Raw genomic sequence first — 72,089 nt, 5'->3', positions numbered from 1 at the left:
AAGCTAAGCAATTGTGATAAATAATGTACTGAAATTTTTGAAAAGAGGGATTATGTACATCTTGGCATCAAAATTGATTTGGCACCATATTCATATTGCTGGCTGTTAATAGTGCCTGTTGATGACACTATTGTAATTTGACAGGCATTGTTCTGGAAAGTATCATCAATATTAAGAAAGAAAGAAGAGAGTAAACAGCCCCAAATCCCAAAGTCAGAAGTGTATATTGATAAGGTGGTAGAATTGAACAGGTTTACCCACATGGCTTGAGTTTACAGTCCACAGTGCTAACTAATCGCGCTGAATTATCCTTCATGTTTGGATGACCCTATGATTTTTTTAATGCAGTATTTCTTTAAGTGAATATTGCTGATGGTCACAGTGTTGCTTATATGATGTTGTGAGCATAAATGATACTCATCTTGTAGTCTCGTAACATAAACGTATCTATATACAAATTTTGACACAAAGCCTGTTCTGTCATATCTATAGTGAAAGACAAAGTGAAACCTGTTGCATGATTTTACATGGCTACCACTGGTTTAGATCCAAATCCCATTTAAATCATTCTACTTATGTGTTTTCTGTTGCAAAACATGAAAATGTCCAAATAGCTTGAGTGGTATTTAATTTCCTTTGTTAATTTCCCACCAGAGATAATAGGTCAGCTGATAAACTTCATCAGTAAATGCTTAAAACATTTACCTTTATCAGAAATGTAATACCTTTGACCCTATTATCATGTTAACTCTGAAAGAGAATGTGTGTTATTTATTTGCATGGGACATTTCCCCCTCCAAATAAATATTCACAATCTAAGGACTTTTTGAGTCCTAGGCTTGAGATGATGATTGCTGCTCCTCTTGCTTCTCCTCCTTATCATCATCGTCATCATCAAGTTTTTCTGTATGCTTACCTTATATCTAATGCACACTACTATGTAAAAAATTCAGTAACCAAGAATAATAAAAGTTTACTTTTTTACATGTATTCTTTGGAAGGTTAAAAGCTACTCCTGTTCTAATTGTGAGAATTCTCTAGGACCTCAGTGGGGTAGCCTTATAACATAGCTCTATGAATGGTATACTATGAAACAGACTGATTGTAAAAAAAAAAAGTGGCAGATCTCCAGATAAGAGACTCTGTTATAATCTGGAGTAATTGTTGGAACATGATGAAAGGATGGTATTTTGAAGATATCCTCTGTAGTATTTGTGATACTACATGGCTTATGAGGCAAGATTAGTGCCAGTGACTTTAAATCCTATCATCTGAGATGACTCTGAATAGAGGACTGCCACTCACCTCCATCCCCCGCAAAAGAAGATTATCAGAAGATATGATGTCAGAAGAAATATGAACATTTTAATTTTGAAGTTATTAAGTTTAAGACATCAACCATAGCCCTCAGTAGAAATTAACCCTGGGCACATGATAATATACTAATCTTTACTTTAATATACTAATTAAATATTTTTATGCCTCAAAAATATGTTATGTACTCATGACCCTCAGGTAGAGTTGTCTGCTCCAGAACTTTCCTAATATGGCTTTGATACTTTGCTGTTAACCCTCTTATCAACATTGTCTCATCACACCTGACACAATCTGCTTTAGTGGTCCAAAGTTTGCTCATGAGTGCTGTGTTCATGAAGGACTCCAAGGATGTTGTGTCTGATCTTCATTGTTATCAAAGTTGATTGAACTCAAACAGAATACACAACTGGAAGAGAGAGAAACCAAGTCTGATGATCATTTAGGGCCAAGAACCTCTAACCAAAATCACATGGATCTCATCACAGCCTATCAGAAGCCATCTAGGAGAGACAAAAAAGTCATTTTGCATGGCTATAATGTATATACTCAAATTTGCAAGGCCTTTAGACATTTCCTCTCAGAATTGATTAGTTATTGTTATGCCTTTCCAGTCATCATTAAAGTGATACCTGGGCCTTAACTCACCCTACTGAGCAGATTCTCTGCAGATCAACAAAGATGTACTCTCTTATATTAGTGCTATGTAAATAGATTAATGATTGTGTCATTGGCTAATTTCAATAGGATAGAATGTAGGCTTGGAACTGATTTGTGATCAGGGAAGGCATTTGTTCTGGGATGGCTGTGAAAACATTGCCTGATAACTAAGGGTTGTAAACTGGGAGTGAACAAAATATTGTGGGTGCAAGGACAGAAGATGAAATGATGACTGGATTAATCAACACAAAACTTCAATACTAGTGAGACACAAGACAAGGCAGAGGATTTGTCTCTTGACAAAACTGTAACTTAAAACATAAAAAATATTGTTTTAAACTCTTAATGAACCTATGGAGATAATGATAGACAATGAATATTTAATTACATAACTACACTTAATGGAAACTCTTGTAAACATTCTACTGAAATGTTTTATTCAGTTTATGATTTGAATTTATATTTTAAACTTGCTGTGAACTTTTGGGTAAAAAAAAAAAAAGATGGGTGGAATATTATGTTGTCTAAGATCCTTAGAAAGTATAAGTACTAAGAACAATACTAAGCAAGAGGCCCTTTCTCACTCACACGTTTTCTTTCATTGAGCAATAAAATGATAGAAGCTTTTTCTTTCTCTGAGCAATAAAGGTTGGAACTTCTTTTTAAACCAGTATGAGTGAGTTCTTTCTGTACTGGCACTTGATTTATGGAGCTTTCTAATGGGAGCTTTTGCTCCATCTACCAAATATGTATGAATTATATAAGTATAGGCGTGTATTTGGAAGCATGCATGAATACTTATGAAGTGGATAATACAGGTGGTCAGGCCCGATAAGAATATATGTGTGTATAAATATGTATGTTTGTGTGTATCTGTACATATTTTCTTATGTAAGAATTTTTTATTTCTGTGAGCTTGACTTTCTTTTCTTAACTTACTAAGAGTTTATGATAACTCTGAGCTTCTATGATAGGATCACTAAGAACCTTTTGCCTAGCCAGCAAGAGTTTTCTGCCTGACTCACCAAAGAAAGGAGCTCTAGCAATTAATCCTTCACTTAACCCCCCACTACTAAACAGCAAGTGTTAATTCAGCAGATTTTAGTGTGCTTATTTAAGCACAGAACAGTAAGTAAGAGTTAAGTTTTCCAGCACTTATTCAAGCAGAGCAAGCTATAAAATAAGGTAAGTTTTTTACAAGGTAGATGATCATCAGTCTTTTGGCCTTCATCCAATGCTGTGTCCCACTTCAACCCATTCTCTAAGACCAGGTAGGTCCTGGCAAAATCCCAACTCACATGAAAAAAGAAATAAAACAAACAAACAAACAAGCAAACAAACAAAAAATTTGTCAGCCTATTAAGAGAACACCATGGAAATAAGCATGGGAAGATCATCCATCAGTAGCTAAACCTGTACCTAGCAACATAACTCTGTTCCTGTATCTATAAGAGAATAGGAGAAATATGAGAGACTCCTCAATATCCCTTTAATCTCAAAAATTATTTGATCTATGTCATAAAAAAAAGTAAGAAAAGAAAGGGCACAGGCCTTGGTCAATGATTGTCCCCACTTCCATAGAAAATTCTTGAAATATCCAGTCAGAGCCTGTGTTCTCCCCTCTGAAGCTCTGCATGTCTTTGATGAAGCAATGTTATGACACAGACAAGCAAAGTGCATCTTTAACTGATTTCCTCTGTACAAAAATGTCACAAGTGACAAGACAGCTTACCACTGAATAAGGAAATGTATTTGTTTTGTAAGAATGAAAGTGGGAGATTAAATTTAAAGAACCACAAATGCCTTTCGAGGATGTTCAAAGACAGTTCTTCCCTAAGACAACTCTACTGAGTTTTCTTAGACTTCTTTATCTTATTTCTAGCCCATAATCTTCTATGACTCTATTTTACACAAACATAAAATAAGAAGATAGAGTTTAAAATTCTCTTATAGAATGATGAGATCTTACAAACAGTATTTCCCATCTCACATGGCTTGACTGGATTGATGTCCTGAATGACAGATCAAGGATAGCAATCATATTTCTTGTAATATTTTAAATATCCTATAATATGGAATGTCACTTATTGTAACAGTTTCTTTGAAAATTATCATTTTTAAATGCTACTGCCACTGATATCCCCCTTTGCCTCTGATCCCTGAATTTTGTCTCATGTCCTGTATTTCTTTTTTTTTAAATATTTTAATTAGGTATTTTCCTCATTTACATTTCCAATGCTATCCCAAAAATCCCCCATACCCTCCCCCCCACTCCCCTACCCACCCACTCCCAATTTTTGGCCCTGGCATTCCCCTGTACTGGGACATATAAAGTTTTCATGTCCTGTTTTTCTAATACATAGCATCCCTATCTTTGAGGAATTCCTCCTGTATTCACTCCCATCACCAACCTACTTTTCTGCTGTGTTTTTTTTTTTACAGCCAAATATTCACAATATTTGCCTAATCATGATAAAGTTTCAAAATATTCTTAGCTTTGATCTTGAACCATCTTCAAAATTGAATTTTTTGTAATTGTTCTCAAGAAAACACTTTACATCTAGTGTATTACCATTTCCAGATAACTGGATCCAGTACAGACTTTTCCCATTCCCCTTTCTCAGCTACATTCATCATGGTAGGCTCTTGCTATCTCTACTCTCTATAGAATCTTATGTATGCTTTGTTTCATAGTACTTACTGAGCATTCTACTTAGTTACATACCTTGCATTATCTTTCTCAGTTCTCTGAAAAGATACTAAATACTCTCTTGGATGAAGTTTAGCTTGACTCATGGTTTCAGAGATTATAGTCTATCATGATGGAGAAGTCATGACTTTGGAAACTTTGTCCTTGTCAGAGAAAGTGACATCTAGTGAGAATTCATGGGATGAAGACCAGATGCAGAACCCTTGGGCTGGAAACAAGGCTGAGCAATCCATCTACTTCTGTAAGATCATTTCTCTCTCCTAGAGCATGGAAAGCCTTCAATAGCAACATGAGCTGGAAACTGCAGAATTGGAACACAAGTTCCTAGGCAACATCTCAAATTCCAGCTGTAACAAATATGCGTGTACGCACCTGTATAGACAGATGCTCCACAAGGTCGTAAGTGCATTTTCAGAGCAATAAATGTTTGTATTTTCATACACCTACGTAACTGTCAACAAGATTAATATAGAGTATTTTCAGAAGATTCCAACTCAAAACATGACTGATCTAAGATATAGTATTTTGTTGAAAATTTTAATCAGATTGTTTTCATTTCAAATGCTATCCCCCTTTCTGGTCTCCCCTCCATGAACCCCTCACTTCATCCCCTTTCCCTTTGCCTTTAAAAGGGTACTCCTCTACCCACCAACTCACTCCCTGCCTCACCCTATTAGCATCCCCCTTTTCTGGGGAATCAAGCCTCTACAGTAACAAGCTCCTCCCCTCCCACTGATGCCAGATAAAGCAGTCTTCTGCTACATTTGTAGTGGGAGCCATGGTTGAAGGGTCCAGATATACTCTTTGGTTGGTGGTTTAGCTCTTGGAGTTCTGAGGGGTCCATTTATTTGATACTGTTGTTCTTCCTATGGGGTTGTAATCCCCTGAAGCGCCTTCAGATTTTTTTAAACTTTTATAAACAGATAGTATAGAGCTCCCAAGATTGAAAAAGTTAAGCAACAATGAGGTTCATTGTTCACACATGAAGCATGTTATTATCCAGTTGACCAAATAAGGCAGGTTTATATAAGAAGTGAGTCTAGAAGGCAACACTACTTCTGGATAAAGCAGCAGAAAAGTCATGTTACAGGGAACTATACCAAAGGGAATCTCACAGTAAGTTGAATGTTATTCTCTAATCTCTACAAATTCTGGACCAAGACATGATCAGCGTCCCTATACCCTCCTCAATCCTCTGCTAGTATTTTGTTCAACTTCCTTTTGTTTGCTGAGAATACTTTCACATCTTTTCCGTTTTTGATTGCATCCTGCAATTATGATAATAAAAAGCTCATACTTAACAAGTGATTGCCATATGTCAGGCACTATACTAAACAGCTTTATTGCATTGCATTTCTATATAATAATGCTGTTAGTATTCTCATTTCATATGCAGGAATCCAAGACTCAGAAAAAATTAATCAATCATATTCAAAATATGGAAGAAAACGTGTAGCAGAATTGAGACCTTAATGGAGATACTGAACTGGTGATCTTTAATTTTTTGCCATCCTGGCATTGGTGAGTATATACTTTTATTTTTTTCTTTCATGTTATACTTGTTTTACTTATATTTTTAAATGTGTGTGTTTGTTTGTTTTTGTTTGTTTATTTTGTTTTCCTCTCTTGATCCTGGTTATTATACCCAGGGCTTCAAACACACCAAGCAAAATGCTTAATAATAAGTTACATTCTCAGCTCCTTAAAAATGTTGTGGCATTCACTTACAAAATAATCCTTGGATGGTTGACAATTTTCAGTGCCATCTAGTTGAGCATTTAAAGTCTGGGACTTCTCTTCAATACAGTTGGCAAGCATTCACCTAGTCACAGCTTAATCCTTCCAGTAATGAGGAGATAACAGCCACAGGAGAAAGCCAAGATTTGCTGTTTTCTACATGGGAATGGGGGATCACAACTGCCAGATAGAGGAGAGAGAGAGAGAGAAAGAGAAAGAGAAAAGAAGAAAAAGAGAGAGAGAGAGAAAGAGAGAGAGAAACAGAGACAGAGACGGAGACAGAGACAGAGACAGAGCTAGAGAAACAGTTCTTGTACCCCAGCAGAGCACCTTACCTCTCCTGTTTGAGACAGCACAGTAGAGGTCAGATGTCTGTTAATATATTAGCAATTCTTTATGCAGAAAGTGATATGAATGCCAAAATTAACTGAAAGTAACCAGTACAAAGTACTAGGTGTCCCTGTGCACCTAACCATGCACATGTGGACAGGAGAACTGAAGGAAAACCCATGAGGAGCCAGGAAGCATGAGAGGCAGTGATCCTATTCCTGAGTCAGTGTCCATGCACATCATTAGAGCACAGATATGTGATTCCCTAGATAAGAAAGCTGAGGTAAAGGGTAGTTTTTAAAAATGAAAAATGACACATTTTACCTTTAGATGATAGAGATAAAGTATTGCCAGAACCTGCTTCATAGATCATTTCCTTACAATCGCCTACTAAAGATATCATTTTATATTTATCCCAAGGGGAGAGAAAACTAGGGAAGTACTGATAGAAAAATCTATAAAATCCATTAGCCTGTTAAAGGATATGGCATTACAGCAATAGAAATAAAGCAGGCATTAGTTAAACATAATTATCAATGATCTGCTTCCCTATGCAATACTCTGTTAATTAACAGTGGAACAAGTGGCTGAAAGATCGCAGGCCAATATTGACAATTGTTCAAGTTGTGTTCTGAATAAATCCACTGACTGCTGTTTTCTTACTGCCTTTTCCAGCAGGTGGCAATACAGTTTCTTAAGGAAGGGATGCCTTCACTCCAGAGTTCATCCTTTGAGGATGGTAGGAAAAACCATGTAACTCAGAAGCCATGCCCTTTCCTGCCACTTGGGGAAGTCCTGCAAACAAGAGGTAACTCTTCTGAAGTGATAAGCCCAGTTGCATTCTTGCAAAGTTCTTAAAACACAAAAAATTGGTATTCCAGGAAGCATTTAAGTCCAATTGCCCTTGAATAGCTCAATATCATCAACTGGAGACACAGTTCTCCTCCTCTTTGGAACACCATAAAACTAGTCAGAAAACAAATGGTTTGGTTGTTGTTGTTTTGTTGTTACTTTATTTTGATTTTTGTTCTGTGACCAGGGACAATGAATCAGGCCAAACACTGAGGCTCTCTCCACCAATACAGTTGAACTTGGGGACCTCATTCATTTTAGGAGTTATCCATGGGTTCATAGAAGTATCTGGATGCAATGGTTAGACAAGAAAACAATGCCTTGATTGTAATTCTGGCATTGAGACACTTCGGCCTTGGGCATATTAGTGACATTCTACCTACCAAGGTGGATAATGCAGGTGACTATATGTATCATTACTGCCATATATAATTAAGAAACTTAAATGCACTAAGTTGATCCACACTAATTGTGAAAGTATGTATAGACCATATATAGTATAGAAATATAAAAAGTTTTTTTTTCCCTACATTTTTCCATTTTGGTTTCATTGCTACGGCCAAAGTCAGACTCTCTAGTCTGTGAGTACTAGATTATATACTAGTTATTGGGCTATAAACACTCAGTGTCAACCTCCATTTTTAACGTGTTTTATGATGAGAAACCCATTTTGACTTAAGAAGCTACCATAGGATCTGCCCAGAGAGGGCACTAGAGAGAGACTTCAAGGTTGGAAAAGGAAGAATTTCCTTTTCCATTTGCTTCTGTTTCCTCTCTTGTTTGGGCCCCCGCTGTAGCCTCTAATCCACCAGTAATCATTATAAGACCCTCCTTCATTTTGGGAATCAACAAAACATCCTAAAATGGGCACTTAGTGTCTGCTCACTGAATAAACCTGATCACCCTACTTAAGGACACTCACACACAGACTGCATTCTCTTCTGTGACAGCCTGGGTCGAACCTTCTCTGGCACTTTCACAAATATTAATTTCAGCTTCAAGGAATTACTCCTCGTTTTCCATCAGCCCAGAATTGATAGGTACCCTTCTCTTGCTATTACCTTAATAGCTTAGTAATATTTTCCTACGCCCTTCTCTACCATGACACATTTACATTTTCTTCTTTTTTTCCTGCTTTCTTGCTTGCTTGTTTGTTTTTTGCTTGTTGTTTGGTTTTTGTGAATGACTGTCCAATTGTAGACTCCTACCTGATTCCTAATTCAGGAATATAAAAGCAGACTTACTTTTTTCCTCATATATTCTTTTTTACTTTTATATCTCTACATGGATCTCTTTGACTGAATAGCATAGTTTGTTTTGCTTACCCTAAATTTTCTTACACATCTGTATTTGACTTGCACAGTGAGCATGATGCATACCACTACCTCAGATTCTTACATCCCTTCCCTACTGCATGTTTTTAGTCTTTATTGAACTATTCTAATTTATTACAGGAGACTGATTTGCTTGCTTCTAATAAATACCTATATCCAAAGAATGTTTCACTTCTGCCTTATGATAAGAAAACAACTCAAACTGTAGCAGAAACAGAAGAAAGTTCAGCTTTCTGTATAGATGCGGATTAAGAAGAAATAGGGAGAAGTTGAACTCGTGCAAAACCTGACTTAGTCATGCTAATGGTTACAAGGAATTCTGTGGGCTGAGTGGTGGCAGATCCCCAAAATTTTTACAAGAAAACAGAAATCCAGATTCCTATGTAATGAATTTAAATGTTCATATCGAATTGGAAGAGAATATTAAATATTGAGCTGGCATCTTTTGTGCCAACCAAATATTATCCATCTGTGAGTCATATTTTACCAAGTGCCTGCCAAAGTGCTTTTCGTCATCCAACTCCTGATTTATCAGCCAAATCTTCATGTGTGATCTCGTTACAGCCTAGGGAGGGCAAATAATGTTACCATGAAGGAGAAAAAAAAACCCAGTTATAAACAGGAGTCATGAATCACATTTCAAATTTTGATATGAGAAAAAGCTTTAGGGAGGAATATTCTCTATTACTAAAACCATTTAAGAAAAGATGGCTGTTGATTGTTTTGGAGAAATGGAGCAGAATTGAAAGAAAATCCCCCAATTTATTATTTCAAAGTCATTTGAAAATAAAGATAGCAGCCTTGTTTATAATAGCCAGAAGCTGGAAAGAACCCAGATGCCCCTCAACAGAGGAATGGATTCAGAAAAGGTGGTACATTTACACAATGGAATACTACTCAGCTATTAAAAAAATGAATTTATGAAATTCCTAGGCAAATGGATGGACCTGGAGGGTATCATCCTGAGTGAAGTAACCCAATCACAAAGGAACTCACACAATATGTACTCACTGATAAGTGGATATTAGCCCAGAAACTTAGGATACCCAAGATATAAGATACAACTTGCCAAACGCATGAAATTCAAGAAGAACGAAGACCAAAGTGTGGACACTTTACCCTTTCTTAGAAATGGGAACAAAACACCCATAGAAGGAGTTACAGAGACAAAATTTGGAGCTGTGACGAAAGGATGGACCATCTAGTGATTGCCATATGCAGGGATCCATCCCATAATCAGCTTCCAAATGGTGACACCATTGCATACACTAGCAAGATTTCGCTGAAAGGACCCAGATATAGCTCTCTCTTGTGAGACTATGCCAGGGCCTAGCAAACACAGAAGTGGATGATCACAGTCAGCTATTGGATGGGTCACACGGCCCCTAATGGAGGAGCTAGAGAAATTACCCAAGGAGCTAAAGGGAACTGCAACCCTATAGGTGGAACAACATTATGAACTAACCAGTACCCTGGAGCTCTTGACTCTAGCTGCATATGTATCAAAAGATGGCCTAGTCGGTCATCACTGCAAAGAGAGGCCCATTGCAAACTTTATATGCCCCAGTACAGGGGAACGCCAGGGCCAAAAAGGGGGAGTGGGTGGGAAGGGGATTGGGGGGGTGGGTATGCGGGACCTTTGGGATAGCATTGAAAATGTAAACGAGGAAAATACCTAATTAAAAAACAGATAAAAAAAAAAGAAAATAAAGGGCTTTTCTTGTCATATAAAAACTTCAGCATAGTAACAGCAAGTCCCAGACCCTGGAAAGCCAGAGCAGTTACCTGTGGGGTGACTGCTGCTTACTGTGGGACTTCAACCAAGGTGGAGTTTCAATAGTAGGATATCATTTCCAAAAGCACACAACTTTGCAACATGTTACAGTCTTGAGATGAAAAAAGTTGAAATCAACTGATGATGAATTGTGAATTATGTTTGTTGTTTTTGTAATGGCTCTGTTTTTGTTACAAACAATTAACTTATCAGCATATCATTCATACAGTAGAACTTTAGCATCTCTAATTAATAAGCCACAAGAGCATGATTTCCCTCCCTTGTCTTTTTTTTTATATTTGCTTATAATGTTTGTTTTCTAATAAAATAATCCTAACACATTTGAATTAGAAAAAACAAACAAAAGTCCTAGTGAAGAAACAGTGACCTATTCATTTGCATACTTAGGAATCCCATAGAAGCATTAAACTGAAATTTAATAGAAAATTAAACTGTAGTATATATGCAAAGGATCTGTAGGATAAATGGAGAAGAAAATATATAGAAATAAAAGAAAAAAATAGTAAAAAAAATAATAAAGGAAAGAAAGTCCTTATAGTGGTTTTCAACCTTCTTAAAACTGAGACTTTTTAATACAGTTCCTCAGACTATGGGTGACTCCCCCAACAACGAAATAAATCCTGAAAAATCATAACTGTAATTTGGTACATAATATAAATATTTGATATGCAGGGTGTCTGATATAAGACCTCCAAAATGGGTCAAACTCACAGGTTGAGAACCACTGACCTAATACAACATTGTGCATCAAGGAGCCTCCATAGATTCCATGAAGTGTGCTTGCATTAACCATGTACAGCCCATCATGCATTCTATCCTTAGGAGGAGTTTCTTTTTCTACTGAGTCTCTCTTGGGAGGAACTAACCTTCCATTTGCAATTGGTTATGAATTAAAGATAGCTCTTGGGTTAGGGCTGGGGGTACATTCCACTTCTCCTTTCAGTTCTAGGACCCCATTTGATGCAGACCAATGCAGGCTTTCTGCACACTACCTCAGTTTGTGTGCCTTCATGTCTGTGATGATAATGTTGATTTAGAAGATCGTGTTTTCTGTTTTGGTTTGTTTGTTTCTTTGTTTTGGTGTCCTCCATTTTCCCTGGTTCTTATACTCTTTCCACCTTTTCACCCCGGGATTGATTGAGCCTTGAAAGAGAGATTTGATAGAAATATCCCATTTAGGATTGAATGCAGTGACACTTCTCTCTCTGCATACTGTCTGGCTGTTGGTCTCTGTTTTTGTTCCTTTTAGCTATAGGAGAAAACTTCTCTTATGATGACAGGACAAGACACTCATCTATTAGTATAGGACATAGTCAGTTGGGGCTGTTTTATGCTAATTTTTATTTTTAAAAAGAGAAGCCTTTGGTTTTAGCCAAATACCTGAACTATTTCGTATCAGGTTCTTAGTTACCTGAGCAGTGCAGACAGGGGTTCCATCTCATGGAGTGGGCTTTAGTCAAGTCACCTATTGGTTGGTTACTACCAAAAGCACGCGCCATTAGCTTATCTTACAGGTAGGCTACCATTATAGATCAACAGATTTGTGGCTGGCTTGATGCTTACACTTTTTTCTTTAGAAGCATGAAGAGTACCAAGCAAGCTAGCTTAGAGAAGTATATGCTCTATGTAGGCACCAGCTTAACTTCTCCATGTTTAACAAATTGTCTATAGGTATTGTCTTTAGCAATAGGATATTGTGGTCACTTTGTGGAGAACAGCCTATAGTGTTGGTAATAGCCTGCGTTGTTTGGGGATTCCTTTGGGATCCTTTGATCAAGAACTCTTAGATTCAATTTAGCAGTGGAAGCGTCCTTTGGTGGCAGGAGATGGCCAGTTGAGGCTCTGCCTTCTCCATGGTCTGGTGATTTTCTTTACACCACCATATATATATATATATATATATTCAAAGCTTATTCTTTATTAGACTTCCCTATTCAAATGGTCCTTAATTTTAGCTCACTGATCCTCTTGTTCAAACTCACACTCCAATCTATTCATAATATCTATTCTGTTTTCTTTTCCAAGGGAGTTCTCTCTGTTTTCTCTCTTCCCTTACTCTATAATTAATGTCTGGTTCTACAGATTGTGGCTTGGTTAGCACTGGTTTAACAGCTAATATTCACATATAAGCAAATATGTACCATATTTGTCTTTATGGGTCTGGGTCACCTCACTGGGTTTTCATACACTTACCTGAGAATTTCATGATTTCATTTTTTTAATAGTTGAGCAAAATTCTATTATATGTGTCCCACATTTTCTTTACTCCTTCATCTGTTGAGGGACATCGAGGTTGTTTGCAGTGTTTACTTATTATGAATAGAGAAGCAATGAACATGTATGAGCAAGACTATCTGTGGCAGGTAAGCGTCCTTTGAGTTTATGCCAAAGTGTTGTACAGCTGGATCTCGGGGTAGATCGGATCCTGTACCCCTGAGGAACCATCACACTGATTTCCATAGTGGCTGTACAAATTTGAACTCCCCCAATAATGGATACGTGTTCTCCATACTCCATTCTCACTAACAGGAGCTGATATTTGCTTTCTTCACCTTAGACATTCTAACTGTTGTGAGTGAAATCTCAGAGTAGTTTTGATTGGCACTTCCCTGATGACTGAGCAAGTTGAACATTTCTTTAAATGTTTCTCAGCCAGTTGAGTTTCCTGTTTTGAGAATTGTCTGTTTAGATCAATACCCCAGTTTTAAAGTGGGTTATTTGTTTTCTTGATATATAGTTTTTAAAAATTTCTTTATATATTTGAATATTAGGCTTCTCTCAGATTTATATTTGATAAAAATATTTTGCCATTTTGTAGGCTGCTGCTTTGCCAAATAATGATGTCCTTTGATGTGTATGTAGAAGCCTCCAGTTCTGTGAGGTCCCATTTATTAATTGTTGATCATTAAACCTGTGCTACTTCTTTTCTGTCCAGGAAATTTTTTTCCTGTGTCAATGATTTCAAGACTAACCCACTCTCCCTTATATCAGGTTCAGTGTATGTGGTTTTAGGTTGAGGCCTGTGATCTGTTTGGGATGAAGATTTGTGCAGAGGTGTAAGTATGGATCTATTTGCACTCTACATGAAGCCATTCGTTTTGGTTAGGACTCCTTGTTGAAGATGCTGTGTTTATTCCAATATGTATTCTTGGCTCCTTCACAAATAACCAGGTGTCCGTAGCTGTGTGTATTTATATCTGGGACTTCAGATTGTGTTCACTGACCAGCATGTCTGCTTTTATGCCAAGACCATGATGTTTTTATTACTATAGCTTGGTAGTAGAACTCGAAATTGGGGTTGAGGTACAGTTACATGATTATGGAGGATTGCGTTGGTTATTCTACATTGTGTGTGTGTGTGTGTGTGTGTGTGTGTGTGTGTGTGTGTGTGTGTGTGTGTGTGTGCATGTTTCCATATGAAGCTGAAAATTAACCTTTTAGGTGTATGAAGAGTTGTGTTGCAATGTTGGTGGTGATTGCGTCACATCTCTAGATAGCTTATGGTAGGATGTGCATTTTTACTATATCAATCATAGTGATCTATGAGCACAGGTGATCTTTCCACCCTCTGATTCCTACTTCAGTTTCTTTTTTCAATGTCTTCATATTTTTGTCATGCAAGTCTTTCACTTGCTTGGTTATATTTTACCCTAAGATGTTTGATATTAGTTGAGCCTATTGTAAAAAGTGTCACTGTCTCAGCCATTTAGATTTTGATAAGTTAATTTTGTACACAACTACTTTACTGAAAGTATCTATCAGCTGCAGGAGTTTCCTGGTGGAAATTTAGGTTCACTTATTTATACTACTGTATAACGTAAAAATAAAGATGTTTTGACTTCTTTCTATGTAATCTTTATCCCCTTTATCTCCTTCAGTTCCTTTATTCTTCTACGACTACAAGTTCTTAATTGAAAAGGTTTGGAGATAGTGGGAAAGTTTGTCTGATTTTATTGGACATGCTTTGAGATTTTTCCCTTTATACATGCTGGCTGTGTGTTTGTTACAGATTATATTGATTAGGGTCATGTATAATCCCCATCTCCCAAATCTCTCTAGGACTTTTGTGAATGGCTGTGAGATTTTGTGAAAGGTCTTTTCAGCATCTGATGTAGTTGTTCACGTGTGTTTGTCTCTTAGTCTGTTTTATGGTGAATTGAAGTTTTGAATTTATACATGTTAAATCTTTCTGCAGATATAGGATGAAGCCTAATAGATCATGGTGAAAGCTCTTCTTTGTGTGTTACTGTATTTGGTTTTAAAGTGTTTTACTGAGTACTTTTTAAATCTATGGTCATAAGTGAAATTTTTCTGTAATTCTCCTTCTTTGTGGGATCGTTATATGGTTTGAGTATTTGTAATTGTGGCCATTTAAAAAGTACTGAAAAATAATCTTTCTATCTCTACTTTGTGAAATAATTTGAGGATTACTGGAATTAATACTTCATTGAATATCTGGTACTATCCTGGCCTGGCCTTTTATGATTAGAAGACTTATAATGGCTGCTTCTTTTTCACTAGGGGTTATAGGTTCTTTTAAATTGCTATTTTGATTTCTATTTAAGGTATTTATTGAGAATATAATCTATATCTTTTACATTTCTCAATTTAGTGGGGTACAGATTTTCAAAGTATGTACTATCATACTATAAATTTTCTTGGTGTCTGTTATTAAGCCTCCCCCTTTTTTCATTTCTTTGTTAAAATCTTATTTTATATATCTGCATACACTGTTGCTGTCTTCGGACACACCAGAAGAGGGCATTAGATTCCATTATAGATGGTTTTGAGCCACCATGTGGTTGCTGGGAATTGAACTAAGGACCTCTGAATGAGCAGTCAGTCGTCTTAAGCACTAAACCGCATTGCCAGCCCCTCTTTCATTTCCAATTTTGTTAATTTGGATATTTTCTTTATACCTTTTATTTATCTTGGATAAGAACTTTTTGATATTATTGATTTTCTCAAAACACATACTCTTTTTCCATTGATTTCATTATTAGTATAAGTATTGGTATTAGTATTATTCATTTTTATTGATTTCTGCTTTTTCTTTGGTTATTTCTGAAATCTCCCCCTTAGGATGTGATTTCTTCTTCTTCTTCTTCTTCTTCTTCTTCTTCTTCTTCTTCTTCTTCTTCTTCTTCTTCTTCTTCTTCTTCTTCTTCTTCTTCTTCTTCTTCTCCTCCTCCTCCTCCTCCTCCTCCTCCTCCTCCTCTTCTTCTTCTTCTTCTTCTTCTTCTACTTCTTCTTCTTCTTCTTCTTCTTCTTCTTCTTCTTCTTCTTCTTCTTCTTCTTCCTCTTCTTCTTCTTCTTCTTCTTCTTCTTCTTCTTCTTCTTCTTCTTCTTCTTCTTCTTCTTCTTCTTCTTCTTCTTCTTCTCTTCTTCTTCTTCTTCTTCTTCTTCTTCTTCTTCTTCTTCTTCTTCTTCTTCTTCTTCTTCTTCTTCTTCTTCTTCCTACAGGTTTCATATGTGCTGTTAGCTTACTAGCATTTATCATGCTTTCCTTTGTAAAAATTATAGGCACTTACTGGTATGAACTTACCTCTTAGAACTGGTTCTTTATGTCCTATAAGTTTAGGTATGTTGTATATTCATTTAATTCTAGAAAGTCTTTAATTTCTTTCTAAATTTCTGACTTTGCCAATTTTCCTTTCAGTAGTGAGTTGCTTGGTTTTCATGAGTTTGTAATCATTCTGTTGTTTCTGTTGATTTTGATAATCAGCTTATTCTGCAGTGGTCTGATAGAATGCAGGGAAGTGTTTCAATTTTCTTGTGTCTATTGACACTTGCTTGTGTCTGAGTGTGTAATCAATGTTAGAGTAGGTTTCACGAGTTACTGAGAAAAAGATATGTTCTTTTCTGTTTGGGTGGAACGTTCTGTAAATACACAAAGTCCATTTGGTTTATGATGTCAGTTAACTCCAGGATTTCTGTCTATTTTTTTTTTTTGTCTTGATTACTTGACTACTGGTAAACGTGAATTTGAAGTTTTCGACTATCAGTGTGTGAGTTGATATGTGGTAAAAGTTGTAGATGTGCGTTTCTTTTATGAACTAGGTTGGCCTTGTGTTTGGAGCATAGTTGTCGGGATTTAATTGTTTATTTAGGGGAGTTTCATTTTGATGCCTATGCAGTGTCCTTCCTTTTCTATTCTGATCAGTTTTGATTTGAAGTTCCACTTCGGAGGTAATACAATGGCAACAACAGCTTGCTTTTTAGACCATTCTTTGGGAATATATTTCCCCATTGTGTTACCCTAAGTGATATCTATCCTTGATGTTAAAGTGTGTTTCTTGGATGAAGGAAAAAATGTATCCTGTTTTTAGGTATTCTGTTAGTCTGTCTCTTTTAATTGAGGCAATGAGACTACTATTGTTGAGAGATACCAATTAGCAGTGTTTTATGATTATGGTTTTTGTTTGTTTTATTTTTCATTTTTGATGGCAGTGGTGGTGGTGGTATTGGTGGTGGTGGTTGTGTGTGTGTGTGTGTGTGTGTGTGTGTGTGTGTTGGTGTGTTTCCACTCTTGATTTGCTCGTCTAGAATTATGTATTCTTTGTGTTTTCTTGATCATGGTTTAGGTGTTTTATGGTTTTCTCTCTAGTGCCTTCTATTGGGCTGGATCAGTAGATAGATGAGACTGTGGAGTTGGATTTGGACAATGAAGGGAGAGGCCAATGTCTTCAGTTATTCTACTTGCTGCACTGGCCAGAATGACCTGCAGGTTCCCAGAGAATGTCTGTTGGAGTTGGAGGCTCAGATAAAACAATGAGTCAGGGGAGGGGAGTTTGGAGGGAAGGATCTGAGTGGAACACTAAAGACAGAGGCAGGGAGGGAAAGGAGGCTGCAGCAGGTGGTTGTTGCTGACCTGGGGACAGGACTGGAAAATAGGATTTTGAAAAGCTAACAAAGAAGTGAAGATCTTCTTGCTTCCCTGATGTGAGTGGCCTGTGGTTTCCTTGGAGTGCCTTCTGGAGTTTGAAGCTAAGATCAAGCAGCAGGCATGGGAATGGAAATCAGGAGGCTGAAATCTATCTGTGTGATCCAATAGCGATGTGGCAGAGTGGGCGGAGAGGAAGCTGCTGCAGGCTGTCTTCTGCAGAGCTAGGGATGGGACTCATTGGATGGATTTGAAGGAGTGGAGGGAGAGGTGAAGATGTGCAGGAAGCTCACCTGCTTCCCTAACCTGAATCTTACTTAGACTATTTCAGTTGCATAGATTCCCATTTGTGACTGATTTCTCCCTGCAGAGCATTGCTGAATGTGTACTACCCACCAAATCCTTAAAAAGAATAGCCTCGTTTACTGTCTTTAATCGAGTCCTCTCTCAGCAAGTGCTTGGTAGATCGGACCATAGTGATTCTTTCCTTCCCAGAGTTCTTCCACTGAGGCTTCACTATGGCTTTTTTTTAAGTACATGCATTTTCAAATTTCAACACACTCTCCTTTCTTTCTCAGTTTCTCTCTTATCTTCAATTACAATGCAAGAACTGAGAGACTGAAAATTATAATTTAGATTCCATCACTTTCGTTTATTTATTTGTTTCTTAAGTTAACAGAGTAATGAGTTTCAGCTCTTTCTTTAAACCCAGAGAAGGTATTCTCCTGGAGTCCTGGGCATCTTAATCTGTCTGGTACACATTTTCCACTTCCCGATCATGGCAACAGACCTCTTGACCCTTTCCTACAAGTCTTCCTATTATCCGCTGATGTCTATCATTTCTAACACAGTTAAGTCTCCTCAATCTGATGGCAGATTAGTCGGCCATCAATGGGAGGAGAGGCCCTTGGTCTTGCAAAGATTATATGCCCCAGTACAGGGGAATGCCAAGGCCAGGAAGCAGGAGTGGGTGGGTTGGGGAGCAGGGCAGGGGGAAGGGTATAGGGGACTTTCGGGATAGCATTTAAAATGTAAATGAAGAAAATATCTAATAAAAAAATGAAAAAAAAAGACTCCTCAATTTGGACACTCAACATGTCTCCTTTTGGTTCTATTCTAAGAACTAGTTAGTCACAAGAGCGATTGCCTTCTCATTTCTAAGTCTCTCTTACTCCTTACAAGTCTGTGCACAGCTTTTAATAGTAGTTGAGAGTATGCTTTCTCTACAACCTGATATTCCTATTGCAAAATCTACATAGGTCTCCCAGCTCAGATCCTGCCCTAAAACAATCTGTTCACATCATGGCCAGACAAATCTTACTAACACTAGCACACAGTTAGAGTCTACTTATCATTACCAACTATGCATCCACTTGGTTTAAAAGATTCCATATGATCTGGGATTGGTTATACAGTTTTTGTTTGTGCCTCTGCTTGTGCCTTTCATCCTATCTTCAAATAGGACTTACTTATTCAACTAAATTTTCTAGGTATCAGCAAAATTTCTGATGCATTTTTTTCTTCAGTAAAGATTAATCTTGATAACTTTATTATATTCTTCACTAATTATTTCTTTTGATTTATCAGTTTATTTGTATTTCATATGACAAATGACAAGATAAAAATGATCAACTAAGGGGGTACATGAATTAGTTGATAGACTTGTGAAGTTCTACAATGAGGAGGTATATTACATTTGACTGGAATCTCTCATAAAAATAATAATACTGATTTTTAATATCTAATTTGAGCTAGAGATCAGCACACATAGCTTAGAGTTTATGGATGTTTTACTTCTGCAAAAATTCTCTAGTTAAATATAATCTAAACTTTTCCAATGAGTGCACTAAAATCACAGGCTAACATACTGTAAATGAAGCACAATACAAACAATTCCTATAGTTAATTTAATTAAAGAAATAAATGGATTAAAGTCATGATTGGCACACATCCATCTCCTTGCCAATAATTATATGAATAAAAAGGAGATTAAAGAAGGTAGTACCCTTATGCTTAAGGATTTCATGTCACTGTGACACTAATATGAAGAAAAGAATGACCTATACTTAATTCTGCATCCTTGATTGTTTGGGAAAAGCCAATGAAGAGAAGAAAAGGTGATATTTAAAAATTGCAAGACTTTGATAATGGGAAGTAAGTGCGGATACTACATATTCTCTTGTGGAGGGTTAATTATTCTTCATTAAAATTAATCACATTCTCTTTTAGAAAAATAAATCACCTTATGTCCATTAAGTCTTGCTATTTCTAGTATATTTAGCTTTCTTTAGGAAACTCAGAGTGGACAATAACCTTGCCAATGGAGCCACAATCAGATAGCAAAATTAGCACATTTCCTCCCTATAAAAGGTCATGTGAAATGCTTGAAATAACCTTGATTCTATGCCATTAAAGTACAGATTCAAATTCTTCATTATCATTTATAAGCTTTATGATTTTGTATTGTATTAATACTTATTTCCAAAGGCTTCTTAAGAGATTAAAATTTAGATGATTAAGTAAAATTATGCATCTTAAGTGCCCATTGTGGGGTGTGTGATTGTGGAAATCAACTTAGAAAGTCTCAAGGTTAAAACAATGATGATGACTATGGTGATGATGGTGGTAATGGTGATGCTGGTGGTGGTGTTAGTGATGCAGCAGCAGCTGGTGGTGATTATGATGAAGACAATGATGGTATGTAACTAGGGGACAACAGAGATGCTGACAACAGCTTTAGTAAAGATGCTTACTCGGGTACCTAACTGACTCACTAAGACACTCTGCCCTTCCTTTTCTCTAAGCTTATCTTACATATTAAGCCTGTACCACAAAATTTAGTTGGGAAGACCATTCCATCTAAAATAGCTAAATTCTGCTTGATACATTCTCATATTATGGAATATGAGGTACTTTTAAAATTGTATACTTGTTAGTACCTAGATATTTTCCTCATTATACTAATGAGAAGAACATCCTTGAAAGAATGCTTGATGCAAGTCCTATGTTAATACTAGCTGCTGTCAACATTAACGTCATTGTCAATTATTATTTTAGCTCATTTAATTCTTGTAACAATAACATTATAAAACAGTTCTTACCAACTTTAAAGGCCTGATTAAAATATAAAAATTCATGGTAGTCTAGAATTTAACACTGCATATCCTGACCGAGACATTTCAACTCAGGATTGCTTCTCTTGGGACCCAGTAGTGCAAGGAGGCTGTCCAGTCCGTTGATAAGTTACTGTTAGAAAATGATCATGAACCTGATTTAGAGACAGCATGGAAATATCTTGATTCAGAGGCTGATTTGAATCTAAGCCAAAACTAACAATCCATATATTAATGTCAAAACTAAAAACTTATAACCTGCTTCAAGTCTTTGTGAGCAGACAAAAGAAATGACTAATTAAATACACTGTGTAAACTGCTTGAAAGTGATGCTTGTTTTTATCAATATCTTGACTATCTGTAGATGTTTCAAATGCTTTAAAATTACGTTAACTTACTTGTTTGGATACTCTAAAGGAAAGTCTAAAAGGGGGAATGGATAGTAACCAATACCATACTTGGAAATCTGAACAAAAGATTTCCAGCTCAGGATGCAACAGAGACAAAAAAACAATTGTTCATGATGTCTCTTCAGATAAACCACACTTACTACACTCTGTTGGAAGCTCTGGTACAAAGAGATGACCATTGAGAAATTACCACTATACTACACACAAACACACACACACACACAAATCCAAATTATAGGGTGCCTATTTTTTCCATTCACTGCATATAAATTGGGGACTCTTTACTGAACAGTAATTCATTTACACAATTCCTTTTTTTCATATGTTACAGAGTGCCTGGCTTGATATGGAACATCATTTTGATGAACATAGCATGGTAGTTCAATTTAAGGTAATAATTGGAGAAGGGCTGTGTAAGGAATTCTATTAATTTCTCAATTCTTCTGTAATCTAAAATTAATGTTTTTTTAAATGTCTTCCTTTCTCTATGATAGGATAGCATAAAATGCATAGAAGTGGTAAGAAGATGTCTCTCTCAGTGATTGAAAATGCTTGCTCCAGAGCTCCAAGACCTATTGAGATACTAGAACATCATAAATATGAAAATCTGGGAGTGGTGATATTCACTTGTAATTCCAGTACTGTGGGTGTGGAAATAAAATGGGCTATTAACTGAGCTCCAGAAAGCCTGTCTCAAAAGAAAAATAGTTGAGAAATCAATACAACACACACCCTCCTTTAAATTTCATTCCTGCATGCATGCATGTGCACAAGAGGATGCACACACACACATACACATACACACACACACACACACACACACACACAGAGAGAGATTAAATAATATCAAGAAAAAGTGCATAGACTAGCTGAAGAATCCAGGAAGTCATTTGAAGTAAAAGATGATAACTAACTTAAAAGTTTAAAAACACACATGAAATTAGTTTAGATAAAAAGAAGAGTCACATGTTTGATGACTCAGTTCTTCTACATCTTTTTTGCACATGGATCTATAACTATCTCTTCCTAAATATCCTCATTGTTTTGCTGGGTTCATAATTATTGGAATAAGTACAGTGAAAATGTTAATTATTTCTTCATCCTTGAATATTTTAAGCATTAGCATTTTTCCCTTTGCTCACCAAATACCCAAGTTGCTTTCAATAATATTCTCACTTATATTTTAAATACATATTTAATTTTATACTACTCTCATATAATCTTCCCAGGTAAACCAAGCAGTGTTTATCTTGCTTATTCCTTACTCCCTAGGATACAGCTAACATTTAATAAAAGTTCACTGCCTAAATGAATAGGTTCCAAAGACATGAAAAAACAAGACAGCTAGGAACCTGAAAGGCTTACAAGCAGCCTTCTGCATTTGGAGTACTGTAAATTGTTGACAGGGGAAAAGGGCCAACATGGTTGCTGATCACTGTCTACTAATCATCAAATTGTTTGTTGTAGACTCATTCATTTCTTATTCATAGTAACAACAAACAGAATGAAAATATAATTGCTAACTTAAGGAGCTCCCAACCTGGTAGAATCTGCATTGTAAATTCTAATTGTAATACACTGGGAATTTCCTTGGCCCTGCATCTCAATGACAGACAAATAAAGACAGCCCTTGATGTACTTATCAAGAGGAACTTTTGAAAGATCTTTGAATCAACAATTTCTGGAGAAGGAATCAGAAAGAGACAATAGTAGGAAGCTGAATCTCAATTTTAAGTTTATTGCAGCAGACTAGGTGGCAATGAGTAGTGATTTCACTCAGGTAGTATGTAAGAACTGAGGAGTGGCCAGAGGAGTCTCTGGGGTCACAAGGAGCTGACATGGAGGCTGTTGTGAGAGGAGACATCAAAAGAGAGAGACAGATTTTTCGGGACGCACAAATAGTACTGCTGCATGACAGCAGCATATGAAGGTCAAAAAGCACACACATGGAGTGTGCTTCCTTCATTGAATATAAGAGATGCTGCATGTCACATGACATCATCTAGAGGACAGTGCACGCTACCAAGGATGAGGAGGTCAAAAATAGAAGGGTAGAGGCAGCTGTAAGGCCTCTATGATAAGGTGGACAATAGACAATTGAAGATTTTGGTCACTAAGGAAATAGCTCATTGCTAATGATGCCTGGCTCTGATAGAACAGCTTGAGAGAAAATAGTGCACACAGAGTTCCTTTGTAAATGAGACCATCTATGAGCAAAACAGGAGAAAATCAGAATGGACTCTAAGGAAAGCTGTTTAGGGAGGAAAAGAAAGAAAGGCACATTTAATAGTCAAGGTCAGAGTGACTGGGCTTAGCTGATGAAAACATTTCAGGAATGTCTTGAGGCTTAATAGAAGAGAAAGGGGTTATCCTAAAGATGGAGAAGAGGGAGCAAAGGTGAAGCCTCATAAATGACAGGATTTTCAACTCAGTTGCCATACATAGCTTAATTAAAATTTCCAGTTGCTGTTCAGATCGCCTTACAGAGATAATCACATTTAGTTTGTAAAATGGCTAATGAGGAAGCTAATATAATCCTAATTTTACAGATGAGCAAGCCATATCTTTCCTGACACACAGACACGCAACTAGCTCTTCAATAGAAACTCTTTGATTCCTACCTAGCAAAGCCTGTGATGAACACTACAATCTAAAGAACTCAACTGTACCACTTGCTGAAACATCTAGTTATTTTTAGCACTGCACTTAACAGTTTGGAGTGTGTTCCGAACTAATTATTTTGTAATTGGGAATGCTAATATTCTAGTGCTATCCTAGAGCGTGATCAACACTGAGAAACACTACATGCTGCTTGGTGTCACATGAAACGTTTTAGCCAAAAGAGAACATAGGTCTTACAAATTACATCCAGTCATGTTGAACAGGAATGCCCATGAAATATGTTAAAATAGATGCAGATGGTCCAGGTTGTATGGTGGCAAACATGGCTAATTAAAGGAGGAATATGCTCATTGAGTGTGGTCCCTGCTTCTGTCACTGTGCTTCTCCTGTGATTTAACTGGATAGTCTCCAAGGTTGTAAGATGGGCTGCACACTGACCTTGGTGCTTCCATAATGAGTTAATAATGCATCTTCCATAGTTAATGCATGAGAAAGCCAACCACAGGCATTGCACAAAGAGGTCAAACTTGCATCTCTGGTGGCCAGTTCCTCTGAGCTTAGCGTCTGGAACAAACTATTGTGAAATAAAAACACTTTTCCTCTTCCTGTTAATAAATAAATCACTAGTTGTTTTATATTTTAAAGCTTCTGAACATTGCCCTGGGGACTCTGCAGAGGTTGGGCTCTCTGGTTCCATCAGCCATGCAAGCCATTGTTTGCTTGCGTCTGTAATCATCTGCATGCGCAGTGCCATGAATTCTGCATCCTTTTAAAAGTGGGCATCATATATAGATTTGTATGAAACTGGCTGCCATGATGTAATTAGAGGAGAAATAAATCTCACCACCTTGATGACAGCTGGAATAACTGAAACAAGACAATAGAGCAAGCTATGAGAAAAAAATGGAATCTTGTATTCTTTGACAGTGTAATTATTGGTCTCTGTCAGCTTATTCTACTTTTTCATAAAAATAACTTAATGCTTCACAGGAATATTACTTTTGCCATCAAATATCTGTCTCTGAAGTATTAATAATTTAGAAACTTCTATATTAAAAATTGTTAATTCACCACTAAATGCATGAGATGCCATAACTTGCAGGCAGGTCTTCCTATGATAGAAGATATTTTGTTCAAATTTTATCAAGAGGGAATTAGGATATCAAAAAGCCACATGCAAGTCATATATGCAGTTTGTTCAGTGCTATCACACACAATGCATTTGTGTTACCATTACAACCATTAAATCATTGCACGTCATCCTTTTCACTTAAAGTTAAATACGTCAGAGTCAGTGTAGAACACCAAACACAAATATGTGGCTATTCTGAAAATCAGCTCTCTGTTCTTTCAGGCCAAGTAAGTGATGTCATAATCCCAGGCACTTTAGGAAAGTCCGAGGCTGATTTTAGATGGAAGAATTCCTTACTAAAACCGGACTACTACACAGCCATACACTCTTTTGAAGGATATAACAAAATCTAAAGTCGTCTTCAAAAGACTTCCTGTTGAACTAGTGGGAATCGATCATGGTGGACATATATTAATTTGGTTTTTGAAAGGCATTTATGAAAAAGTAAAATTATTTCTATGGATCACACTTCTATCAGTTTTGATCCACAAATTCAGTTTCAGAACGATCACAATAGTCTGAATACCAATAAATAAATAAAAGAAAAAGGTGGTATTGGGTATAAATAAATAAATAAATAAATAAATAAATAAATAAGTAAATTGAAAGAAGAAAAAGGTGGTATTGGGTGCTCTCCAGTTAATGGCAACCTTTCTAATTCTACACACATTTTCTCAACACTTTACCGTAGACCACCATTTTATATTGACAAAGAATATTTCATTCTTTGACTTAACAGAAGCCATTCATGATTATGATGGCAAAGACAATGACTTCTAAAACCTGGGTTCTTTTTGTGTCAGGCATTTGCCTGTCTTTCTAGATATGGTAGCGTCTAATTCATTGCCTCATTCAATGAGATAAGAAATACCAAAGCTGGGGATGTGACTTAGTAAATGAAGCATCTCATTTGCAAAGATTAGCACCAGTGCCCATGTAAAGCAGCTGGGTGTACTTTACATGGAATCCTAGCACTTGGGGAGCAAACACAGGAGGCTTGCTGGCCTGAAATCAGAAAGCTCGAGGTTCAAGTGACTCTTTTCAAAAAGAAGGTGTTGTTGGTGGGAGTGCAGGCTTGTACAACCACTCTGGAAATCAGTCTGGCGGTTCCTCAGAAAACTGGACATAGTACTACCGGAGGATCCAGCAATACCTCTCCTGGGCATATATCCAGAAGATGCCCCAACTGGTAAGAAGGACACATGCTCCACTATGTTCATAGCAGCCTTATTTATAATAGCCAGAAGCTGGAAAGAACCTAGATGCCCCTCAACAGAGGAATGGATACAGAAAATGTGGTACATCTACACAATGGAATACTACTCAGCTATTAAAACGAATGAATTTATGAAATTCCTAGCCAAATGGATGGACCTGGAGGGCATCATCCTGAGTGAGGTAACACATTCACAAAGAAACTCACACAATATGTACTCACTGATAAGTGGATATTAGCCCCAAACCTAGGATACCCAAGATATAAGATATAATCTGCTAAACACATGAAACTCAAGAAGAATGAAGACTGAAGTGTGGGCACTATGCCCCTCCTTAGATTTGGGAACAAAACACCCATGGAAGGAGTTACAGAGACAAAGTTTGGAGCTGAGATGAAAGGATGGACCATGTAGAGACTGCCATATCCAGGGATCCACCCCATAATCAGCATCCAAACGCTGACACCATTGCATACCCTAGCAAGATTTTATTGAAAAGACCCAGATGTAGCTGTCTTTTGTGAGACTATGCCGGGGCCTAGCAAACACAGAAGTGGATGCTCACAGTCAGCTAATGGATGGATCACAGGGCTCCCAATGGAGGAGCTAGAGAAAGTAGCCAAGGAGCTAAAGGGATCTGCAACCCTATAGGTGGAACAACATTATGAACTAACCAGTACCCCGGAGCTCTTGACTCTAGCTGCATATATATCAAAAGATGGCCTAGTCGGCCATCACTGGAAAGAGAGGCCCATTGGACTTGCAAACTTTATATGCCCCAGTACAGGGGAACACCAGGGCCAAAAAGGGGGAGTGGGTGGGCAGGGGAGTGGGGGTGGGTGGATATGGGGGACTTTTGGTATAGCATTGGAAATGTAAATGAGCTAAATACCTAATAAAAATGGAAAAAAAAACAAAACAAAAAGAAGGTGGAGAGCAGTTTCAGAAGATGCTCACTGTTATCCTCTGGCCTCCACAGGGGTGCCCACTCAGGTGCCCAGGATCCTGCAAATCTATGCACGCACACACAAAAAGATAGGCAGTATTATCAATACATTTTAGAGAACCTAAGACTCTGGGAAAGAATTTCAAATAATCTTGGAAGGATCTCATAACTTGTAAATATCATAGCCAGACTTTAGATCATTGTAATCTGACTTCAGACCTCAGCAACACTGTCGCCTACTGTTCCCAGCAACTGCTGCTAAGCATGTCATTTGTCCTTGGGTTTCACAAGCAAGAATATAATTCATTTTCACATACATAAGGCACTTTGAAGAAAATAAGCACAATACCAGATTATGTAATTTGCCTGAAATCACTCATTTGCAGTGAAATCATGAAAACTCGATTTCCTATTTAAAAGGAATTTAGGTTTAATCAAATTCCTGCTTTCATTTTTTAATATTTCCTTCTATGACGTTTCATTTTCAATCCAAATCAGCATGCATATATTCTTTGGAGTTTGTCTAACTTCTTGGGCAATGGTGCAAATCATCGTCCAGATTTAAGATTAGACAGTAAAATGCATTTGCTACAAAAGAGACCTCATCTCTAGCTTGATTTATCACTGCCTGTGGAAAATTGAAGGGATAAAAATATCTGCTATTCTGAATCAAACTGCATTGAGTTGACATATGGAAAAAGTTATAATCATCTTAACTGCAAATTTTTCCACAAGAGGTTAAATCATTGTTCCAGAATGAAGATAAAGATAAATTTTGATGCTAGCTTGTATATATGATCACCTGGTCACTGAGTATAGTATAGTGAAATTGGAAACGATGACCCCCCAATAAAGATGTCTACAGGGGGATTATGACTGTACTTTTCAGTCATATTTGGAGGAATAACATATCCATTTCACAACTCTAAGAAAAGGGGGTTGAAATGTTATACATATTTTAATTAGCTACCACTCTACTCAGGACATGGATAGTATAAATGTCTTATCAGTGCAGAATATGGGAAAGAACTTTGAAGTCTTTGGATAATAGCCAAAACACTTTTGGTGATGACATTTCATGGTGGAAACAGATCTGCACAAATTTTTTCATGTTGGAAGCAACAGAGAAATCTATATGGCTGATGTTCCAAGAAATCAACTCTTATACAGTTCAGTATTCCTCTGTATTATCAAGTTCTCAAAAGTTTCCTTAAAATAAATATCACAAATATGAAGTATGTAGAGGACAGCTCTTTCTTGAGGAGCCTAAATAATCCAGTCAAATGTTAAAGATAGTTCTTCATTGATATTTTAGAACCTCCTAGTACTAACCTTCTCTCCTTTCATACAACTCAAAAACTCTGACCCAGAATTGCTCCTGTCTGAATGAACTATAGGGACAAAAAATGGAGAAGAGACTAAAGAAAAAGAGGTTCAGTGACTGGCCCAAATTGGAATCCAGCTCAAGGGAGGCCCCAAGGCCGGAAACTATTTCTAATGCTATTGTGTGCTTACAGGCAGGGGCCTATCGTGACTCCTCTTTGACAGGCCCAACAAGCAGCTGAAAGAGTCAGATGCAGATATTTGCACCCAACCAACGCACAGAAGCTGGTGACTCCTGTGCTTGAATTAGGGAAAAACTGGAAGAAGCTGAGGAGGAGGACAGCCCCATGGGAAGACCAGCAGTCTCAACTAACCTGGACTTGTGAGATCTCAGAGACACTGAGACACCAACTAGGCAGCATACATCAGCTGATATAAGACACCCAACACATGTATAGCAAAGGGACTACTGGGTCTGAACTCCGTCAGAGGAGATGCACCTAACCCTCAAGAGACTTGAGGCCCCAGGGAATGGGGAGATTTGGTGGAATGGGGATTGAGGATTGGGGATTGAGACATAATCTTGGGAGATGGGAGACAAGAGATATGGGATGTGGAAGAGTTAGAGGGTATACCAGGAGGGAGATAAAGTCTGAACTATTAAAAAAAAAATATTAAAAAAAAAGAACCTCCTAGTGTTTGTCTCTAATCCTCCGAGGTATCACAGAAGCTGTTGCAAAGCAACTGATGAGTTCGGAAGCAGAGTTATAGAACCAGCCTTTCTATTGGGCAGACTGTGGTCATAGAATTACTGTCAAATTTTCAGATTAGAGGGACGTGTTAACTATAGGTGACATAGGTGTTATGCATCCAACTATAAAACCAGAGACCAAGAAGCTGAAAGAGACCCTGGTGAAGAATGTGGGAGCATTTGCGTGGAGGGAAAAAAAAGGAAGAAATGATGCAAATATAGTGGAATCTAAAACAACTAAGCAAAGGAAAGAGAAACCTTCTTGGGGCTGGCTCAGCAGCTAAAGGGTAAAGGTATTTGTCAGCAAGCATGAAACTTTAGTTCAATGTCCAGAACCTGCATGGTGAAACTAAAGAATTGACTGCTCTGAATTGTCCTCTGACCTCAAAATATGGCACGAGGGCCTATCTCCTCATACACACAACAATAAACTATTGAATAATTTTTAAAGTAACAAAAAAGATCTCTTCCTTCTGTTTCTCCATGATCTCAGAAATTTTCGCTCTACCTTCTTCTCATTTTTCTTTGTCTATGTTAGCACCTCACATCTGTGGAATAATATTATTTTTCTGTGATGGACATTTTACTTAGCTTCCTTTCTTCGGGGATTACCAGTATTGTTGCACATAAGACAACCCCCTTTCCTGTGAAAGCTGGATGACATTCATTTGGGTATATACAGCAATTCCTTTGTCTTCAATTTCTGAATGAGATGGTGAGTTGCTTCATCTTTTTAGGAATAGGGATGCTATGAACTTCACTGTGCACATATTTGAAATCCCACTCCCAATTATTTTGGTTGTTCACTTGGGGGTTTCAAGTCATAACTGATGAGATTTGTTGCTTTCGGCCCTGTGGCTGAATAGAACATCATGGTAAATGAATGTGCTTACTCAAGGAGCCCATAGACTTCTGATGACTAAAACCCACTAAAAGCTACTTCCTAAAGATTTCCATAGGTCCCAATCATGTGAAGTGAGGATCAGGCCTTTAAAACATATGGCCTCTGAGATAGTTCAGATACAAACAATAACACCAACGTACTTTCTTTTTCATAAATACCTGTGTCGTTTTCTTTGATTGTATTATTTTTATTCTGTTCTTAGTCATGAATTTGATCTTGTACTAGCTTCTCCATGTACGTTAATGTGTTTCTAAAACATTAGTGCATACAGTAAAATTAAATAGATTTTTAACATATATGTTGTGCAAGTGGATATTATAATATGTATTTAATATATTGCTAGGAAACATAAATATACTAAGATGTTTAATTACACAGTCATAGTTACAGAGACATATACAGGTGTCAATTAGGATTATATATGTGTAGGTTGATTAAATGTGACTCATTTTCATATTTAATGCTAATAAGGTGTACTAAGAAAGTTTACAGTGATTTCCCTGGGAAGAATGTGGCTGCTGCTCTAGTTTTCTTCATTATTTTCCTAGGACCATTTTTCCAGTTGACTCTGACCACTTGTCACAGGGCGTAGTTTTCAGCAACCAGAGTATCATAAAGGCATAACCATGTTTCCTCATTCAGATGTCACACTCCAAGTATGACATCATGAAAGCACACATAATGGGCCCAGTGCACTGCTTGACAGCTGTGCTTACTGCAGTTATGGTTTATTCTTACATCCATTGAAGAGAACAATGAATGATTCATAATCGCTTCTCTGTGCTACCTTGGATCTCCCGGAGGAAGCATGAGGTGGCGCATAAGCTGTGGAAGAGCCATGCGGGCCTGGCCAGTGCTGATTGCAGTACCAGGGTTATTTTCTTCACTTCCATTAGCAAAGATGAGGTCTGTGTTTGACAGTAACAATTTTTCCTCAGCATTTTTTCCTCACAATGATTAGAAGGTGGGCCATGATGAAAAATAACACCCCGAGAAGCTGAAATTAATGTTCTGCCAATATAAAGAGGGTTTGACCTTACTGGTGCCTATTTCTAGAAAGAAGGGCAAGGAAGGTGGATTTTTTTCTGTTCCGGAGGCCCGCTTTAAGCACCTGAATCTCTTGAGAATAGCTGGAAGATAAATGGTGATTAGCTCAGTGCACAAAGGGTGTGCATGTGCAGCCTCTCATTGTCTTATGCAATCCTTCTTCCTATTGATTCCTGCCTGTTGTCGTCTCTCATGTCACCTGGATAGCATGCCCAAATGATCAAAAAAAAAAAAAGAAGTAACAAGAGAGGAAGGAAGGACTCAATTTCTTCGAGAAACCTCATGCTTAACACAAAGCTCCCTTCATGAGAACCCCCCTACAGCAAAACATTTGAAAGCTATATTGATTATTTGCAATTGATTGCAGTCACTGCTTTCCACGCTGACACTTGCCACGTAGCTTATAACTCATACCATAGAGTAAAATCCACTTTCTGTATGGCAGGCTTGAAAGGATCTTAGAAGACACAAATCATACTTGTTTTTCCCCTTTGCTTCTCTGAGAAGGAAATGCTTGAATATGTCTTCATGCTCTCCTCTTGCCTTCCTCTTTAGGAAATATATCAAGTTCATCACACCTTGACTTGTAAGATGTTAAATATCTACACAAGGTGGAGTCTGTATGGTTAAAGGCACAAAGAAAGATCTGCTTTTCCTATCTTTCTATGGAATCAGCCCAACAAGCAAGCAAACAAACTCAGGATTTGCTAAAAGTTATGAATAGTTGTTTAATGCACAATTCTTGGCAAGTCCTCTGTTAGCTTTACTCTTCTCTTTAGGATGGAGCTACAAATGATTCTTAAAACACAGGGAAATAAAAGATAATCACTTAGGTCTGAGACCTTGAAGCCTGGCTTTCTATAAGGGTTTCCATTCATTATTGTAATGTTGGTTATGTTGTTATCTTGGTAATTTCTACATCCAAAAAATAAGTCAGAATAGCACTACCCAAATGCATTAGGGCGTCATCAAACTGCTCATAGATAATACAACCCAACTTCATTAATTTAAAAATGTTAAACTGCAGTGATTAATCACTTTCTATTGGTTTATAAACAGCATAAGCAAAACAAACACATGATCTGCTAACCCCAGATTTTTCTTCCTAAAATAGCTCACAGGTGACACAGAGAAAAAGTATTTGTCAAGTGTTCTGGTACCATACTTTGCAAAGAATATTAATAGCAACTACAAGGAAAACTCCCGTATGACCCAAATCTGCCAGTGATTTTTGATGTCACCCCATTTAAAGTGTTAAATTTCTTTGAGTCTCAAGTTTTTTCTCCATGAAGTCAGTGAATTTATTAATGGGTCCAAGGAAGCTTACACCTTTTTGCAAACGCATAGATTCACCCAACTTTGTTCATATTTAGTAAGGCCTCTAATTGCATCATAGAGATAGAATGGGTATAGGAATATGAAACCAACAAAAATTAATAGCAGAAAATCGAGGGTAATTGCATCTCTGACAGTATCTTGGAGCATTGCATCAACCTCAGAGACCAATTCATTGAAACCCATGTAAAATAAGGTGAAAATAAGTATGAATATTTCCCATGCTTTTCAAAATTATATTCTAATGAGCAAGCACATAGTAAAAGGAGGAGAGAAAATTAATAACGTGGTGGGTAAGCTGTAATAGATCCACATGCATAGCTCTTACCTATGGACAGACAGAACCTGGAATATAGGAAAGTAGGAAACAAAGAAGGATCTTACTACTAAATACATTGTAATCAACAGCCAATACTGTTCCTCAGTCCGTAGGAAAATGAGAAAACTACCAATACCCGAAAGCCATGTTTCTGTGTGTCAGGAAAAGTACAGGATGGATGTCCACAGTGATCATGGAGTACAGTCCTGAGCTTTATTAACTATGATAACTCAGGCATGCAGGATTCAAATTTAAAAAGGAAGCCATCATGTATTATTAATCAGAGTTAGCTCCCTGAACAAAACTGATAGAACATACATACTTATATGCATACATACATACATGCCAAATTCACTCAACAACCAGCTTTGTACACCATTATCAGATTTTCTCTTATCTTATAAACCTTGGTGGTAAATCATCATAAAGTGGGGTATTGTGAACCACCTTCAAAACTCTCTTTTACGTTTGGCTAGCCCTTTTCACGTGTACCAATATTGCATTCCTACATGCATCAAGAGATGATTTCTCTCAGGATGGTAGAGATTTAAGACAGTCTCCATACTGGGTGGAATAGAATTGGCTATGTGTCTGCTTAGTCCTTTCAATATACTTTCTGCCAGCATTTTGTTAATTAGCTTTCAAACCAAGAATTTATTTTTATAAATATTTTGTCAATTATTTATGTTGCCATTAGGTGTTGAGCTTCTTGAAAGTGGAAATATTTGTATGATAATTATACTGTATCCAAAGGTCTTTGCATCAAAACTAATAATTAAAACACTTTGTGAAAAAGTTCAGAAATGAACAATGAAGTCTGAAAACAATGTGAAGTATTCCCATCAGAACTTTCAAGATGGAAAATATTTAACTTTGCTCCACCACCACAAAAGGAAGTTTTAATTGCAAGAAAAAGATTAGTGTGTATTGAAAGAGTTAAGACTTCCTACTTCTGTACCCCATCCTTCTTCACTGCCATTTCATTCTTAAATGGGGGCTGACTTGCTATTATTAGGCTCTGGCTTTGGGGGAACCAATAAGCTTCCCTTCTCTTTGCAATAGGAAGGGCCTAAGCTTCGCTCCATGTTGCATAAATAAATACATGCGGCTTTATATTTTCTGGTCACAAAGTGGATACTGCAAAGCCAAAATGTTTAGGCAGAAACAGAGTCAGTGTGATTAATGAGAAAAGGGTGAAGGGTGGAGCTTGATGAGAGTATAAGGAAACCATTCAGAAAGCAAGATATGCCTATCTGTGCAATAGTGGCTTGAATATCGTGTGGGTAACCTGCTGTCCCCACTCCACAGGACACAGAAGCGGGAGCCCATCATTGTCTGTTATTGCAGATTTCCCTAAAAATCCAGGTCTAGAGATGTATTAGGCCACTGTAGGGAGAATATTTCTGATAGCTAAAATGATATCGTAGCGAGCAAAATGCTTTTGAACACCTTTGTTTACATCCATAGACAAAAGTGGCTTTAGTTGTAATCGGAGAAGACTCCCCTCACAGAACCAGTGGTAAATACAAAGTCTCAGGTCCAAAATGTAGCAAATAAAGGATAGTTGTGGGCCCAGTCCTGAATATGTCACAAATAGAGCATTACCTAAGTCTCGGGGAACATTGTGCAATGCAGAAGATATGCATGGAAGATACTGACGCTAAGGTGAAGATAAGATTGGCTAAGAAGCCAATGCTACAATCATAACTCTTATCATCAGGGCCCCATAAGTCTAGTCCTATCAGTATTCACTCAAAGCAGGACAGCTCAAAAGTGCCAAAAATTTACCTCTGAACAATACTCATCAGTAGATCCTGTGAGAGGAGGAAATCATTGCTTACCGTTACTTACTCCCTGCTGAGTCTACCAGGCACCAACAGACTATATTTGGACACATAGTAACAGACGTGGTGGCCCTGGCTAGTCTTTGTAGATCATAAAGGAAAACAAATAGATACGCATTTAAAAGAGATTTATGGGGATGAAGAAGGTAGGCAGAGGTGGTAGGGAAGTGAGAGGTGAGAGTGATCAGTATGCAAGCTCTACATGTATGAAATTGCAATAAATAATAAAATTAAAATATTTTGGATCCTTTCAGAATTTGTACTCTACTTTGTCATTATTTGGAACAAGAAAGAGGAATCAGATGGATTTTCAGTTTAGTCCCTGTCCTTTACAATGTCACAAGCCCCAGAAGGCTTTCCCTCTGAATATGATACACCACCTTCTACAAGTAACTCTTTGAGGAGTTACCACCAGGAACAGATATATATTTGGCTTAAGTTACCATCCCACAGAAAGGCAATATAATTGATCTCCAAGATTAGGGAAGAGAGTCAGGGATGATTAAAGGGCAATGCATTTAAAAGTCCGCAGGAATCTAACTAATGAAGCCCTCGGCTCTTGTTTCTCAAGGTGGGGCAGAAGAGAGACGTATTCCGATTTTTTCCCCAGTAGAAATTGAGATAAAAGAGCAGATTAAGGTACCATGAATATTAAGTGACTTTAAAGAGTCCACCTTGGTGGGGTGCATCAGAGGCAGAAATCTAGGCCAGCCACACTATGTGCACTCACTGGATCCCAGCCCTTTGGGTAAATTCAGAGACGCCAAAGACAAATTCTTACCAGAATTGAGGACTAGTAGCTATTATAAACTAAACAGATAAAACATTAACTTGAAATGTACATTTCAAATTTGAAACTTTAAAGATTTGCAACAGAACAGAAATATAGGAAAATAGTAACTATATAAATTACCACAGAATTGGAATATTTTATTCTACTGGTTAATAAAAGATCTTAATAGTATTGTAGAAAAACAACTTAATTCCAGCTATAAGAATTTTTTTATTATTGATGTTTATTTTTTCCTTCTTCCATAAACTAATCCCAGTCCTTTCAACTGACCCATGTTAGATAAGGTGCGGGCAGGAAGTTTCCAGGAGATACAGGCAACATTCAGAAGGAAAGAAGGAAATTTCACTACTAGAGAATGAAAAGGGCTGAAAAGTATTGGGGCTTGTTTGCAGAAATTATAATCTTGAGGGCTTTATTCGAAAGTAGAAACTTTCTGGTCCTGCTTCGAGTTCATTATTTACAGGAAAGGCTGACCACCTTTGTCCACCAGAGTGATGTTAGCGTGCTGTTGTTCATTCTTCTAAGCAATTCATATGTTTAACTAATAAAATTTTTGTCATCTATGTGGATTAGAAACTGATATCACTCTTTTCTTCATACAGAAGAAAATAAAAAAAAGAACAAAAACAAAGATGACTAGAGGTTAAATAATAATATGACTAGAGGTTAAATAACTTAGCTCTAAAGAGCAAGCTAAGCAGCTGAGATATGAACTCAAACGTTAGGCACCAGAGCCCAAGACTTTAAAATAGCACTTCACTACCCATCTATAGATGGGGTTATAGTGTATACATGTGCACATATATTGTTACTCTACATCACATACATACCTGTTACTACTATGAATAATCAATGAACTGTTGGAAGTCTGCCATTAATAGAAATGAGATCGCGGTCAAATATATCGTAGAGATGGGAGTATTTGATTTAAAAAATCCATTTAAGATGAAGTAAGCTAGAATTTTATTTTCTCTTGTTTATTGGTGATGGATAAAATTTCAACAGTAAATGGATAGGTGGTCCAAATTATGGATGTGTTTGCAATGCCATTCCTAAGAAGGCTGAAAGTGAAGCAAAATATGTTGAAGACTAACCTGGACTACACAGTTATATCCTGTCTAGAAGGGGTGGCAGCCTGAAGGAGGGGAATTGAGAAATAAAGAGCTGACTAGCACTTGTGAAAACCATAGTTCCAGCTCCAGCACCTCACAAAAGAAGAGGTAAAAGCCATCATCCATTATGCAAATCACCTGAACAAAATCAGTAGAGTAGAAGACATAACTGAGCTGTACAGCATGGTTAATTCTTAACTTTTAAATCATTGAGCATTAGCCCTAGGACGGTTTTAGAAAGGGATGTCTATTCTTACCATTTTTACCTTCCAGACAAGAAATCCAACTTATGATAAATAGTCTTTAAATCCAGTGCTCAAGTGCAAGATGGGAAACTTAACTGAAATAGAAATTGCACAAAAAGAAAGAAAGAAGAGAGAGATGGGGAGAGAAAGAGAGAGAGCGAAAGAGAGAGAGAGACAGAGAGAGAGAGGAAGGGAGGGAGGGAGGGAGGGAGGGAGAGGCGAGGGAGGGAGGGAGGGAGGGAGGAAGGAAGGAGGGAAGGAGGGAAGGGGAAGGGAAGGGAGGGGAAGGAAGGAACAAAAGAAAAGGATGAATCTGATTATTTGGTTGAGCCCTGTGTAGCACCACTTGTCAAGCTAGGAAGCATATTGACTCCCTCGGGTCCTCATGTACTTTTCCTCTGGTCTTTAAAATACCCAGGGTACATGGGACTGTCTGACTAATAATAATTATTCTAGTTAACACTGGGTACCTACTTATGATCACACTTTTCTAAACAGATCTGTTAGTTAAATGCATTAAATAAATCTTGCAGGGTAAGTAACGTTGTGTTTAAGAACCATACATATGCTTTGGCCAACTCACACAATCATTATAAGCTGATCAAGTGTGGAGCCATGGTTTCCTTATCCTGGAGGCAAGGATCTTTCACTTCTGCTGTGAAATGTAGAATCTAACCCGATGTAACAGTTTTCTGAGTATATTTTAAGGTCTTTCCGTGTGTAAAGTGTTCTCTTTGTTACTCATTGTATTAATGGTGTGCAATGAACATCCTAGTAAGTAGTAAGGCATACCTTGTGTTTACGTATCAACCAAAGAGTGCTTGGCAGAACTGAATCATCTAACAGCCACAGCAGTCCAGATAGGATGAGGAATTGCACAGATGCGGCCATCGTGGACAAGAAAGAGAGATAGCTCCCTTTGTATACATTTAAATAGTACACACTTTGCAACCTTCGGCATGCATGCCACATTGATATTGGTGGAATCTCTACAGCTGCTCTAAACTAATCAAATTATTTACATTAAATACACATAATTACTCATCTATAAATTAAAACTCACTAAAATCCTAATGACTGCTAAGGTTTGATTTTGTTCTTTTGAAAACAGTATGATAGAAGTAAGAGTTCCTATTGTCAAATTTTAGAGAAATTTATAGTGTTCACACATAGATTTCATCAAGCTGGATTCTCATGTAACTCAATTGGGGAAATGCCAATTAAATCTAGAGTGAGCTAGCATTACACACCTATAAAGATGGCTAGTATCTAAACAGTAAGGATATGGAAAAACCAAATTTTCTTGATCGTGTGGTATGGGTCATATAACACTTTAATTCTATTAGCTTTTATAGCTGTTCCTTCCTTAACACAAGTTTTAAAAATATTCTTGTCAGTCTAGTTCCCCTCTTCCCTTCTTGTCGCTTGTGGGTGTAAGGTCTCTGACTCGTTAAGCTATGATTTTAATTTTATTTTTGAGGTTCATTTTATATCATAAAAGGTAGAACTCAATTGTCAGGTTTCCTAGTCACCAAAGGGAAGCTGTCTTATTTTGTTTTGTTCCTGAGAAAATGTTAAACATCATTCTCGAGTTTTTTTTTTCCTGAAATGTAATTTTTTGTGGCTAATTTATGGCTTTTAAACTCTATTTTTATTTACCTTGGTGTAATATATATGCTTTTCTGTGTTACTTAGATTTGTAGACTGACAGCATGTACTACAACCTTAGGATGTTTTTGCCATTTTATGTTCAAAGTATCTCTGTGGGAAACTCCACCTGAAGTAGCTGACTTGTTACTGCATGGAATGTCATCTTATATATTATTTGCTTATTTTTAGTCAATATAATTTAGATGGACCTATATGAGTGTCACTTGTCCTTTGTCACTCTACTGATGAGCATTTCAAATGGGCATTAATTCCAGGTAATTTTTTTTCTAATGCAAACATGACAGTATATTTGAGGGGTATTGTTTATGTGTTTTGGTTTTGGTTTTTCCTTCAAACTCTGTATATTCATACCCATTCCTACCTTATGCCTTCAAGCATATATACTAGATATAAAGTTTGTGTTCATCTATTTAAATACATATCAGCATATTTGAATTTATTTTTAAGCATTTGGCTCTTGAGTTTTTCTTGCCTCATAGTTTGTCTTGTATCATTTTTAATATATGGAAGATATTGTGAAACAAGAACTGTAGTAGTTCTTCAGATATGAGGTATCATGTTGTCTGCCACATTCCTAGTGCCTAACTAAATATGACCACTTGGAACTTTAATTGATTTCAGATAATATCTGGTCTTGAAAATTTTAGTGATAAGTTCCAGTTTTCTTTCCAGTGGGAATCTGATGTTAAAGGACTAAAGAATAAATGGCGTGGGCATTAATGTTTGAAGGGCTTCATTATATCAAGTCTTATCCATCCGCATGCCATTAAAAGTTGTATGATTTATTTTGGTCTGATCAAGAATAAACTGTAGGTGTTCCACATGTCATAACAACATGGACAATGGAGTTCAAGCTTAAAGTAGCTACTAGGTTTTTTTCACCTTTGAATAAGTTGATCTATTTTGAAATCTGGTTTCTCTGAATTATTTGTGTCTGAAGTGCTTTCTGTGCTTTCTAGAAATGTTTTAATTTGTCTTCGTTTTTTTTTAGAACTTTGCATAGTTGAAGTAGGAGTAATAGTTTGATAGGACTTTCTGCATCCTAATTGGAAGACGATCAAACTCTTGTCTGTCACTCTCAACATTGTGCTATTACTTTTAAGTAGAGTGAAAAGAATATATGGAAATAAAAAGAGCCACAACATATATTGATTACAGAGGGAAGAATCATAGCTTTACATTCTATGAAGGAAGTGAATATGAAAGTTCAGGTTAATGTAAGCAAGAGCACTCTAAGTCTAAGACTGCTTCACAAAAGTAGAGTTTCTTTTATAAGATAAAAATATCACTGCCATATCCAGGGATCCATCCCATAGTTAGCCTCCAAACGATGACACCATTGCGTACATTAGCAAGTGTTTGCTGAAAGGACCCTGATATAGCTGTCTCTTGTGAGATTAGGCCGAGGCCTAGCAAACACATAAGTGGATGCTCACAGTCAGCTATTGGATGGATCACAGGGCTCCCAATGGAGGAGCTAGAGAAAGTATCCAAGGAGCTAAAGAGATCTGCAACCCTGTAGGTGCAACAACATTATGAACTAAGCAGTACCCCAGAGCTCTTGACTCTAGCTGCATATGTATCAAAAGATGACCTAGTTGGCCATCACTGGAAAGAGAGGCCCATTGGACACGCAAACTGTATATGCCCCAGTACAGGGGAACGCCAGGGCCAAAAAGTGGGAAAGGGTGGGTAGGGGAGTGGGGGGGGAGGGTATGGGGGACTTTTGGGATGGCATTGGAAATGTAATTGAGGAAAATACGTAATAAAAAATATTTTTAAAAAATCATCAGTTACTATAGTCAAACAAATGTACAACTGTATACTACAACATTAAAAAATTAAGGAACTGGGCCTGGGCTTCATTTTGTTTGTTTGTTTTCTTGCTTTCTTCTTTGTTTGTTTGTTTCTTTGTGTTTCGTTTTTATTTTGAGACAAGGTTTCTCTGTATAGTCCTGGGTGTCTAAAACTAATCCAGAGATGAGGCTAGCCTGGAAATCAGAGATCTGCCTGCCTCTGTTTCTCAAGTGTTAAGATTAAAGCTGTGTACCACTACACTGGCAAGAAAGGGAAATTTCTATAATCATATTGAATTCTCTAATCATATAGCATGGGGATTCTTCGACAAACAGTGAGACCATATATGTTTTTTTTTTCCTCCTCTGTACTTCCACCACCAAAAAAAATCAAAACTCATTTGAGGCAAAGGTTTACAAAAAATAGCAACTCTATTTCCTGTTAGGAGTGAATGTCCTAAGAGTGATTACTCCTTATAAAATGATGGCAAGCTGCTATTGAACCTAACACATCTCAGGCCCTATTTCAGTCAGAAAATACAGACCATTTCTAAATAGTTTTTAATTAATACATTCTGGATTAACATCCCATTGAAATTGCCTATTGCTATCTTTCTCCCCACACTGTGTCTTTTATGAGCTATATCAGTCAGATTTCTCTTTCATTATGAAAAGTCACTAACTCTGACTAATTTGAACAGAAAATAAATTTAGTAGAGATATTAAGTAAATCACTAAACTTCATATTTTTCTAACAATTTGGGTTTGCATTATGGAGCCAGAATGGTAAAAACATTCGGCCAAAGTACTGTGTCATCATTTCACTATGTACAGATACTTAACAGGGAATGTGGCATTGCTCCTGAACCTTCGTATACTATTGTCCTGGGGAAAGGGTTTCTATAGGGTTCCATGTATCTTTTGTATCTCACTGACTTTATACTCAAAGATCACACAAAAGCAATCATTTGGCCTACTCCCCGTTACAACTACATCTTAACTCTAAAAAAAGTCAGAAGAGGAAGCACCTGCCATTTTTCTTTTTTAGCTAGATATAAATTCCATCTTCTATCAACACGTGGTAAGGAGAAGGTTCGTTCTATAAACATAGAAAGGTCAGACCATACATATGTGTGTTACACATGTCCTTGGGAAACATAACTTAAATTAATGCACAAGAGAATTAGGCATAGATACAGAGAGTCTAGAATTGGATTAATTTGCATTTCCTGTGCAATTTTCTTATGCCACTCTCAAGGATGAGGAACAGGAGTGCAATCTGTCCTTACTCATGAGAAGCCAGTGCTAACATCAAATTGAGTCTTGTTTCTCCCCAGGAGTCTTCATTAAATTTCACTTCTGTGCTTGCTCTTGAGTTAGTTCATGGGTATCAGTTGTGAAGACAGAAAGTCGTGGTCTTTAAGCCATCACTGAGTACTCAACGTACCCTTTATGTTTAGACTTTAACTAAGAAGATCTGATATATCAAGCCTCCTACCAAGGGATTATCTGGATTTTTTTCTGTCAAGATGAACAACTTTCTGTACATTATCCATTTTGATTGTTTCCTCCAGGATTGTACCTTACTGGAAACAAAGAACTGGGCTCAATGTGCTCCCTCCTGAATTCTTTAGTGTACATCTGAAGCAGAAATCTACAAGTTTACTAAAGACTGAATGAATGCAGTTAATGATTACATTAGAGAAATGTCAAATACATGTAAAAATGATCACCTGACCTGACTATGGCAAATCTCTTGTCAATAGCTCAGTGTGAAGGTAAATCCTAATGTAAAAGGTCATTAGGTCAAAGCAATGAGGGTGGGGGGAAGGGGCAGAATAGGAGTGGAAACGAAGAAAGGACAGCCAGCCAGTAGAGAATGGTGTGCATGTGAAGAAACACAAGACTCAGCAATAATGAGCAAATCTTCAGTGCAGGAACTAGAATGACATGATAGGCAGTGAAAAGTTATTATTAATAAGTAGCTATCTTATTTCCCTGAGCAGAAGAGTGACATGAAATTAATTTGGCTTTCATAAGACATATGTCTTGAATATTCTTTATACATAATCATTGTGGGTGAACTAGCACAATGATTATTGTTCTAAGTAGTTTCCTATCTATGTTTCAAAAATGAGAAACTTCAGGTTCAGAGAAATTGAGTCCCTTACCCATGTTCATACAGCAAGTGAAAGACAAATCCAATATCGAATCCCAGTGTCCAATGCAGAAAGACTAACCAGAGAGTAGTATTGTAGGAAGTAGTTCAGCTGAAACAAAATGCTTAGGTTCTCTATGGAGCTGAGAGTGATGGTTCGGTAAAGGAGAAAGTCAAGGAATATAGAGACCCTGCGAAGAAAACAGAAAGATTCAGGATTTCAGTCTACCTTTATCTGAGTGCGGAGGCAAGGGTTCTGAGGAAGAGAGCAGTCAGAGTTCTCAAAACAGCATCTCCCTTCCTGGGCTGTAAATTGTGTCTCAGAGAAATCACAGCAGGGGCAGGCAAAGTGGGAAATGAGTATTCGATGCCCAGTGTGAGAAAAACACTTCCTTGTCACTCAAAAATCATTGTCCCTAATGATTTTTCTCTGAAATCATGTCAGGTTTAGGGTCTCTTGATTTCCCACTAAAACAAGGAGCCACAGGTAGAACCCATAGTGCAGCTGGGAAGGCAGAGACAGTTTAGATAAAAGAAAAGAAAGTCAGAAAAAAGACCATATCAAGTACAAAGTTTCTGACGGAAGCTAGTGAAATGAACTTTGTGTTCCCACACGCGCATGTGCACACACACACACACACACACACACACACACACACACACACACACACAGAGCAATTTCTGAAAGGTAAACATTTCATGCCTTCTCTTCGGAGTCTATACCATTCTAAGAGGGAGTACTTAACATTCTAAGAGGGAGTACTTAACATTCTAAGAGGGAGTACTTAACATTCTAAGAGGGAGTACTTAACATTATAAGAGGGAGTACTTAACATTATAAGAGGGAGTACTTAACATTGTAAGAGGGAGTACTTAACATGCTAGGTCTGCCTTTGATTTCATGAAAGGAGAAACCATTGGGAAAGGGAAGAATGGAAAATGAAGTTAACATTCTCAAGTCAAGCACCAGCTTTTACTGACAACTACACGTGACTGCTCCCCTTGATACTCCCGGTATCTGTGCCTGCTCTGCCCACCATTTATATGGAGTGTAGCTTTTCTCCACCATCTGAATATACTTCTCGAAACTGAGAAATGGCTTTTCTGGCCCCAGTTTGAGTTTCAAGAATACAGTTAGAGTATGCATAGGCGTGAATGTGATTGGTGCCTTTCATGTGATTAGCCTTCATGTTTTTCATTTACATGTACAGTTGTATGAGCCAAGACGAAGCTACATGTCTTTCACATGTTATCACTAATTCTAAACCTGTGCTTTTGGTAAATGTTGATTTTCATGCGCAAAGAAAACCCAAGAATTTAAGGCCAAGGGTAACCAAGATTACATATTTCAAGCATGGTGAAGCTGGAACTAAGTCTTTTATTTATTGCTTTCTGAAATTTTAACTCAGTTTACCACAGCAACCACAACCACAAGCTCAAGCAAGGAGTTAGTTTGGGTTGATATCCAAGTAGGCTTTTCTTAGAGTTGGGAAAACTAAGAAGATTCTCTTTGCTCTGGATCCTAGCTATGTATTGTTAAGTACTTATAGATTTATCTTTCTATAATTTACTTTTCCAATTATTTCCTACATAAAATGCATATATACCATGATGTTATAGAAGTGTTTCCAAAACGTAAGTTAATGAAAATTATGAACAAGATTTTTCTTTCTTTTTAATCCCTACAGTACTAAAAGCTATCTTGAATTTATAAGCATTTCTCTATTATGTAACAAAGATGTGGTAAAGAGTCACAGAGCCTCTGGTACTGAGATTGTAGTTAGAAATGGAACAGATATTAGTGAAATAAGAATACTCTGGACCGCCACCACAGTGTACAGGCGAACACCTAATGTCACTGCATCTATTGCTCTATTCCAAGAAAGAGAATCTCAGCAGAGTGAATGCCAGACAATAAACAGGCAATGGATAGGACATCAGGGCAGCTGGTGGTGTGACCTGTGCCTTCTGGTTCCTCCAGTAACAAAGGCAGAGGGAGGTAAGTACCCTATGGATGTCTCAAATGTCAGTTATTCACAAAGTAGCTTTTTAGGTTGATATGTACTTGATTTAAATTTCAAAAAAGTTCTTCCAAATTGACCAAAATAAACACAGACCAATGGAAAACAGATACAATATTTTTCAAATATGAAATGAAAGCCTTCCTTATTTGTGGACACTATTGATTGATATGAGTCTGAAAAAATTTAATATTAAAGAAAGGGGTATCAGGGAAAATGTCAACTCTGACTCAGAAAAAGGCAAGTTAAAGCACTGAATCCTCAAATGGTCAGAACATGGGTTTCATTCAGAAGTAAGGCATGACTACACCAAAGTTCAAAGTGTTTATTAAAAAAAAAAAGGCGTATCCTGAACATTTACCAACATCAAAGGATATTAACACATTGGTGATAAGTGTCACTGAGCCAGAACTCATTGCTTCACAGAGCAGAGAATTATCACAGGGATGCTATTGTCTGCTCACCAGCATCCACAGTACAATGGAACAGGATATTAAGGGCGTCAGAACACAGGAAGAATCCAATGTATGAAATGGATCCCCAGATCTTGTGAACCCTGACAGAATTCAGATAAACGGGGTCACTTGATCTTAAAGGCAAAACACAATTATATTTGGGACCCGAAAGGAGAATGAGAGAGCTCTGAACAGTTAACAGTTAAGAGAACGACCTCTGAGACGTGCAGTAACTTCAGGGCACGGAGCTGTAATGATGCGCACGACTGCATCAAGGAAGGACTCCTCCCTGTTCCTTTCACAGACACTAAGAAATTCTCCTCAAACCGTAGTCAAGAAAGTTTCATAAGAAAGAAAATCTTTCGGTAGGAAGTGCTAGGCCAAGTACTGAGAGCTTGTGGTAGAAAGCTCCAAGTCACAAAAAGAACATTCATGGAAACACAAAGAAAATGGCAAATTACCTCACACCCCATTATAGTGTTGCTGCTCTGGCTCATTTCCTGTTGTTGTGAATGACCCCACGACCACAAAAAAGCATCGTGAAGAAAAGCCGTATTTAATTTATAGATTTGGGTCCATCAAGGACCTGGTTGCAGGGAACTGAAGCTGAGACCATGGAGGAATGATGCATGCTGGCATGCTTCCAGGATCAGGTTCAACTGCCTTTCTCATGTAACTTAGGACCACTCTACAGTGTGCACCACTCACAGAGTGCTAGACCCTCTCCCATCGATTAGTAATCAAGAAAATGACCTCACAGATATGCCCAAGGCCAATCTGATATAATCAACTCCTCAAATAAGGTTTCCTTTTCCCAAGTGACTCTAGTGTATATCAAGTTGTAAAAAAAAAAAAAAAAAAAAAAAAAAAAACAAAAAAAACAAAAAAAACAAAACAAAAAAACAGAACAATTAATGTAAAATATCTTTATAAGTCTTTATAAGTTAGCACAGCAATAGCAATTCTAGGGCCACCCCAAAGGGACGATTTCATATCTATAAGAATATTCAGTAGTTTTAAATTACATGAGGTGATCTCAATTCCCTTCAACAGTAGATTAGCACACTGCTCTGGTTTTGCGATGGAATTTAACTTAGCAGTAAAACAGCTGAAGTAGAAAAGCTTTGTGGAAGGTTCCCTGGGAAACAGCCTCTGACTCATTCATTCCACACAGGAAGTTTGTTTGGGATTACTCTTGGAATCAATGCCTGTGAAGAAATAAATTAAGCAGGACCTGGTAGAAGAGATGTGCTAGTATGTTGCAAAGACACAGAGGAGCTTGCCAAATCCCACTCAGAGCTGCTAAATGAGCATTGCTTTCTAAAGTCTTCTTCTAAACTCTATGCATGGAAGCCATACTTCTGTGCCTTCATCTACCAGTCATTACACAGTGGCTGATAGGAGAGTAGAAGGTAATATTCCTCCAGTTAAAGGAAACTTATGGATAAAGAAATTACTACGGAGTGTCTCAGCACACTCAGCCAGCAAACCTATCTGATGAAGGAATAAGGTAAGTACTGAAATTCTAAGAAAAAAAGAGCAGCTCGTGGCTGCACCCTAGCACATGAATTAGTGAGAGTAAATTTCCAAACATAATGTTGACTGCAAAAAGCAAATAACATGATAATATTAACAAATTGAAATAGCAAATCTGCAACTTTTAAAAGCTTGACATGTTCTTTGTGTATATACAAATAATAAATAGGATATATGTCCAGGAATCAAAACGATGAGATCAGCATATTCATACTTCTGAGAGTGCAGGGAGACATAGGCAAGTGGTCCCTGTCTAAATCTCTAGGTTGGACACTTGCTAACTTATAGACCTTATTACATATGCATTAGTGATGGTGCGGCGGTTAACCTTGCATATGAACATGACTGCGCTGAGATTCCCTGACAGCTGTTAAAAACTTATCTCTGGGTGTGCTCCTGAAAGTGTGTCTGGGACAGATTAGACTTTGACTCAGCAACTAGGTAAGTAAGATTACCTTCACCCCGGTAGTGGACATAATTCATTCACTTGAGGGCCTGGGTAAATCAATAATTTTGAAAAAATGGATAAATTTAGGTTTCTTTATCTGTTTCTCTCAGTCTCTTTGAGAACAGCTATATTGTCTTGCCCTTGGCCCTGAAGAACTTGGAGCTCAAAATGAATTAAAATAATTCTCTCCCTGCTTGTATGGCTTTTCAGTTTGAATAATCATGTAAGCCAATTAGATATGTAGGTAAGTTTTCTAAAAAACATTGATGAAGTATAGTTTAACATATCCAACATGAAATATTAATATTTTAACTTAGAGTAATAAAATTAGGATTTTGTTATAGTTTAATTTATAAATTATCGATATATTTCTTCTATAGAATTTTTGGAAGATATTAATGTAAACATGTATTATACAGATATTTATAATTGAGCCTAGGCAAACTTAAGTGTGGTAGTTCAATTCTGTAATCCCCGTACTAGGAAGGCTGGGGGCAGGAGAACTGTCACAATTTCAAGGCTACCTGGGCTTGGGATACATAGTGGGTTCTAAGACAGTCTGTCCTACATGTCTTTACAAGTCTTTCAAAAATGAATAATAATAATAACAGTAATACTCTTAACTGGGTTAGAATTTCAGATAAACCTCCCTTTCAAGTACTAAGATAGGACAAAACTAAGCTCCAGGCCAGCTCTTGCTCCTTCAAGGCACTTATAGAGCTATATTTAGAATGAGGCACAAAGGAAATGAAGCTGTAGCTTCCTCAGTCAGGCACTTACAGGTGGCCTCTCAGACCTGGGCTACAGCCGAGGGAGATTGTGAATGAAGGATGACGAGAAGAAAGAAGAAAAAAAAATCATGATTTTTCTTCTCTCTTTTTTTTTCCTTAATCTTTATTGCTACGGCACAAGAATCCATTAACTTGGCATGTCTTACCATTTGAGATCTTCGTTGTTTCAAACACACTTACTATCCTGTATCAGAGTGACATTTCATAAGAGATGCGTGTTGCTTTTGCCTGTCACAGCACTCTTTTGGGAGTTGCAGCAGAATTAGGAACTGTGTCAGTCAGCCATGACAATGTCCTTGCTGGATAGGATTTGTAGATCTAAGTATTTTTAATCAAAACAGACTTTTCTGACAGAATACATGAAGGTCAGATGAAAATTCATTTTCCTCAGAAAGTGTATATCCAAGTTGTCAGCTCTATGGGATGTTCTAGAACCTCGAACTGCACTGTAAGTACTGTGCCTATGGGAGAGACATAAAGGAATGATATGTGCACAGGCCCAAAGCTTTCTGAAATGCTTTATGTTGTGAAAAAATTATATTTTCAATCCGTGGTTTCTAGCCTGACTTTGACCATTTAGTTTCCAGATAAAAGATACACACACAACCTTTATATTTACAACAAGCCTTAATCAGCACAAGAGCTTGACAGATATCCATCCTCTGTGCTATTTTGTATATTTCTCAAATGATAAGACCGGTATATTATTTGCCATGTTTTGTCTGGGACTCTTCTTAACTCCCATTAGCCAGTGCACATGGCCGTTATTTCATGACTCACCTAGTCAATGGCAACTTCCTCCTCTCTCAACTTTCTTCTCCCCTGGGTGCTTCTCCTCCAACCCCAAGCTCAGGAAACATAAACCCCTGCCTATGTCTCTTCTGCCCAGCCACCTACTGTTGGCATCTTTATTCAATCAGAAATAATGCGGGGGGGGGGGGGAGGGGGGCGCAAGGTCACATAGACTTGGGTCTGTGTGGATTCTTCCTCATCTCTGAGGAACCAGGTGCTAGGGACCTGTACTTAGCATTACAATACACAACACAAAACCAAACCTCAACAGCTTTAACTTTAGCTCTTAGAACTAAGGGCTGTGTTTCAAATTTAGGGGTCTTTTAAAGAAATGCTGGCTCTTCCTCAACAAAGAGCATCTCTAGACACCACAAACTAGCATGGTTGTTTTGCTGATGATGAAACCACCAAATCAGAGAGTAGGGGTTTTTTTTTTTTCCACCCAGAAACTTTATGAATTCAGTTTAAAATGAATCTTTCTAATAGTATTTCAAAAACTCACTCTGATTAGTGAGAGATTCTTCCTTTTGTCATAGCATCATACACAGTTCTTGATTTTCTGAATGAGAAGCCTTGAATTCTCAGGTTTAGCACATTCCTCTCCATGTTATTACATTATTCTGCAGTGACTTTATAAAGTAAGAGTCTTAGCTGAAGAAACAGAGAAATTATAATTTTGCTCTAGCCCGCACGATGGCCACCGCAAAACTGAATTCAGAATCCAGAACACTGGCATCAAGCCTACTTTCCCATATTTTTAATATGTCTAGAGACTGACATTCGATATTGACATTGGAATATGAATTTTAAAAGGTCTTGGATAATATTGAATGTAGGTCATACCCCCAAAAGATCAATTAGATAATTGTATCTAAGTTTTCTTACAAATGGTGGTAAGCCAAGGATATAGGATGAACCTATGATAAACTAATTTGCATAAACCAATCATGCTTCTATATTACCGGACTTTTAGACTATGCATGACTACCCTCCACGTGCAGATATAGTAGATAAAGTATACTGATTTTCCTGATTTGCTTAATCACAGACTTTAATGGAATTGCTATGTCAATCTGAACACATTTCAGGAAGCACTAAACTGATGGAGATTTATTAATATGTAAAACAGTAAAGTAAAGCATAGAGAAATGGAGAGTTACTTAAGATCACCTTACTAGTTAGTGTTAGAGAAATGAACAGTTACACAAGATCACCTTACTAGTTAGTGTTGGAAAAATGGGCAGTTACACAAGATCACCTTACTAGTTAGTGTTGGAGAAATGGACAGTTACACAAGATCAAGTTACTAGTTAGTGTTAGAGAAATGAACGGTTACTCACGATCACCTTACTAGTTAGTGTTAGAGAAATGGACACTTATAAAAGGTCCCTGCGCACAGAGAGAGATGGGGATGCTCGCTAGATAATGAAGTGAGTAACATCTGCCAAAACAGGTCAGCCACTTTTATAGCCTTTGTCATGAGAATGAAAATGAAAGAAACTGTCCCTAAAACTAAGAAATAATGCACAGTACATTAGACAGCCTTCTTGTGTCTTTAGATATCTATCACAAATAGGTGAAAGAAGGATATCTGCAAACCATTATAACAATAATATCTTCTATATTAAAGACCATTTAGACATATGGAGAATGGGTGAATAGTTGAACATCACTAATGTGATTATCTTCTCACATATGTGACATTTGAAAAGAAACACATTACTAACTCTGTTTATACATTTCTTTCCTCTTTCATAAGAGAGGATCCTAAAATGAAAGCACTAGTTTTGATCTAACAATTAAGATTCCCATTCAACTGGACCATAGCAAAAGAGGTCAATGGCTCGTCCTTTGCTTAGGATGAGAGGTAGAGTGCGGCTGCTTACAGCCTGGAGAATCATCAGCCATAAACCCTTCTATAAGAAGCATTCCCTTACAGATAGTGATCCAGTCCTGTGAGGGAAAAATAAGCATTCTTTCCTCATTTGTACATGTCATCTGTTTTGCAAAGTATAAATCAAAGCAGCGATCAGAAGAAATACAAGGGTACTCTAGCTCAGAGCAAGATAATAGCAGATGGCAGAGTCAGCTCCTGGTATAATATAAACTGTGGAGGAAATACTGAGGGGGCATTCTGTTATTTTTATTTTTGACAGAAGGAGAAAGAAAGATCTAGGAGTGTTGCCCCGTTGCCACTTGAACATTTGTCTCTGAGCAGGCTTGATGTCATCATGAAGGCTCACACCATCAAGGTGGAACCCCTATCTACTCTGTCAGCATCACAGTAACTGACTGCAGCTGCCTTGTCAGAAGGTGGTTTTACAACCAGGGAAAGCCAGGTAATAGGATACAGCAAGGACTGGATTGATCTCACAAAAGGTTGATTTCATCTTATAGCTTACCAGGTTGGTTCACTTTTTCTTTGGTCTCATGGCATATAAATTGCACATGCAATCTGTGCATAGAGTAAAACACAAAGGTTGTGGATTTCTGCAGCTCAGTTTGCCCACACAGGGAGCACACAGATGAAGAAACAGTACCAGTGTTATCTTCTACTATTGTCTACGTGTAACGACATTAAAGCTTTCAAATATCCTGTATCTCTGTCCATGGGGATGAGTTAGTGCTGGTCAGATATGAATTACATGAGCTCAAAATCACAGTATGTGTGGTTTTGTTCTTGGCTCTTTTGTTCAGTTACATGTGTACTCAAGCATTCAATATTCTTTAATTGAATGTTAATCACTCACTCTCATAGATTTTAAGTCATTCATTGCTATATGTTAAACACTGATGAGAATTTGGGTACTTTCTCATAGGTACTTGCTTATTACTGATAGTGTTCTCATGAACTTTATAGTTATTTTACTTTTAAGATTGTGTGTGTGTGTGTGTGTGTGTGTGTGTGTGTGTGTGTGTGTGTGTGTACACTTGTGTGGCAGCATATGTATGTAAATAGAGAACCCTGTGGAGACCAGAAAGGTGTTGGATCTCCAAGAACTTGAGCTCTGGACAGTGCAAACAGCCCAATGTGGGTGATGGGAACTGCAGTAAAGTCTGTCTGAAAGATCAGCATACTATCTTAACTGCTGGATAACCAATCCAGCCCTTCTAGAAAATTTGTAACTCAAACCTCATGGATGGATGTGTTTTGAATAACATGTGAAAAATGGATTAGTATGACCTTTCAAATCTATGCATTTCATAGTATCTGATGCTATCAATAAGTTTCCTAAAATGTTGTACCAGCTTACATTCTCAATTATACTCCATGAGCTTTGTAGCAACTCTACAACTTTTGTAGGATTTGCTACCTTGAAGATCCTGATATTTTTCTTTTTTAGGGACACATGGTAATATTTCCTCAAGTCTTTCAGTTTTACATTTTGTCAATCAATAAAATTAATCAGTTTTTCATGTTTGTTTGTTATAGGCAGAAGATTCTTTTTGTGATAGGCATATTACTCATTTTTTTAAAAATCAGTTGGCTTTCCATTTTCTTTATTAATTTGTAAAAATATTGATACCTGCTAATGAATACACACATGTGTAGAAAGCTTTTATCATATGTGACTAACTTCATGGTGAATAAACATAATTAATATTATATAAACACTATGATAACTATGTAATTACATTTGAAATCTGTATAATAAATATAATCCCTCCAAGATGCTTTGAATGACAAATGTTATCTGAAGGCTCAGGAATTTAAACGCTTAGTTGACAGTTGGAGTAAATGTGTAACTGGAGGTGGACTTTGAGAGATTAAAACTCATACACTATTTTTCATTCATTTTCTACTCCTTGGAGGCTCAAGATGTCAGCCTTCAGCTTCCCTTCTGCCACCACCCCTTCCCTTCTCCATCCTGGATAGTAATCCCCTGGAATCTTAGTCCCAAATAAACATTTCCTTCTTTGTGTTCTTTGGTTATAGTGTTTTATTACAACAATAGACAAGGCTGCCCACTTTCTCCCTACGTTTTCAACATAGTACTTGAAGTATTAGCCAGAGCAATTCGACAACAAAAGGAGATCAAGGGGATACAAATTGGAAAAGAGGAAGTCAAAATATCACTTTTTGCAGATGATATGATAGTATATATAAGTGACCCTAAAAATTCTACAAGAGAACTCATAAACCTGATAAACAGCTTCGGTGAAGTAGCTGGATATAAAATAAACTCAAACAAGTCAATGGCCTTTCTCTATACAAAGAAGAAACAGGCTGAGAAAGAAATTAGGGAAACAATACCCTTCTCAATAGTCACAAATAATATAACATATCTTGGCGTGACTCTAACTAAGGAAGTGAAAAATCTGTATGATAAAAACTTCAAATCTCTGAAGAAAGAAATTAAAGAAGATCTCAGAAGATGGAAAGATCTCCCATGCTCATGGATTGGCAGAATCAATATTGTAAAAATGGCTATCTTGCCAAAAGCAATCTACAGATTCAATGCAATCCCCATCAAAATTCCAACTCAATTCTTCAACGAATTAGAAGGAGCAATTTGCAAATTCATCTGGAATAACAAAAAACCTAGGATAGCAAAAACTCTTCTCAAGGATAAAAGAACCTCTGGTGGAATCACCATGCCTGACCTAAAGCTTTACTACAGAGCAATTGTGATAAAAAACTGGATGGTACTGGTATGGTGACAGACAAGTCAACCAATGGAATAGAATTGAAGACCCAGAAATGAACCCACACACCTATGGTCACTTGATCTTCGACAAGGGAGCTAAAACCATCCAGTGGAAGAAAGACAGAATTTTCAACAATTGGTGCTGGCACAACTGGTTGTTATCATGTAGAAGAATGCGAATCGATCCATACTTATCTCCTTGTACTAAGGTCAAATCTAAGTGGATCAAGGAACTTCACATAAAACCAGAGACACTGAAACTTATAGAGGAGAAAGTGGGGAAAAGCCTTGAAGATAGGGGCACAGGGGAAAAATTCCTGAACAGAACAGCAATGGCTTGTACTATAAGATCAAGAATTGATAAATGGGACCTAATGAAACTCCAAAGTTTCTGCAAGGCAAAAGACACCGTCAATAAGACAAAAAGACCACCAACAGATTGGGAAAGGATCTTTACCTATCCTAAATCAGATAGGGGACTAATATCCAACATATATAAAGAACTTAAAAAGGTGGACTTCAGAAAATCAAATAACCCCATTAAAAAATGGGGCTCAGAACTGAACAAAGAATTCTCACTTGAGGAATACCGAATGGCAGAGAAGCACCTGAAAAAATGTCCAACATCCTTAATCATCAGGGAAATGCAAATCAAAACAACCCTGAGATTCCACCTCACACCAGTCAGAATGGCTAAGATCAAAAATTCAGGTGACAGCAGATGCTGGCGTGGATGTGGAGAAAGAGGAACACTCCTCCATTGTTGGTGGGATTGCAGGCTTGTACAACCACTCTGGAAATCAGTCTGGCGGTTCCTCAGAAAATTGGACATAGTGCTACCGGAGGATCCAGCAATACCTCTCCTGGGCATATATCCAGAAGTTGTTTCATCTGGTAAGAAGGACACATGCTCCACTATGTTCATAGCAGCCTTATTTATAATAGCCAGAAGCTGGAAAGAACCCAGATGCCCCTCAACAGAGGAATGGATACAGAAAATGTGGTACATCTACACAATGGAGTACTACTCAGCTATTAAAAAGAATGAATTTATGAAATTCCTAGCCAAATGGATGGACCTGGAGGGCAACATCCTGAGTGAGGTAACACATTCACAAAGGAACTCACACAATATGTACTCACTGATAAGTGGATATTAGCCCCAAACCTAGGATACCCAAGATATAAGATACAATTTGCTAAGCACATGAAACTCAAGAAGAATGAAGACTGAAGTGTGGACTCTATGCCCCTCCTTAGAATTGGGAACAAAACACCCATGGAAGGAGTTACAGAGACAAAGTTTGGAGCTGAGATGAAAGGATGGACCATGTAGAGACTGCCATATCCAGGGATCCACCTCATAATCAGCATCCAAACGCTGACACCATTGCATACACTAGCAAGATTTTATTGAAAGGACCCAGATGTAGCTGTCTCTTGTGAGACTATGCCGGGGCCTAGCAAACACAGAAGTGGATGCTCACAGTCAGCTAATGGATGGATCACAGGGCTCCCAATGGAGGAGCTAGAGAAAGTACCCAAGGAGCTAAAGGGATCTGCAACCCTATAGGTGGAACAACATTATGAACTAACCAGTACCCCGGAGCTCTTGACTCTAGCTGCATATGTATCAAAAGATGGCCTAGCCGGCCATCACTGGAAAGAGAGGCCCATTGGACATGCAAACTTTATATGCCCCAGTACAGGGGAACGCCAGGGCCAAAAAGGGGCAGTGGGTGGGTAGGGGAGTGGGGGTGGGTGGGTATGGGGGACTTTTGGTATAGCATTGGAAATGTAAATGAGCTAAATACCTAATAAAAAATGGAAAAAAAGAAAATAACTGATACAACTTCTTTCTGGATTAAATATCACTTCCCTTAGTAAAGTAGTATGAGAGTATTTCTTAAATCTCATGTCCCAAAATTGCATTTTAAAATGCCATACCAAACTGTGTTCCCTGCTTAGCATATGTGTGCCTATACTGTGCATTTCCTTTAAAACCCTAGTGTTCATGGCTAATTTGAAATACTGGTAACATATGTTTTTCCACATGAACCTCTGTTGAAACAGGGTTATCTCTTACTATAGAAAAATAAAATCTTTTCTTCATTTTCCTCTCTCTCATATATCCTGTAAGTGTGTATATATGATATCCTGTTCTATTTCACTTTCAGATGTTCATTCTTGTATTGGTTGATTCCTATCATGTATATGGTTCTGTTATCTTAGAGGATGAATCCTCTGACTTTCTTTGTCAAGCTTACTTTGTTTATTCCTGGCATACATACCTCTATAGATATTTTAGAGTAAAAATATGTTTGTGTAGGTTCTATTAAAATTGAATGGGCTAAATTGATATTTTTACAATATAGAGTCTTCCGATTCACAAATACAGCATATTTATTTAATGAAGTAAAGTCACTTCCAATCATTTTCCATGGAGATTTATCATTTTCAGAATAGAAATATTGCTTCTATTTTATCCTTAAGCTTATTCCATTATTATGCTTTGGTATTACAAATACATGTATTATAGTTTCTATTTCTTGAGAAGCAGTAATATAAAATTGAATTTTTATTGGCATTCTATTTTAAAAATTCTTTAAATTATTAATTAACCTTAAATGTGTGTAGCTTATTTTTTAAGTTGGCAATTATATAATTATCATATATATAGTAACTGCTTTAATATTTTTAATTCTTTTATTTTGAAATTTTCTGCCTTTTTATCAGTACAATATTAGAGAAAATGACACTACACATCTCTTTGCTTCTTATTTTCAATCATAGGAGGAAACAATAGTCACCTTATTATTTTATTATTCATGATTTTTGAAATAGCTTTATCTTACTATATAAAGAAATTCTCTATTTCTTAGTTTGTTGAGAGTCTTATAACTAATAACTATTCTATTTTACTCCATCTTATTTGAAGTTAGTTATTGAGCTACAAGGTACTATACTGCATATTATTACACAAACATACAAACACATTTCCACTCACAAATACCTTCCACAGATATGCATGAATAAATAGAGATAATTAATTTCCTTTGTAACTTCTGAGCCCCTGCCACTTGAATAACTTAAACTTCTCTCCTGGCAATGAAATCAACATGAGTGGTGTGGTGGTTTGAATATCCTTGACCAGTGGAAAGTGGCTCTGCTAGGAGGAGTGGCCTTATTGGAAGAGGTATTACCTTGTTAGAGAAAGTGTGTCCCTGTGGAGACAGGGCTTTGTAGTCTTCTATATATGCTCAAGTCTGATCAGTGTGACCCAGAGCCTCCTCCTGACAACCTGCAAAAGACAGTCTCCTGGCTGCCTTCAGATCAATATATTGAACTCCCAGATCCTTCTCCAGCATCAAGTCTGCCTACACACTCCCATGCTTCCAGCCATCCTGATACTGGACTAGATATCTGTAAGCCTGCACCAATGAAATGTTATAATTTACAAGATTTGCCTTTGTCATGGTATCTCTTGACAGCAATGAACCCCTAACTAAGACAAGTGGGATGAGCACAAAGGGACAAGTTGAAGGACTGAAAGCTTAAAAGAAATTCCATACCACCTCACACCAGCCAGAATGGCTATGATCAATAATTCAGGTGACAGCAGATGCTGGCGAGGATGTGGAGAAAGAGGAACACTCCTCCATTGTTGGTGGGATTGCAAGCTTGTACAACTACTCTGGAAATCAGTTTGGCGGTTCCTCAGAAAATTGGACATAGTACTACCGGAGGATTCCGTAATACCTCTCCTGGGCATATATCCAAAAGATGTTCCAACTGGTAAGGACACATGCTCCACTATGTTCATAGCAGCCTTATTTATAATAGCCAGAAGCTGGAAAGAACCCAGATGCCCCTCAACAGAGGAATGGATACAGAAAATTTGGTGCATTTACACAATGGAGTACTGCTCAGCTATTAAAAAAAATGATTTAATGAAATTCTTAGGCAAATGGATGGATCTGGAGGATATCATCCTGAGTGAGGTAACCCAATCACAAAAGAACTCACATGATATGCAGTAACTGATAAGTTGATAATAGCCCAGAAACTAAGAATACCCAAGATACAATTTGCAAAATACAAGAAAATCAAGAAGAAGGAAGACCAATGTGTGGATACTTCATTGCTTCTTAGAATAGGGGACACAATACCCATGGAAGGAGTTACAGAGACAAAGTTTGGAGCTGAGATGAAAGGATGAACCATCCAGAGACTGCCCCAACCGGAGATCCATCTCATAATCAGCTGATTTTGCTGAAAGGACCCTGATAAAGCTGTCTCTTGTGAGGCTAGGCCAGTACATGGCAAATACAGAAGTGGATGCTCACAGTCATCTATAGGATGAAACACAGAGCCCCCAATGGAGGAGCTAGAAGAAAGTCCCCAAGGATCTGAAAGGGTCGGCAACCCTATATATGGAAAAGCAATATGAACTAACCAGTACCCCAGAGCTTGTGTCTCTAGCTGCATATGTAGCAGAAGATGGCCTACTTGGCCATCATTGAAAAAAAAAGGCCCTTTGGTCTTGCAAACTTTATATTCCCCAGTACAGGGGAATGCCAGGGCCAAGAAGTAGGAGTGGGTGGGTAGAGGAGTAGGGCAGGGGAAGGGTATAGGGGACTTTTGGGATGGCATTTGAAAGGTAAATGAATAAAATATCTAATAAAAAATTGAAAAATAAAGAAAGAAGTAAGAGAAAAGATCACTAAAATCCTGTTGTATATGGCCAGGTTTAAAGGACAAATATTCATACCTAATAATAAATAATTAGAAACAGAAAGTTTATGATCTTATTTATGTGAATATATGCACATATAAGAAGCAGTTATACCTTTATGGGCCCATTATCATCTATGCTGAATATCTGAGGTAACAGTTTAAAAAGCCTACTAAGGGGCCAAGCAAGGTGGTACATACCTTTACTCCCAGAATTTGGAGCCTAGAGGCAGGAAGATCTCTGTATGTTCAAGACCAGCCTGGACTACATAGTAGCACTTTTCTTTTTAAAATATCCAGTAAAGAATATTTCATAAAGATAAAGTATACTTTAATTAAGATAATGAGCATGACTATAATGATTAATTTAATCTGAAGATAATAAATTCCAATTGCTAAATAGTACAGTTTGGGAACACACTAATTAATGATTGACAGGTCTGAGAGTGAGGGTGGGGAACACCACAATCATTGTGTTCAGCAGTAACAAACCTCTCCTATCAGCTGAAAGGACACATCAATGCACTATAGTGAGCTCCGATATTATGTCTGTGAAAAACAGATAAATTTGTCTGAATCTTCTTCTCAGCTTCATTTTGTTTAAAATGACCAACTGAGAAGTTAACATAAATTTTGAAAGTCAGAAGTAAGATGGTAGAACAATTAGACATGGATGGGCAGGGACTAACAAATCAAGGAACGATGTAAAATATCTTGTATCTACTCTTTTCTATTTGCAGCTAGTTCATTAGCTCAGTTAGCAGTCTTACCAACATTATCTCCAAGAAAGGTACTTGATTAGAATCTACAGTTAACTACCAATAATAAAAAATGATGATAGACAGATGAAGAGATGTCCCATAATGTCTCAGAAGCAAAAGAACTAGACAGTGTAATACAAGATGCTATCCTCATAATAAAAAAGTTTATCATTTGATGAGTCTTTATATAGTGTGAGAGTGATATATATTTTTAATAATGAATCTTATTGAACAAAGTAAAATCAGGCTCATTATTATTGGTTCTTTTAAATGTTTACAAAGACAAAATTTTAACCAGATAATAGACTGACAATTAAGTATTAAAATCTATGCTGTTTTACTCCAGTGAATCTACATTTGGGATTACATCCTAACTAGATTCAATATTACTAAATTCATCTGACAGGTTGGCAAGGGAAACAGGAATTTAAAGGATAAATGATAGATATCACTACCCCTAAATCTCACAGTCCTTTAGTAGTAGCCCTGATCTCTAATTACACAAGAAATTAATCATCAGGTTTTGATTACTATATTATAATGAAGTGTGAACCCAAAGTCTTTTGCTTGTTTCTTCTGCTTGCACTGGCTAAAATGCCATGGACACAATAGCCTCTTGGCAAACAAGTGATTCATACACCACTTCCCAAGATTCCCTAGGCAAACATCCTTCTCCAACACAAATACACTGTCTTTGGCCTTACCCATGAGATGTTTCTCTTTGCCCATGGCTAAGAAACTGTGTGCCATAAATCTATTGTTGCCCTTACAACAATTGACACAGTCCATTTGTGAACAAAACCTGAGTATAGTTTCCTTCTCTCTCAGATTGCAGCAAATGTTCCTCTAGGAGCCATGTGTTGCAACAATAGCGAACCACTTGCAAGAAAAGGACCACTGCTCATTCAACTTCCTTAGACCACGTTATTCTGCTGAAGGGTAATTCTAAGTGAACCGTTTTAATTCTATAATAGGCTTTTACTAGCCTTGTCTGAGAGTATGATTTGAGATACGGGAGCTCTCCACTCTTTATAGACAATACATGTTATATATTCATATACTATCCTGTGCTCAGTCACTCACTCTCTACCATAGTCCTCTAGTCCAGGAATGATAAATAAATGGAGAACAATTTCTTCTGCATAAGCCATAGCTATTCTTCAAGATGCTAAAAGTCAGCATTCCTCTTTGTATCTGTCTTACTACACAATGTCTTTATCTTAATCTAACTAGTGTACAATGTGTAGATAAACTACCATATCTACTAAGTAATATCATTGAAAACTCAGGGCTGATTTTATTTCAACATATCCCTAATGCAGAACAATTTCTTCTTCTGGTCTCTAGCAAAATTTAAATCTATTACATCAAAAGCAAAACAGCAGTTTTCCTCTAGGTTCAGTATATGTATGGCCCCTATTGCCACAATAAGATCTGCACTTATTGTTCCTTTCTTTTTACTGATTCAAAAAATATGAATTACAGCATTCCATGGGAAGTCTCCTCATGTCTCAAACTGTTTGAGCCCTGAAACTTCTTTACTATAAATGGAATGTTAAGTAACCCTATGTGTCCGAAGTACATGTGTCCGAAGGAGTACCATGCCGAATGAGTTGTACACTTGGTCTAAGATTGCTAACTGTGCTGACTACCATAAAGTATTTGTAATTTCCAGGGGATGCAGATCCTTTCAGACTAGACAACATAACAGAAAAAGATGACATCTCTTAAAATAAATATTACTGTTTCCAATCACAGGTGAATATGTCCTTCTTCATGATACCTTGACCTGGTAAATCAAACAGCTAAGTTGATTCCCCATGATTAGCCAGATCAGTTCCCAGGGGACAAAAATGGAAGAAAGAAAGTAAAACTAAGAGAGAAAAAAGAAAAGAAAAGAAAAGAAAAGAAGAGAAGAGAAGAGAAGAGAAGAGAAGAGAAGAGAAGAGAAGAAAAGAGAAGAAAAGAGAAGAAAAGAAAATAGAAAAAAAGAAAAGGGAAGTAAAAGTGCATTGAAGGTGTAAGTTGTGAAATAGTCTATTAAATTAACTTTGGTTAGCTTTGCTTTGTGAGTTAGGAAGATTAGTGACAGTGAACTAACATGGGCTGAAAAATTCCATCCTCCTTAGGTTTTTGAGTTGGCACAAATCTCTACCTTTTGATTGTGCTGGTCTTAATTTAACATGGCCAAAACACATGTGGTTTTCAGGATATAGTCTTTTTTGTAACAATGACTGTTATTATAAAGTGTCAATCATTGTGCAGTCTCTAACAAATTTTTAATGATGCCTTACAACTATATATTTAGGAAATAGAAAAGTGACTACTATTTTAGATTCCAAGTTAAGACTCTATTGCCCTTCCGTGAGCTTACTTCATCGAGGGTCTTAAATAACGCTGTGAATCCCCTAATCTCTGAGCTTGTCTGACAATCTAAGAGAGGATGCAGTGCCTTTCAACTGCTTTCAGTTTCCCAGCATTACAAGTAGACATTTATTAAACAGTACAATGATTGGCACAGGCCTAAGTCAGAACTCTATTATTTGAACATGATGTCCTTTCTGTATTATAAGAAGCTTTATCTGCCAGAATTCTCTATGGAAGTAGAATCAGTAGACATTCAATATTAAATTCTACAGAATCTGCAGTGTTAGCTAGCAGAGTGGGCTCAGGCTTGATTTCCTAAGAAGAGCCAATGTCTTGGATTATGTAAGAAATCCTTCACTGGCAAAATTCTTTTTATGGTAGAGAGGTAAGCTATGAAGGTAAAAAAAATAAATAAACAAACTTCCTAGAAAACCTTCCAGGTTATATAGGGCAATCTGCATTACTTCAGTTAACAATTTCTCCATACAAAAGCACAATAAAAGCAAGTTATAGTATAATGGTAGACAGCATATTTGGGCTAAGCTCCTAGAAATGTTAACATAAAAATTAACTCACCTTCAGCTTTTTCCAACTTTTTTCACCTTGTAATTCTTAGGCTCTCCCATCTAGGAGCTTTTAAAGGATCTTTCTTTCGGCCACTGAGTTTTTGTTTTTTTTTTTTTTCTTTTCTTTTTTTTTTTTTTAATGAACAGACCCATGGAACTTGCTATCTCATTGTACAAGTTGGTTTTGTCTCTTTAGCATGCCTTATTCCTTGTCTAAGAACTGACTCAGCTATGGACTCTAGGTAAGTTATGTAATTTTTTTAAATGGTAGACTAAGAAAAGATGCAGTTCTAGGTTCAAAAAAGTTGTGTAGTTGCAAAGCTGTTATATATATGTGTGTATATATATATACATATATATATAATATGGATATTTATAATATATATATAATTTATGGATACAGGAGGGATAGAGAATAGACTAACTGAAACTCACGATTCTCTAAGTCCAAAGACTGCTAGAGAATCTATGATAGATATTCAAAAGGAAAACCCACAATCTATTCCCTTTCTGTGACAGGTCCTTGATTTTGAAAGGACAGACTTACCAAGTCAGTGAATTCAGCCTACAGGTAGGTTTCATACCTTCAACAATTAAGCATAGTCAGCCATTGTGGTCACACTTGTTCTCTGGTTGCTGACAGAGGAACATTTTAAGGGCTCCATATAAATAAATCACATTTTCTACATTTTCTTTCATTCCTAATTGTTCAGATTATTCCCGTTCTTAGCCACTTGACTGTGTTGTCTTCATAACTGCTGATTTGCCATAACAGAAAGAAAAGTCCCAACAACAGTAACATCACAACAAACAAATGGCTGTCATCATTCCAGACTTAACAGTAAATTTTTCTTTTCCAACTTTCCACTGAAGGGTCCACTCAGAAATTCAGTTCTCAGAATCAACAAGTGCAACAGATCACAGTACCCAAAGGAGCCTCCAGAGTTAAGTATATGATCAAATGGTATATTAAAGAAATTTTTGAAGATGAACATAATATGCGGAGATAAAAAATATACTAATTAAAAGGAAAAATCAAACAAAAAGACTCTGTTTCAATTGCTATCTTATTCTCTCCGTGATAATGGGAGAATCTCTAGGGGTTAAGAGACTCAGACTGTTGTAGACTAACAAAGGAATGCTCTGCTCCTGTGTTCACATCCTATGGAGAAACTTCCTGTGAGCTGCTGAAGGGCAAAGTGAGGGATGGAACCACAGATCATTTCTGGACCTTCTCCAAAGCAAGGGCATCTGGGTCAAACACGAAACACAGTCACGGAGCAGGCCCTTGAGAGCAAACCTAGAATATTTCTACAGACAACCAGCAGATTACCAACTGACTCTAGAAAAACAAGCAAACAAAAACAAACAAAAACCAAATGACTACAAAACTGCCCATCTTCTACACCATGACAGTTTTTCTAAGTTGGACTATGATGATAGAGGATCAGATGAAATCCAATGCCTAGGAAACTGCACAGAATTAGACATTTTGAAAACCCATTATACCTCTTCCAATCATGATAGCCACGTAAGATATGAAGCAGAGATACTATGTCTTATGATTGATGAAGAAACAGGGTTACCAAGTCTGCAAATTAATTAATTGCTAAAGATGGGACCAAAGCCCAGATTGCCTGATTCTTTTTCCAAGGATGATTTTCTCATTAATCAGTGGCTTTTATTACATACCAGAGTATCCCTTAAACTTATTATCAATTTGTCCAAAGAAGATTTACAATCTATGTTAAACTGATACACACTTTCACTGCCACAAATCAATACTCAACAAAGTCAATATTGAGTTAGCATGATCCACAATGTGAGATAAGACACGGGTGACTCAGTAGAGGTCAAGGGTACTTTCTTTCACAGTAAGTTGCTGTGGTAGATTAAAAACTAAGTTGTTAGAGCTTGTGTGTCTAGCTGCATATGTAGCAGAAGATGGCCTAGTTGGCCATCATTGGGAAGAGAGGCCCCTAGGTCTTGCAAACTTTATATGCCCCAGTACAGAGGAACACCAAGGCTAAGAAGTGGTAGTGGGTGGGTAGGGGAACAGGGCGGGGGGTATAGGGAATATTTTGGGATAGCATTTGAAATGTAAATAAAAATGTCTAATAAGAAAGAGTCAGAAACACATGTGCATAATGTCTCAGACAAGAACTTTTAATAAAAATTTAAAATTAACAGTAAAAAACAACAAAAAATAAATAAAAACAAACAAACAAAAAACTGAGTTGTGTCTTCAGAGACATGCAGTAGAGGCATGTAATCTCAAGTACCCGTGGCTGTGGCCTTAGTTAGGGAAGAGAATTTTCGAGTTGAACAAAGATGAAGTGACGTTATTAGGCTGCCCCTTTATGGATAATATATTTTTGGTTTTGCTTTTGTTTTAAGTAAATACAGATGAACATGGAGAACACCAGATGAGAAGAAAGGCAGATGCAGCTGCAAGGCAAAGAAAGTAAGATGGAGGGCCTCCACCAGAAGGTGGGCATAGCGAGGGAGGTCTTAATGACATTTACATTTAAGAACTGTGAAATAACAAAGTGTTTGCTATTATAAGCCTTCTAGGCTTGGGCACTTTACTGTCTCTTGAAAGTAAGGCACACTCTGTTAAGGGAAGACTTGATAAACCTCTTGAGGAGGTTCAGCACATAATGATAACTGATAACCTAGTTTAAAGAAGTGTATTGGACAGTTCATCCCATAGTGTAGAAGCCTCAAAGTAAAGCTTTAACTTTGCATTAATAATTTCTTCTCCATAGACATTTTGTTCTGCACTCAGAGTGAACTAAATCAAGCGAAAGATGGTTTGTCAAGGAAAGGAGGACACTATGACATCCATAACTTGTGTTTTATCTTGAGAGGAAGATATTTTTTCTTATTAACCTTAATTCAAGCATAAGAATGAATTCCATTATCTGATGTTTTTTAATATTTCAAAACAAAGTAAAGGTAGAGCTAGTTCCTTTGAACCATATGTATTGGTGTTCCCTAGGCAAATTTCCAGAAACTGACATTGCGGGGCTTAGACACTTGTTTAACTGCTATAGAAAAAAATATCTTTGTGACATATTGAAGAGAAGCCAGAGTTTAAAGATAAGAGAATATCATGTACATACATCTTGTTCACCCTTCCTTTCTTCTCTCCAAATAGCCCCCTGTTCTTTCACAAACTTATAACCTCTTTTACAGTTAATTGATGTTACATACATGTATGTACTTGTATTTTTATATGCACTTATATAATATATACATATATATGTATATTACATGTGACTATATGTACATTTTATTGATATTACTGGATTTCTTTCTTTCTTAAGGAGAACCAGATTATGTTATTGTGCCATCATAATACATTAAAATGCAGTCATAAATTTATTCAACTATATCAACATTTGATTTGTTTAAGTAATTTATATAATCCAAGTTGTTATATGTGGTTTACAGATATCCCAAGCCTTTGGGGCTAGAGAAATGGAGAATAAACGCTTTTCTAATATTTAAAAAAAAACTGAGAAGACAGTGAATATCACTAAGACATTTGCATGATGGCTGCCCACTGGGCAAAAGCCAACCACATTAAGTAGATTGAAACTGGAACAAGTTTGTTGTAGGTCATTGCAAACTTTACTGAGTTCCTATACGCAGAAAAGCGACATTTGCATCAAAAGAGCTTCTACATGGTAGAATTCTAAATACATTCAAAGCTGCTAACACTGTGTTACTTTTGCACCAGAGCTAGACTGAGATCCTTATTTCAGACTGTCAGGGCCCAACAAGCTAATAATTAGCAGGTGATCTTTCCAAAATGGTCTTCCTCAGATTATAACAATCCACAACAGATTTGCTCCAATCAGTAAGGTGCAGAAGAAATCATTTTAGGAAAGATTCCTGCTATTAATATGCTTTTCTTGTTTGCTATTAAACATATTTAGCAATCATTAGATTAGCCTACCTGCTTAAGCAGATCTCTGTATAACAACGAAGATGTACCATCATGTAGTGATGCTGTATAGACAAATAGATGACTTCCCAATTTCTAATGATGAGAAATCCCTTCCTGCAATTTCTGATAGACGGTTCATTCGTTCACATCTCTAACCTATTTAGAGGAAATTATCTGAGGTTTTGTTTTGTTTTGTTTTGCTTTTTCTAATCATCAATTTAAAAGCTATTGGCCATCCTTTGTCAATGCAATTTTAAAACTTGTTAGATTCCTCCTGTTCCTTTCTCCACTAGCACAGAGTCTACCACAATAGCTATGCTATTTCCCCTTCCCAGCAAGATTTACCCATCTCCCACTTAGGCCCCCTTGTTACTAAAGCTTTCTGGTTGTGTGGAATGTAGCATGATTGTCTTTTACTTTACAGTTAATACCCACTTATGATGGCATGTATACCATGTTTGTCTTCCTGGGTATGAGCTACTTCACTGGGAATGATTTTTTAAAAATTCTATCCATGTTCCTGCAAATCCAATAATGTCATTTTTTCACAGCTGAGTAATACTCCATTGTGTAATGTACCACATTTTGTTTATCAGTTCTTCAGTTGAGGGATATCCTGGTTGTTTCCAGTTTCTTGCTATTATGAATAATGTTGCTATGAACATAGTTGAGCAAGTGTCTTGATGGTAGGATGGAGCATTTTAGGGGTATATGTCCAAGAGTCACATAGTTGGATCTCGAGGTAGAACTATTCTCTATTTCTTCAGAAACCACTAGATTCATTTCCAATGTGCCTGTACAGGTTAAGACTCCTAGCAGCAATGGAAGAACATTCCCTTTGCTCCACATCGTCACCTGCATGAGCTATGACTTGTGCTTTTTATCTTAGCTCTTATGAAAGGTGTAGGATGGAATCTCAGTAATTTTAATTTGAAGTTTCCTGATGGCTAAGGATATTGAATATTTTTCACTCAAGGGCTTCCTGGCCATTTGAGTTTCTCTCTGTTGAGAATTCTCTACTTAGCTCTGTTCAATATAGAATTAGAACAATAGTTTCAAATTCTGTATTAGATTCAAGTTATTACTATTAAGCCCATTTTGAAATAAAACCCAAACTAGAAAATTATATCCATTAAAAAATAACTTTATGTCTCCCCATGAGATGGACTCCTAGTTGAGGCAGTCACTGGATCACCTTTCCCTCAGTTTCTTCGCCATTTTTGCCTCTGCAATTCTTTAAGAGAAGAATTTTGGGTCAGAAATATTGGCTGTGGGTTAATAAGACTATCCCTCCTCTTGAGGCCCTGCCTATCTACTGGAGATGAAATCTTCAAGCCCCCCCCCATTAGACTCTTCATCTGAGGTCACTCCCATTGAATCCTGGGAATCACCAGGGCCTGGCACTATTACTCGTGCTATGATGTACTTACAAACAGGAGCCTAGGATTGCTGTCCTCCAAGAGGTCAAACAAGCAGCTGACTGAGACAGACCCAGATACTTATACCCAATCATTGTACTGAAGTCGGGGACCACTATGGTTGAATTAAAGAAGGGATAGAAGAAGCAGCTAAGCAGAGTGACCCCATAGGGATACCAGCAATCTCAACTTGCCCAGAGCCCTGAGAGCTCCCAGACACTGAGCCACTGAACTGGTAGCATACAGAAACTGGTCTGAGGCCCTCAACACATATAGAAGACAACTGTTTAGTGTGACCTACCTCTGTGGGAACAGGTACACTGAGTCCTCCAGAGTCTTGCGGCCCCAAAGAGAGGAGAGGCCTGGTGATGGGAGAACATTCATTCAGGGACATAGTGAAGAAGGAATGGGGTAAGAAATTTTGGAAGGGGGAATGGGAGTAGGCAAAGACTGGGTTGTAAATATATAAATAAATAAAAGATTTTCTTAAAAAATAGAACCTTTAAATGCTGGGACTAAATAAGAGTGTCACCTGTTTTTCTCTAATGACAGAGCTACAAATTACATGAAAACAAAAAGAAACACTCTAAATAGTTGAGCAACTCAAAAAGCCAATAAACAAATATTGGAAAAAGACTAGAAGATATTTTTTCCTTGCCTTTACTTTAGGTAAAGAAAATCATTTTCAAATCAGACAGTATTTCTTGGAAAGGAAAAAAGTTTTATTTTTATAATCCTATGTGAGAAAAACCAAGTATGTTTCATCCCTCGTTTGTGAGACTATGATTTGAAACTTGATCTTGGCTTGAACTACATTAACAATTGCTTTTTTAGAAGTTTGAATGTCTTAATCATTTACTGAGAATAACATACTTTCCATGAGTAATATTGTTAATGGTAGAGCAAGTTTGTGTCTCCTGTCTTTTTCATGTATTATTCTAATAAAATTTGACAAATAAAATTAAAATTAGATTTCAATAAAATTATGTAATACAATAATGTTAAGTATAGACTATGGGCTAAAGCAGATTAACAGAACTTATGCCTTGTGCACACATACATGCACACACACACAGAGAGAGAGAGAGAGAGAGAGAGAGAGAGAGAGAGAGAGAGAGAAAGAGAGAGAGATAGAGAGAGAGACTCTTAAGTCATCTTTGTCTTACAGCTCCAGGCAACCACCATTCTATTTAAAGTTTTTATGAATTGCATGATTATTTTAATTAACTTTTCTATTTATTTATTTATTCTTCTCTCATACAATACATGATGTCCACATTCTCTACTCTACTCCTTCCATTTTTTCCCCACCTCCATTCTCATTCATATCCACTGCTCCTCTTGTTTGACTCTTTAAATAATATGTTTGGAACATAAACCCACCTCAAAGTTTTAACCCAAAAGTGTTCCTGTCCAAAAGAAAGATAGGACAAAAAATTGGAATAGAGACTGAAGGAAAGGCCATCCAGAGTCCACCCCACTTTGGGATCTATCCCATCTGCAGACACCAAACCCAGACACTATTGCTGATGTCAGGAAGTGCTTGCTGACAGGAGTCTAGTGTGGCTGTTCCCTGAGAGGTCCTACTGGCATCTTACTAATACATATGCAGATCAGAGCCAACCATCAGACTGAGCCCAGGGACCCCAATGGAAGGGCTAGGGGAAGGACTGAAGGAGCTGAAGGGGATTGCAACTCCATAGTAAGAACAATATCAACTAACTGGACCACCCAGAGCTCCCAGAGACTAAACCACCAACCAGACAGTATACATGGCAGGATCCAAAGCTCCAGATACATATGTAGCAGAAGATGGCCTTATCTCACATCAATGAGAGAGGAAGCCCTTGGACCTGTGGAGGTTTGATGCTCAGCAAAGGGGAATGCTAGAATGGTGAGGCAAGAGTGAGTGAGAGGGTGGAGGAGCACCCTGATAGAGTCAAAGAAGGAGAGGGGATGGGATGGGAGTTGTAGAGGGTTAACCAGGAAGGGGCTATCATTTGTAAAGGTAAACAAATACAATGATTAATAAAATGTTACTCATACTAATGGGATGTGGGGCAATGTTTCAGAAGGTGTATATATTATGGGACAGCGAAATATGGTTTAAAAAAATCAATGAAAAGCTTGTGATTTGTTTTTTCAAAGCATCTAAATACAAAAGAATTAGAATCAAGCTACCAAACAAATAAGCAGGTGTAGCTATTCACACATGTGACCAAGTAGATCAAAATGCAAACCAACAAGAAGAGATTAAAGAGGGTATTGTATGTTAAAACATGGAATGAACTATCAAGAGATATAGTAATTCATAACATCTATATATCAAATATATAATCTGTCAATTTCATTTAAAAAGAAAAACACTAGCAATCATAAAATTCTCAAAGATCCTGACTACATATTGAATACTTCAATACTTACTCTCATGTTTACATAGGTTTTCCATACTAAAAGCCTGTAAAGACACTAAATTATGTCATCATCAACTGAATTTAATAAATATAAACAGAATATTCTAAACAACACACAGGGAATACATATTATTTGAGGAGACATATGGAGCTATATCTGAAATTTATCATAAGTTGAAGAGAAAACGTAACTAAGTCCCCCCAAAATAAGATAATTACTTATATCCTAAGAGATCACAGCAAAATAAAAATAGAAACCAACAATAGGAAGGACTATATAAACTACAAAAATACTTGAGAAATGAACCATGAATAATAAAAGAAACAAAAAAGAGAGATTTTAAATTACTAGGGTAAAATGAAATTGAGAGTGCTAATTACAAGAACTTTGGATAGGAAGAAGGCTATCTTTTTTTTAGGCTTTTTCTTCTTTTTTAATATTTTTATTAGTTATTTTCCTCATTTACATTTCCAATGCTATCCCAAAAGTCTCCCATACCCTCCCCCCCACTCCCCTACCCACCTATTCCCACTTTTTGGCCCTGGCATTCCCCTATACTGGGGCATATAAAGTTTGCAAGCCCAATGGGCTATCTTAAGAATAAACCTCACACCTAAATGTATTCATATTGAAAAAAGTTAGGAGATCTCAAGTAAACAACCCCAGGTTGTTTCTGAAGACTCTAGAAAACAAAGAAGCTAATACCAAGACAATAAACTTATGGCAAGAAGTAATACATGCCAAGGTATTCATTGATTAAATAGGGATTAAAAGAACAACACACAGTATCGAAGAATTGATTATTTGAGAAAGTCGACAAGACTGACAAACCCTTATTTTAAAACCAACAGAATGAAAGAAGGCAAGAAAACCAATCCAAGTGAATAAACCTGGAGCGACAGGGAAAGTTGTACCCCTGGGCCGACTCGAGTGAAATACAGGATGCCCATCTGTAATACACTGGAAAGCCGTATCGCAAAAAGCGTAAAAGTCTAGAAGTTGACCAATTTCTAAAATCATATGGCCAACCAAAGTGAAATCTAGAAAGTTGAGCAGCTTAAAGAAAGCTGTAGTACACTGCAGTGAGTTCAATTCTTCAGTAAAAATGTTCCCCAAAAAGCAAAACCTGGAGCCACCTGAATTCAATGTTTGATTATCTGCCCTTTCAAATAAGACCTCATATGACATTTTTTTCAAATTGTTCCACAAAGTAGAAAGGAAACTCGCCAAATCATTCTACTAAGCCAATCAAGATACCAAAACCAGATAAAGATACAACAATAAAGAATGCTATAAATCAATTTCATTGATGAAAATAGGTGTAAAATAATCCCAACAACATCTTAACAAACTAAATTCAAGAACTCCTATATCCTACATTACAAGCAAATGGAATTTATCACAAGAATATAAGTTCAATTAAAAATAGAACTACAAAGATAGATAAATTAATGAATATAATATGCCATGAAAGTAATCTTAAGAGTATAAATCACATGATAGTTACCATACATGTGGAAAAGAGAAAGTTTGGCATGTTTTCATGGTAACTATCAATGAGAAATTAAGACCAGATGAAATATCAAAATAATGCAGTTTGCTAATAGCAATTTCATTTCTAACAAGGTACTAAATGATGAACAAATGAGACCGTTACTCTAAAGTCAAGGATGAGGCAATGATGTCCATGCTCTTCACTCTTACCCAACTTTGAAGTCCAAGGCTTAACTATAGTAACATTAGAAGAGAAAAAGATAATAAAAAAATAATTTAAAAAAAGAAAGGAGGAAATCAAATTATAGGATTTTATGTAATTTATTAAAAAATTGTAGATGTATCAAACTACTTTAGTGAAGTTGCAGGACTCAAAATAAGCATTAAAATGTCAGTTTTCATATACAATAAAAATAACCTCAGAGCAAAAAAAATGGGAAAAATATCCCATTAATAACAACTCAGAAAAGGTATATAGAAAGAAACCCAGACCAAGTGAAATATCTCTACAATGTAAATACAAGACTTTGAAAAGTGAAACCAAAGAAAATAGTAGATTGCAGGCATTACATACCCTTGTCTCTGAGAAGTTAGTATTTTGAAAATGGCTACATAGCCAAAGGCAATCTACTAACAATATCATTCCCATCAAAATTCCAATGACATGAACCAGCAAAGCATACCAAGAATTCACATGGAAGCACAGACAGCACAACAGGGTAAAGAAGCCTAAGAAGAACATGCAACTCAAAGTCTGTTTCCAGTTCTTCAGAGCCTCTTTATCTTTCAGTTACACAGAGGACAACATTAGCTTTCCATCTCAGACAATGTGATTTGCAGCCATAAATACTTAACTAGAATCTTCTATGCCATTTATGACTGTACGTAACATATGAAATCCCTAGTTTCTTGACATTGTGATGTGTTCCTCTAGTATCCCAGTAATAATAGATATGGCCACTCTTGCAATGGCTCTCTATGACAAGACTCATTATTTTTCTCATTTTGGATGTGTTCCTAATGACTGATTTTCCTTCTCATGGTTGTGTCATCTTAGCCCATCTCTCCACACTTGCTAATTGTCAAGTTTTGTTTCATACTCTGCACATCTTATTTCTCATGTGTGTGATACATATAAGACATGAAGAACACAAGCTAATACATACCCTACTGCATTTTATTGGCTGAGTGGGATTTGTGTGACAACATTCCATAAAACACAAAAATAAATCTGGTTTGAGAGCCTCTAGAAAATACTTTTTGTCCTGACAAAACTCTGTGTGTGTGTGTGTGTGTGTGTGTGTGTGTGTAGAACATTGCTCCCTTCTTTATCT

Source organism: Mus musculus, chromosome 19 (genome assembly GCF_000001635.26).
Source record: "Mus musculus strain C57BL/6J chromosome 19, GRCm38.p6 C57BL/6J".
In the NCBI taxonomy this organism is placed as follows: domain Eukaryota; kingdom Metazoa; phylum Chordata; class Mammalia; order Rodentia; family Muridae; genus Mus; species Mus musculus.
Note: the sequence above shows the minus strand (reverse complement) of the source record.